Here is a 70,264-nt window from a genome sequence, read left to right as displayed (position 1 = left end):
AAAATGCCTTGTTGGTAGGTCAAATGAGAATAGGTAGACTGGGTTAAGGTGATAGAAAAACAACTGCAACATTACAGCTAAGCTATGTAGGCTATAATTCATGACACTGAACTGTGCTGAACAGTAAAACCCTTTGGGTCCCAATTCTGTCAATCAACAACATGAATATAACTCTGCAGTTCATATAGATTAACAAATACTTTTCAATATTAGATTTTTAAAAATGGCGGTTCTCAGTTTGAATTGCAGCAATTTAGATGATAGGGTCAGAATTTGGTTTTGCCTTGTGTTAATAGTGCAGTGGTGTTGAATACATTTTCTTGAGGTACTTTGGGCCTCTTAGTGCCAGAGTATTGCTTCTGATGTCAAATACGTTCTTATCACATGTGTACCCAGTTGCACGTGGATTACTTCCAACAAGAAAAGGCACCATGTCACAAATTAATCATCTTTATCTGGTTTGTTTTACATGGCAATGTGTTGTATGTACTCCAACAGCCTCTACAGTTATTAGACTTCACTTCAGTAGGGCACCTTTTGGATATGATGAAAAGAGATTTTTTTTATTATTGATGTGCAGTCAACAGATCAGCTTCAATAATAAGCTGGTATTAAGTTTTCATGGGTCAAACTTCGAAGGAGTGTCTTCGTTACCTAAATAAATCTATGGCATAAAGAAAAGAAGACATACCGTATCTTACCGACTATAAAGCGCATATAAGCGGCTTTTTTTCCCCTCAAAATGTGCGGCGTGCCCTATATGTGTGGACTGTGGACGTTGTTGAGACCACCATGAGAACATTAAAGGGGGAAGTGTGGGTGTGGATTGTATGTTGTGCTTGGCTGCCATGCAAATGGACAGAAACTGCAGCCTAGGTAATTTTTAAGAGAAAGACTTTGCCTAAAGAGACTTTTCCAGCTGGAGTCGTTATTAAGGCAAATGAAAAGGGCTGGATGGATGAGGAGATGATGAAAGAATGGCTGAGGGAGGTGTATGTACAGAGACCAGGTGGTTTTTTTCCACGCATCACCATCACTGTTAATCTGTGACTCCATGCGTGCCCATCTCACAGCCGATATGAAAAACAAGGTGAAAGAAATGAACGCTGTGCTTGCTGTTATTCCGGGAGGTCTGACAAAGGAACTTCAACCGCTCGACATCGGTGTGAACCGGCCGTTCAAAGTAAGGCTGCGAGCGCCGTGGGAGCAATGGATGACCGACGGAGACCACAGTTTCACGAAAAGTGGAAGGCAGCCCCGGGCAAGTTATGTTCGAGCTTTCGCAAAAGCCGGCATCATTTCCGAGGAGCCGCCCGGCACGGAAAGTGACTCTGACAGCGAAGAAGGGGAAATTGGCATGTCTGATTTAGAGCAGCTGTTTAATTCAGAAACAGAGGATGATGACTTCGATGGGTTTGATTAATACTTTGTAATAAATACATGAAAAAAGCACAAACATACTCAGTTTTGCTCCCACTCTTTTAAATATGCAGTAGAGGTATTTAAAAACCCGCGCCATATAATCTGGTGCGCCTTATGTGTGTGTTAAATACAGTAATGGCACACATAACTGAGACTGCGCCTTCTAGTACGGTGCGCCTTATGGTTGTGAAAATACGGTAATAAAAGCAAAGGGGGTTCAAATCAGTGGTATTGATTTGTTTCTGAAAAAGTGGTCTTTGTGGAGTCCTTATTTAATTTGAAAGTTGATTTCCTGGTTTCAGTGTCCATCCAACGATTCAAGACCATTTTCATACCACTACAATGACCAATGTGACAGGTGTTGTTTATTTTCCCCAGGCCGTGTGATTTCAGTTATTAGAGCTGCAAAAACAGCCGGGGCATATGAAGACATTACCTAACCTTCACCAGCATACGATCTGAGACATTAGCTAACCGTTTACTTTGACAAGCTAAGGCAACCAACTCTGTGTGAGGAAGAAATAACACCTGTTTCGAAGTGAGTCAGCAAATAGAGAAAATTAACCGATATTTTGTGACCACAGGGGTGAAACTTTAATACAGGTTCCAATGTTAGATCATTTGGTTTCTCCATTAATCAAACTACTAATCAAACTGCTATCACTTTAAATGTCCTTTTTACTCGTATTTATGTATATTATTCCTTTACTTTCAGGGACGTCTGGCTCTTTCCTGGGAGTTGCAAAATGGACTGTTTGTTTTTCAAATTTTCATTCACAATCTTCACAATTATTGTCTTGGACTGCCATGCTACACCATAACACAATCCAGGATAGTGTTCAGGATATACTGTGCTTGAGGGTTCATGTTTAAGGAACATGGGGCTGAAGTAAATAGTATGAAACAATGCTTTATAAAAAAATAGTTATAGGCAAAGTTGGTGCCTGGAGCATCACGCTGACAGAGTACTTAAATGGGGGAGTGGTGGCCTAGTGGTTAGGGCATTGTACTTGCAATCCAGAGTTTCTGATATCAAGCCCCACTCCCACAGACTGCCACTCTGGATCCCTAAGCAAAGACCCTTAACCCCACACTGCTCCCCCAGCACCAAACAACAGCAGCCCACTGCTCCCCAAGGGGATGGTTAAATGCAGAGATTGAATTTCTTTGCTCTATACTTGTGACAGTGTAATGACAATAAAAGCTGGGAAAAAATTGCTTGTAAAAAAAAATCTCTACATTCCTACCAATATCTAATCACTCTTATAAAACCTAACACTTCGGCCAGCTGAAGGGTATATAAATCAGTTTAATCATATGCCTCTCATCCTGCTACCAACCACCCACAACTCTGCCCCTAACAGAGGGATCATGTTCCAAATGTCCAATTCCAAGTCAGCAACTCTTAAGTTAAAAGTTTTCTTGCTTATTTGTGGGAGAGATGTTTATTTGCAGTATTTCAAATTTTCTAATTACAGTGGAAGCTGGTGATTGGAGATGTTCTGTTTATGACCTACATTTGCTCTCTTGTTTAGTTCCTCAGCTCTTCCAAACAGCTTATTTGAATGTAACTGCTGAAGCTTTGTGGTCCTGGATGTCATCATTTCAATCTGGGAGTAAATCACTGGTAGTCTTTTTGTGAGTTGCTGGGTTTTCTCTCACTGCTAAGCATGCCATGTCTTATTAAAATATAGAATATTTGAGGATGAGTTTTGATGGTAAGAAACTATAGTAGAGTGACTTAAATGTCATTTAAACATTGCATTTAAAATGAGATTTAATTGGATAAAATTAAACGTTTTTGTCATTGCATATGACACAAGTACAAGGCAAAAAAATTCTGATTCCATCCTATTCAATCCACCTATAGAGGCTTATGCATTCATAAGATAATAATAATTTAACTTTATTGATCTCACATTGGAGAAATTTTTCCTTTGCATTTAACTCTTTTGGGGAGCAGTGGGCTAATATCGTGGGGCGCATGGGGAGCAGTTTAGGGTTAAGGGTGTTTCTCAGAGACCCAGAGGGGCAGTCTGTGTGAGTGGGGCTCTGTCACGTCTTGGTTGTGGTTTAGAGGACCCAAATGCAGCGGCAGGGAGGCAGATGTGAGTTCTTGTAGTTTTATTGAGAGGAAACAGTTTAACAAAGGCAGGAGTCCAAAATTCAACTTAATATTTAACACAAACCAGAACCATGGAGACATCAGGGGAAAATAATCACGAGGAGCCAGGTAGAGACGAGGAAGGAAGAAAGCAGCAACGACAGAACCAGCAACAACAAGGAACCAACAAGGAGTGACTGCAGAGGGAGAGTATATGTAGCTGACTGAGACAATGGCAGGGCTAACGAGCTGACAAGGAGCAGGTGTGAGGAGACAACGAGGGAGCCAAGGGGAAAGGAACACACACAAGAGGCCAACAGAGGAAACAACAGAAAACCTGAGACCTAACATAAATCTAGAAACTACAACAAAATAAGAATTAAACCAATAAAACTAGGAAACATGGAGCAAAGTAAAGCACAACATAACCAAAACCATGACAGGCACAGGACCTCAGCATTCCAAGCTCTATGCCCTAACCACTTGGGCGCCACTCCTTATATACACACATATATCGAGCTGAACATTAACTTATTTAAAATGTTGTTTACAGAACAACTATTACTTTAAAGTTTTAAGGAGTTTATCAGTTAAGCAATATTTTTATTCAGTTTTTGAACAGATGAGAAGTTGAAGACTCCTCTCAAGCCACATCTATCCAGGATACACAAGAAGATATGCTGGCGTGTAATCTGCGCAGCAAAGAGAAGGAAAAACCTCTTAAGATTGGGGGAATAAAGAATCCCTTCAAAAGCTAAGGGATAAAATATAAAAAATGTGTGAACCATGGTCTGTTTCTTTAAAAACCTGGCCCACCACATGATCGAGTCCAATGGATACTTATTCTGTAATCTAACCCTCAGAAGAATTCTCTTTCTGTTTTGCTCTCTGTGTTTAGATTAACTGAAATCCAGCTGCCCTGCATGGAAAGTGCTGCTTTCAGACATTTTGTGCTGCCCTTAGGTTCTTCCACCTCTTTGCTGTCTACTTTTTGTCCCTTAGGCTCTCTGTTCTTTCATTTCAAGGAAAGCTCAGGCTCGGACTCCGGAGTCGTTAAGCATATTAGAAAAATGGCTGGTCTTCTCGTTTTACATCAAAATAACTTTAGCTTCATACATAAGTTGCCCCATATGTATTTATATTGCTTTAATAAATATTTACAGACACCCATATGTTAACTGTTAACTAACTGAGGTCAGTGTCATAAATCTCCCAGTTATCCTTAGCTCGACAGAATTTTTATCTGTAAAAGGCCCATTAACATGAGTATAAGACTGCTACATAACATCAGCTGTTCTGGGAAGCATATGTTATGTATTTTGTATTAATCATAATTGAATGTAAAAGTTCCCAAACTGTTCTGAGTATACAGAAAGCCTCTGTAATGGTCTATCATTACGTCAGAGCATGGTAGAAGCAGTGGTTCCTAATCCTTTATGTGTGGCCTGTGTGCACAATTGTGCATTTATCATCTAAGCCAGGGGTCTTCAAAGTTTTCTAGGCCAAGGACCCCCAAACTGATGGCAAGATGGAGCGGGGACCCCCTAATTATATATATTGCATGAAATTGTGTTATATCAAACTGATCCTATAGTCACTCTATTACAGGAGGAGTAATGTAACGAAAGCAATTTCTCCCTCGGATTATTAAAGTATTTCTCATTCAGATTCCTGGTTGATGGGACAGGTGTTGTGAATGAAACGGTGCCCAGCTTGAAAGAGCTCCTGTGTGTCGCTGAATGTGTGCACTGATGACTGAAAGACATCTTCTGCCTCCATTTATCTGTTTACTACAGTGTGTTGAATTCATGTTAATGTTTATTTAAAGACATTTTGATTAGTGGAAAAAAAATTTGAGGGGGGAATATAAAAAAGAAGTTTAATCAACCCAAACTTTCGTGACCCAGATGCAGTACCTCCGTGGACTCCCTGGGGGTCACAGACCACCTGTTTAAGATCTCCGATCTAAGGAATGTGATTTGACTAACCTGCTAACTCAATGCCAGGGCTGCAACCCCATCACACCCACAACAGGCTGGCAGGTTTCAAGGACATTCATTGCAAGGCTGTTGGTGATGCAGCCATTTCGTGCATCACCTCCAACCGCTGATAAGATCTATTGATTTCATTACAATATCTTACAAAAGTGACTATACTTCTTGCATTTTGTAAATATTATATTAACTCTTTTCATTGGTTAACACTGAAGATGACCCTTCAATGTAATCTAATCACTGTGCTGCTTGTAAAACATTGGACATCTTGTCCTGTCCTCCCAAAATAAAACAGACAAGGAGGTCTGCCATTATTGGCTGAACCTGTTTAGACATAATAAAAAACAATGCAAACATGTGAGGGTGTATTAACTTTTGTGAGATACTGAAAAAACGATTAACCCATTACCTGAATGAAATTTTTTTTATAATTTTTGGACTGAGCTTCTTAAACATAACGATCAGCATAAGTAGGCCCTGTGTTATAAATTAGTCCTAAAATGGAATAAAACATTTTCTGAATATATTTGTTTTTTGAAGAATACAATTCAAGTTGAAAGTGTATAGTTCTACAGCTTGAAAAAACCTTGGATTGTATTTAGCAATGGTTACGATACTCGATTTACTGCATGTTAAAAACAACTTCAGAGCTTCTCGCTCATAATGGTCTGCAAAAACAAATAAGTTTCCATGATAACACATGAGCCAAAATGGGATCCGTCTTTTTAAGGCTGAAACTAGCGATGGTCTCTTTTCTTATACATAACAGTCCAGACCACGAGTGTCCCCAGTGCTGCAGTCCCAGAGGTGATGCTGGAAGCTGATCCTGGTGAGGGATCTAGAACAGACAGGAACAGGCAGGATCCAGATCAGGCAGGAACAGAGACAGGTGGCAGGATCCAGACTTCCATGCATCCACAGGGTTCCAGGAGGGTTCAGAGTCTTACTGGGACCAGAAGCATGACCAGGTGGTCACGCACAGGTGCAGACAGGCAGGCACAGTGGAAGAGGGTAGCCGAGACAGGACGTAGGAACCGGAACTTGAAGCAGACTTTAAACTGGTCTCCACCCTGGAGCCAGGCTTACTTAGATAAAAACTGAACCTCCCCCCATAATGAGCCAAAAACCCAGGGGACTCCGCAGGGGAGGAACAGTGGACCATCAGGAGACGAGACAAACACTAAAACCCTCTTTCCACTGGCAGCTAGGATCCAGGACATGAACCAAATAAAAACTGAACAGAAAGACTGACAGAAAGACATGCAATGATCTGGCACTGAATGCTCAGGTTGAACTGAATATAAACCAGAGGAAACAGGTGAGAGGAATAAATTATAATTGAGGCTGGGAAGGAAGAGGGCAGGTGAGAGGAATTACTAATTAGTGGCAAACAGGCCAGGTCATGACATGCCCTATGGTAAAAAGCACTGACTAAAAAGGGCAAAATCTATAAGGCCTTTACCTTTTACCAAAAACAATACTATCCACAATTATCATAATTTAGCCACATTTGAAAAGTAATGTAAAACAGCACAATAGCCTAGCAAAGACAGACAGAGCACCATTGAAAGACAATGGCTCTAATGATCAGATACACTCTTTGATGGCATCAAAGTATCAGAAAGTCAGATGCCAATAGCTGCTTTAATGTAAAAGGCATCTCTAAATTTATATAATAATTCACTGACAGGAATAATTTTGGTGAAAAAGGAACAGTGCATGCATACATTATGAATAAATGTTGGAGATTGGAGTTATTTTAAGATAATAGAGTCTGGTTTGTCTGAAAGCTTTCTGTGGCAGATTAGATACCGAGTGCCCTCAACTATTAAACCCTTAATCTGAGAGTGTTATTATCTACTGCTCTGGGGTTTTTGGTTCTGTTTAGTTTTGACTTTGGGTTTTTAGTTAGGCTTGGATTTGTTATTCTTTTACGGTACAGAATTATTTCCTTTTTTTCTTACTTTTTAGTTTTACTATTCCTGTTTGGTGATTTTTTTTCTTCAGTTATCTCCAGTCCATTCCCCTATCCTCTTGTTTTCCCCTAGGTCATTCTTTATGTCATTGGTCTTATTTCCCTTTTGCTTCATTTGTTATTTCCTAGTTTTAGTTTAGCCCTGTTTACTCCTTGTTGCCCCTCTCCTTTCCCCTTAGCTGCTTCAGTCCACACCTGCTCCCCATTAGCTAATCACTCCATTCATTGATCTCTCCCATATATACTCCTGTGCAGTTCCTCAGTGCTCGATCCTTTTCACTCCTCATGTTTCTTTCTCCCTGGCGTCTCCTAGTTTTGTTTCCCTGTCTGTTATTTCTGGATTTGTGCTTCTGTTACCATCTACATCTAATTTAAATCTGCAAGAAATCCTCTCTGCCTCTTCATCTCTGCATTTGGGTAATCAACTAACATCCCACTAAATCTGACAGTAGTGAAATAAATACAAAAAATTAAAACACTGGTAGTATACTTCAGATTAAAATAACATACATGAACAGGTACTGCCCTCAAAAACACAAATGGCTGCCAGATGGAGCAGCAGGATCCCATACGCTGAAATAATGTGAAAGAACTTCACAGCAAAGCAGAAAGTGGTATGAGTGAGTTCCTCACCCCTCATAAGACTGCCACCTGTTCATAAACTTAAAAAAAAAACCCTCATCCATGTTATAGATGATGGAAAATATGTGTGATGAGCTGATCAGTCTGTTTTGATCTGGATGGAGTTCACAACAAAAAGCATTCTACATGGCAGAAGCTGTTTGTAGTAAATCTATGACTTTCCCTTATGTATACAGGTAAAAAGAAGTGTCTGTATAGATATGTTGTTTTATAACAGACCAGACATTTCTTGTGTTTTTTTATTTTGCTCAATACTCCAAAGTTCTACTTATATTCTGATGAATACAAAGTTTGTATTTCATTTTTAAATCAATGTTTTGGAGTTTGGAGGACACTTAATCTCGGGAAGGTGAGGCAGCATCTGAGGTATCAATAGAATCTGAACCGGGTTTAGACTGCTTTGATCCAGTTGAACTTTTAGAGTTAGCAAACCTACTGTCTTCACCTAAGCCTTCAAGTTTTATGTTGGATCCCTTTTCAAACAGGTTATTTAATGAAGTATTCCCTTTGATCTCCTCCACCATTTTAGATGGGATTAATCTATCCATGTTACAGGGATATGTACTAAAGGCTTTTAGGGTAGCTGTAATTAAACCTTTTCTTACAGTAACAAAACCGTCTCCTGACCCAGATGACTTGGTCAATTATAGACCTATATCCAATCTTCCTTTCTTATTTAAAATTCTGAAGAAAGTAATTGCTAAACAACTGTGTGACCACCTACACCATAGTGAACTTTTGAAAGAGCTTCAGTGGCCTCATATAATGGACTTGTGTGCTGTTTTTTTTTTTTTGAAGAGTCTCAGTTTTGTGAGTGGGGGCACTAGGGTAGAAAGGTTTGATTGAGACTGTGTATGTTTTTTTTTTTAATTTTTTTGTTCTCTGTTGTTTACTTGTCAGGTTTTGGTCTGAACTGCTCGCTCTCCCAAGAACATCTCATGTCTCCGCTAAGTGTGGAGCCCATTCCCCCTGTCCTGCCACCCTGGCCCGCCGGTGCATTGGTGGTGCTCTGTGTTTGGGGGTGGATGCCCAGGTGGGTACTGGTATATTGGACTTGCATCCAGGAAGCTTTCTCAATTCAAATGTTTGAATTGAGAAAGCTTCCTTGAGGGGAAGCGAAACGTCTTCAAATCTTGGAAACCAAGTCCAGTGGATTGTTTTTTCAAACATTTAAGGTATTACTATGGTAATAATTTCAAAAATCCAGTGCAAATATTTTACTGTACAATTTTTCTTTTTTATTTGTATACTTATCTTTTTTACAACAGATTGATCATTTCTGAATAAAACAGAGTCATCGAACTAAAATCATAGAAATTAATATATGTATCTGAAGCCTGACATTACTCTTTAAAAGGTTTTTATTGATGTTACATATATTCAAATTTTGCCAATACATCTGATTTTTCTTTTTCTTCATCTGTGAACTATAATAATGAAAATGACCAAGAATTTTCTGGAGTGAGCGACATAATATGGAGAAGTAGCACAATATTCATTTTTTGAGACGTACCTTTAAACACACTGGTGTCCAAGGGCGTAGGAATATGTTTACAATTGGGGGGGACACATGTCGGAAATCTGAGATTCGTAAATATTCAACAGAAACATGTCTTAAGTACGCTACTTTAAAAAAAGGCTATTTAATCTTTTACTTTATTCCTTTATAAATGTGTCTTGCAAAAATAATGCATTTAAAATTTACATAATGCATTTGTTCATAAGATGTGAGCATATCACCAAACAAAATGACTGGAGTCTTTTATTAAGCAAAGGGAGATGTCTTTCAAGGGCTTCAGCCCTTGGCATATTTAGTGTCCGCATACGCACTAGAAAATCAAATATTTCAGTTGGATTAAAAACAATTCAGTAGGCCACAGAAGTGCAAAGTTTGATATGTTTTATTTTGTCAAACTTGCAATAATGGTCAAAAATGAATTTATATAGATTGACTGACAGAGGGAGCTGACAGTGTGTTGAAGAATTATGGACAGGGCGCTTTGAAGCATCTGGTTCAAAAACGCATTCTAAATCTTTGGTAGAAATCCATCTATCCTTCCATTTTCTGTACACCCTGTCCCTTAGTGGGGTCAGGAGGTGCTGGTGCGCCAGTCTGTCCCGACCTTTGGTAGAAATGGCGTATTTAATTCCAATTTGCAGTACAGAACAGAGAAAACTACAGAGTTGTCAATGTTGTGTTAATCTGTTTATAGTCTAAAAAGAGGAGCCAGCACTTTATTTGAGGAAATAAAGGTGCAGAAGTTAATTAGTTGGTTAATTAGTGGTTGTGCAGCAGTTCGCTGCTAAGAATTAAAATTAATTCTCCCTGTGGTTTTAACTAACGATCAGGAGTGCGGCAGGTATAACATCTGTCCATTTCGGCGAATCAAAACCACACAAAAAATAAAAAATCCCAGACCGGGCTAATTTCAACACAAGTTGTGTAAGGTGACTGTTACTCACACTGACGTTTCTCTTTTTTAAAAATCTGAGTAAGTCCTACTGCTGTTTAAGCCTTTTAGTTGGTGGTGGCATTGTACTGAAATGAGATATATAAAAAAAATAACATTTTGGCTAGCGTGAAAAAACATCTAGAGAAAGTTAGCAGTTAAATATTGGATGAGTGATCAGCCCAAGACTACGGAAGAGGATTAGGGCCACTGAAAAAAGTTAAGTGATTTTTAAATTTTATTTCAGTTTAATACAGGAAAAAAGTCAGAATTCTGACTTTTTTCTCAGAATTCTGACTTTTTTTCACAGAATTCTGACTTTAATCTCATAATTCTGACTTCTTTCTCAGAATTCTGACTTTAATCTCAGAATTTTGGATCTTAATGTAGATGGGCACCATGAAGGTAGAGATGTGGAGCATTCAGCTTCACTGACAAAGATGTGAGTTGTTTGAGATGGCCAGTGACATATTGGTGAAAAATTACAGAATTAGGCAACTTTTGATGTGCCCGAGGGGTCCCCCTTATAAATGGAGCAGCAGAAGGTCATTAAAACAAGAGAGCTAGTCTCTAAAACAGACATGGCTATGGTTTGATGCTAACATGTTTGTTTTTAAACATACTTTTGTTATATTACATTTGTGTTGTGTTTTCCAAATAGTGTAGAAAATGAATGGTGGGTTTATAATGTTTACCTTTTATGAGCAGGACAGGAAGCAGATAAGTGTAGCATTACCTCCAACTAGTTAAACTCATAATTATGAAGTTATTCAACAAATTCCTCAAGTAAAAAAGTGCAACTTTTATTTTTTATTTATTTATTTTTTACCAGATTTGTTGATTAATTTCAAAATTATGTATTCCTTCCAAATTTCCAAATCTGAAGAATTTTTTAAACCAATATCTACATTATTTAACATTTAGTTTGTTTTAGCAGTACTTCCTGTTATATTTCTTTATACGTATATTTTACATTTTCTTGCACAGCAAGCTCAGCAGATTTGAAATTGTGTGCTTGTGTACAAGTAGTAAATCTTTACTCTAAACATATATTCTGGTTATTTTTTTAGTTAGACCTTCTTGTTTTTATATATCTGTATAGTACACCCCCCCCCCCCCCCCCAAAAAAAAAAAAAAACACTGTAAATTGATTAGAAATATTAATCATCTGCCAGATTTCTGAGAAAAAAGTCAGAATTCTGAGATTAAAGTCAGAATTTTGAGGAAAAAAGTCAGAATTCTGAGATTAAAGTCAGAATTCTGAGATTAAAGTCAGAATTCTGAGAAAAAAGTCAGAAGAAAAAAGTCAGAATTCTGAGATTAAAGTCAGAATTCTGAGAAAAGTCAGAATTCTTACTTTTTTCCCCATGTTAAACTAAAAAAAAATTTAAAAATCAGTTAACTTTTTTTTTTCCAGTGGCCCTAATCCTCTTTCGTACAAGACTAAGATGACTAAACCAAAAAGATTCAGTTTCTATATATGAAAGTGAACTGACAACAAAGACGTTTTAAATAGGCAGCATCCCGACAGACCATTTTACCTCTTTCACAAGTTTCTGACTTCTGTATCGCTGTTTCCCTCCCTTCACTCTCACTCAGCAGTTCAGAGAGGGGAGGGGGAGTACAGTGACGTAACGCTATGCTGCGCCTTCAAAATAAAAGCACGCTAGTAAAAAAAATGTCAAAATCTAATATTTTGCGGTACAATTTTTTGGGGGGGACATATCCACCTGGCTTTTATATTGGGGGGGACATGTCCCCCCCGTCCCCCCCGCTTCCTACGCCGCTGCTGGTGTCGACAAAGATTCAAGCCTGAAAACTAAAATTCTCTTCACATCTCACTGAGGGGAAATGACTGAAAACACTTCCATCCCCTGACACCACAGAGAATATGCTGGTTGAAACACATGAGGTTTGACCTTTTGCGGCCACTTATGGCTGAATGCTTTGCATGCACGGCAAAGCATGTCAGTGTTCAGATGCTCACACCAACATAAGCCAGTCTGCCATCTCACTTCCATTCTCCAACACAAACATAAAGTTAAAAATCCAGGTTTTTTAAACATTTATCTTAACGACGCATCTATTGACTTGCATAACGATGTCTCAGTGAGTAAGTCCTTTATTCCTAAATGTGTGAAGACAAGATAAGCAGGATAACATGGGTTTCCTGCAACAGAAAATACTGAGAGGGTTCACTGCTCTCCTCAGTCCAATTAAAGCCATTATATGTCAGTGGGTGTGTATGTGCGTGTGTGTGTGTGTGTGGTCCTCCTCCCAACATTCAGCCAACAGCATATGTTTGGGAGACCACCACAGGGGCATTGCAGGCAATTTCTAACATTTGGGTGAGTGTTTTTGTGACCACCACTGTGGTGGTAGACGCTGTTGTGACTGGAACCTTAACAGATAAAACAACATGGTCAAGACCACCACAGTCCTCTCCCGACTCTTTCAGAGGGAAACACACACATCACGTCTGTACCACATCCCAGGTTAACCTTTTATCTTGATTCTTGGCCATTATGCAATAAATAGAATGAAAACTGGAATATAAAATTAAATAACAGAAACAACTTTTGCACAGTTTATGTCAACTAAATATGGGTAATTCTTCTTCACATTTATGGCATGATTACAGACTGCTGGGCACCGTTGGTCATTTTACCAGCTCACAGGAGTAAATAGAGCTTTTCATCTACAAAAAGGCTTCTCTGTTTTTATTTCAACAGATGCATGATGCATTACAAATTATTTCCTACCAAGACACATTCAAACACACACACATGGCAAGTCTAGACTTTTTTCTCTTCCTATTTGCAGTCATGCTAAGGAAGGACACACCAGTAACACTTCAGTTATTGTTTTCTATTTTCATAGTACTAACTACCTCGTTATGTTTAAAAGGATATCTACCCAAACACAAATGATTTTGAATAGATTTATACAAAAAGGGAATTCATCTGTTAGTTTGCATCTTTTTTAGCTTTAGATCACTGAAATGAGCTTGTAAGGAGAGAGAGATTTATTTTATGCACCAAACATACAGGTAGCATTTCATTTTAATCACAATTCTTTACCCAGAATAATCGGTTGTTCACTAAATAAAAGCTCTTAGAGGCTGAATTGATTGTGAATTGTTGAAGACAAGATTCATAATTCACACTGAAGCTCTTTTTTTCCCCTTGGTCCAGTTTGCTGCTTGTTATTTCTTTAGCAATATACTTTAAACAAATAATAGTTCCCAGTTAGTTTTGTTTCTCCTGTCCTTGGGTGATTAGACTATCTCTGATAAAACAAGCTACACAGATCAAATTTTTTATAGTTTTTTATCTTGAAATCGATAAAATAATAACATATTCATGCCAGACCAGTTTTACTATTTACAGAATGATGAAAACGATTACTGTGATTCACTTTTCATATAGTAGTGTGACTAGAAATAAAGCAAGTATAACCCAAAAAGCATATAAGGTATATTTCTAATTGTATACCCAGTGTTTTGCATGTCAAGGCAGTTGTTTCTATACCATTCTTTTTTTTTCATACAGTCTCCTTTCTATCAGTTACTAAGCACTGTAACTATATTGCGGTTTTCTTCCCCATTTGTTATTTATGGTTTCACTGGGACAACTTTATAAGCAACTGTTTAACATTTAAACCATCATAACGTACCAAATGCAAACAGAACAAATTAGCTCCATCTGGTGGGTATTCGGATTTAGTTTTAAAATTATGAAATGAAGCACCATCATCTGAGGAGATCAGATACTTCAGGTACATTTTTCTCAAGGTTTTTTTTTACATATATTTAAATCTAAGAGAATTAGGTGCAGAACTCAACATGGCAGCAGGACATTTATGTTAAAATCCTGTAAGAACTCTGTGAATATTTGACAAATTGGTGGAAAAGATGAGGATAGAGCATCTCCCTTCTGGATTTGATTTATTTACTTTGGTAAATTTACAATACTGCTAAAAGAAAGGATAAAAAGATGAAAAACGATTCAATAAACAAGTCATTTATAAAAAAGAGAAATAGGCTAAAGCCTTATATTTGCATACCTTTTTTATTTTATCTTATAAGAGGAGGGAGATATGGATTGATTAAATCAATACACATAAGCATCTTATGCAATGACTTCATATTGTAATAGAGAATATTATATAAACAGGCCTCTCAGTATGTTATAGACTACAAATTACAATATGCATAATGTAATGGTCTGGTGATTTATTTGGTAAGATTAGAAACACAATAATAGCTTTTATCTCCCTTGAAAAGAAACAGTTAGCAAAAAAATGTCCAGCTCTTTTTCTGTCTGCTAACAAACTACAAAGCAATCACAGAATATCCTCTGAAATTACATATTTTAGAACAAAGCAATAGCCATCCTGCAGCCCCCTTGATAAGTAAAAAACAGCAAGTGCGGAAAGTGCTATTCTTGACTTTGTGTAGAGTTAAAAACATCTACCAAAAAAAAAAAAACCTTCAGCGCCCCTAGTGATAAAAAGGAAGGTTTGACTTTGGCTTTTCTGAAATGTATCCGTTTTTTTTTTTAAGGATTTTTAGGATAGGCAGATGTTACTTTTATTAATCTTATTCCATCACAGAAAACAAACGAAGCATTACCGTTATACTCATTGTAATAACATCTAGAGACTATAGTACTGAGCTGCCCTTTTCAGTTTTTGTGCGTTTGAGAACTTTACACACGATTACATCTTTACTGGAAACATTTAGGGTATAATCCTTCTTCCAGTAAGCGTTGGCTCTGCAGCAGAGCCAGGGCTGAGTCACTCACCATCTGCATGCACAAAGAGACCAGAGCTGGGATGAGTGCAAACCTGCATACAGTTAGTATGTTTGCTGGAAATTTGGTCCTTCTGTGTTATGCATTGTGCAGTTTTAAGATGACTTAGTTGAGTAATTTAGTCATTAGGAAAACTTGAAATCTTTTTTTTTTTTCCTACCGAGAAGACTGGAAGGCGTTTAATTTTCTTAAAATAGTAGCATAAACATAAATTATTGCTCTGAGTGACGATATTGGCAGATTTAGGAGAGCAGCTGTGCTAAAAAAGTGCTAAAAAAGATCAACAACTACTTGAATGGTATGTTCCTCTGTCTTTTCCAATTTGAAGAATGGCTAAGAGACTTTGAGTGAAATATCTGGACGCTCTGATTAACAATAAAAGCATAAATTAAACACTCCATTGGCTACTTTTATACTATTGGTATGTTACTTGTGATGAGTGCAGCATTGGTAAAATTGTTATTCCTACACAATGAATATTTTTCTTCATGTTAACACTAAAATTAAAGGTTAGATTTTTCTTCAGAGTGAAAATATACAACAAAAAAACATGATGTTAATAAAACTGGTACGTTCAGCATAGTTGGTGATGTTTTCTTTTTTTTTTTTTATTAGATCGATTGGAGTGTTATTTTTGGAGTGTTGTTTTTTCTTTCGGTTCCTTCTCTGAAAATCTTCCCATTTCTTGGACATTGCTGTTCCATTTGGTAATTAGGCTGTTTTGATTCACTCAGTTGCACTGACTTTTAAATACAAATGTCTTAAACTACTTGTTTTTTTTAAACTCAAGACATCTGAGTTGCAGACGATAGCCACTGCTGCAGAATGCACGTCTTATAAAAGAGATGCTGGAAAGCTGTGCTTTGATCTGATGAATAATCAATGTTAATGCTGGTTAATTTTGCTCGATTTTTGTGCAAATAAATTATGCTTTACTTAACTTTCAAAGATTGTATCACACTGACAACACCACACCAAAACACTGCAAAATTTCAAGATATATATTTAACGATCTGAACTTCCATATCAACATGTTTTTTTCAGATTATGATTTTTTTTTTCACTCTCTGTTTAGATTTAAATACTGCTGCACTTCAAGAAATGGAAAATTCATGAAAGCTGTACAAATGAAATTTTGCTTTAAATATGCTTTGTGTGTACAAAATGACAATAAAGTTTGTCTAAGTCTTCATACCAAGCCAAACATACACTATATTGCCAAAAGTATTTGCTCACCCATCCAAATTATTGGAATCAGGTGTTCCAATCACTTCCATGGCCACAGGTGTATAAATTCAAGCACCTAGGCATGCAGACTGTTTTTACAAACATTTGTGAAAGAATGGGTCGCTCTCAGGAGCTCAGTGAATTCCAGCGTGGAACTGTGATAGGATGCCACCTGTGCAACAAATCCAGTCGTGAAATTTCCTCGCTCCTAAATATTCCACAGTCAACTGTCAGCTGTATTATAAGAAAATGGAAGTGTTTGGGAACGACAGCAACTCAGCCACGAAGTGGTAGGCCACGTAAACTGACGGAGCGGGGTCAGCGGATGCTGACGCGCATAGTGCGAAGAGGTCGCCAACTTTCTGCAGAGTCAATCACTACAGACCTCCAAACTTCATGTAGCTCAAGAACAGTGCGCAGAGAGCTTCATGGAATGGGTTTCCATGGGCGAGCAGCTGCATCCAAGCCATACATCACCAAGTGCAATGCAAAGCGTCGGATGCGGTGGTGTAAAGCACGCCGCCACTGGACTCTAGAGCAGTGGAGACGCGTTCTCTGGAGTGACGAATCGCGCTTCTCCATCTGGCAATCTGATGGACGGGTCTGGGTTTGGCGGTTGCCAGGAGAACGGTACTTGTCTGACTGCATTGTGCCAAGTGTAAAGTTTGGTGGAGGGGGGATTATGGTGTGGGGTTGTTTTTCAGGAGCTGGGCTTGGCCCCTTAGTTCCAGTGAAAGGAACTCTGAATGCTTCAGCATACCAAGACATTTTGGACAATTCCATGCTCCCAACTTTGTGGGAACAGTTTGGAGCTGGCCCCTTCCTCTTCCAACATGACTGTGCACCAGTGCACAAAGCAAGGTCCATAAAGACATGGATGACAGAGTCTGGTGTGGATGAACTTGACTGGCCTGCACAGAGTCCTGACCTCAACCCGATAGAACACCTTTGGGATGAATTAGAGCGGAGACTGAGAGCCAGGCCTTCTCGTCCAACATCAGTGTGCGACCTCACAAATGCGCTTCTGGAAGAATGGTCAAAAATTCCCATAAACACACTCCTAAACCTTGTGGACAGCCTTCCCAGAAGAGTTGAAGCTGTTCTAGCTGCAAAGGGTGGACCGACGTCATATTGAACCCTATGGATTAGGAACGGGATGTCACTTAAGCTCATATGTGAGTCAAGGCAGGTGAGCAAATACTTTTGGCAATATAGTGTACCTGTGATGGCCAAATCCATGGCCACACTCTGAAGTTGACAAAAGATGGGGGGCCAGGGCTCAGCAAATTTGGATGCTGATTGGACTGCACCACTGGTCCTTGTTGGCGGGGGAATGTGTAGTTTCTTTCTTTAGATGAGTTTTGCATTTAGGTGAATATTGGTATTTGGACTTTAATGGTTTTGATTTTCATTTTGTGAGTCTTTAGTTTAGTCAAACTTAGCTGTACTGTTATTTGTTTTGTTTGTAATTGTATTCTGTTTAGTTATAGTTGTAGTTGTGTCTAAATTGGTCTGATCAGCCAGTATATATACCCCTGTCTGTCATTTCTTTGTAGGTCAGTTATGTTTGTTTGTACAGCCAGTTTGTTTACATTTTTGCCTGAGTTCAGTTTTGTTTTTTTGACCTCTTTTATGAGCTCAGTTTATCTTTTGTCATGTATTTTTGGGTTAAAATAAAAAAAAAAACTATTTTTCTAATAAATATCAAGTGACTCCTCCTGTTTTTTTTAACTCGGTCCATCACAATACCCTAGTTGGGCTTATAATATATACCTATATACATACTGTATATATACTATGAATCCCAAATGGGCTTTATATTTAAAGATCCAAAGAGTCTGAGATGGATCCATCACAAATAGGTCATAGCAAACTGTTCAAAATAAGTTTATAAAAGAGATCATGGTTTGTATAATCTTATTCAGTCGTCTTGGTTGTTCTGTAAAAGATGTTCAGCCTGCAGAAGACAAACAAAACCTTATTAATGGCACATGCTTGTGAATTCACTGATCACTGGTTTTCTGTTTGGTTAATGTTTTCATACCAGAAAGTCGACCGGATCTTCCGGTTTAATTTTGGAGCACTCTAGCATGGCTGCGCTTAGTGAAGGCATGACATACTTCATCAAGTAGTTTCTGAGTGGAAGAGCTTTAGCCTCCAGTAGCTCAGACTCCTCCTGCTCCACAACCGACAGGTTCTTCTTCTAATAGATGCATTTACACAAGAGATTAAATTTTCACTCTAGAATGTTTAACACTTTTCTTTTTTTTATCAGTTAATCTGCTCTTTCAAAGCCTTCAATTTCTGGACTTACCCACTCGTCATAATGTTTTGTCATCTCAGCTAGTGCAGCTGTCTTCCTGATTTTCTTCTCTTCAGTCTCAGGAACCAGTTTCTGCTTTATCTCTTCTTCCTTCCTTCTGTTCTCGTCCTTCTGCTCCTCTGGATTTGGACTGTAGTTCCTGGGAACCCGCACATCCTCTGTTATCTTCTTCATAACACCGGCGTATTCCAAATCCTCTGAGTTGATCTCTGGAGAATAAGACATCAGACTTACAGTAATACAGTGAAACATAGCAACTAAAACAATGCAATTTTCCTTTATCCGGATATGGTTTGAATTTGATCTTTTCAGCAAGAGCAAGATGTCTTTCATTGTAGTACTGACAGATCCCAAAAAATTTAATTTGTAGTGCTGTGTTGACTCATTGTGGCCTTATTACATATAGTTCTGCAGACAGTATTGTACCTATATATTGTGGGTGAATTTCCCGGTAATCGAAAAAATCTAACAAGGTTTCCTGCGTGCAAAAAAGTTGCCGGTATCGAGCCAGACGAGGCACAAATTCCTCCTGTGTGTAGCTCATTTTTTCAGCTGTGCTCTGTGGGAGTCCTTGTACTCGTCTCATCAGAAAATCATCTGATGCTTCAAGGACAAAAACATGCTCTGTAATGCAAATATAAGAAAAAAACAAACACATAATCCCTTGTAGGTCAATGTATATGTCAATGCATTTATTTAAGGTCAATGTATTTATTTGACAATGAATTGATGTCATGAGTTTAACCTGGGGTGATGATTTTGTTGTATCGTGGGATTTTGGAGATTAATTCTGAATCCTGGCTCACTGGTTCCTCGTCTGACCAGCAAAAAATAAAATCACCCTTTCACAAGTAACACTTTTAACTTTTATATTAATTGACAAAAACTATACTGTACTTACCAGAGAAAATCACCTTTGCTTGCTCAAATGTCTCAGGAAAGCCATCAAGAACAAACCCTTGGTTCCTACAAGGCTTAGAGTACAGCTTTTCTCGTAAAATATCAAAAATCAGAGACTCATCCAGCTGACCTGCAAAAACAACAAGAAAAAAATTCAAAACCAATATAAATTAAGCTTTACTTAAAATTTCACTATAGGAAGTTTACCTACATTCTACAAGTTGCACACTTTTTCCCTGAGTTTGTCCATAAATATTGAAAAATAATTATCTTATATTTCATAAATAAGGATGTGAGCCCAAATTAAACAAATTTAAAGAACAAACCTTAATAATCAGCCTTAACTGGTAGAAACCTTTCTTTGAAACTGTGTTCTCTATTTTTGACCAACCTTGATTCTTCTCCATGCTCTGGTTAATAATTTCCAGTTGTTGCTGTGCAGCAGCTGCAGCCTCTTCATGAACGTCATCAAGCTCGGCTTCATTTATCAAATCCCTCTGCAAAACATAGATATAAACATGACGAGCACTAAAACATTTGTTTATGCATGTCGTATAAGGATATCTAGCGGCAACCGCTGTAATCAACCTTGCAAAAGTACTCTTCTCACTTTTACTTTTTGTCGCAACTCCAAATATCAATGTACTTAGAATCTATGGTTATAGACAAATACAAAGCACATCATAAATGTGATTGTGAAGTAAAGAAAAAGTTAAAATCAACTAATCTTATCCAAATATTTTTAATGTAGGTTGAAATTGCGTGATTGTAAAACCTAACCTATCTGTGAAGTTATCTAATGTGCTCCTTGGTTTTCATGCCAATGTTTCTTTTTTTCCCAGCAATGTTCTTCAGAACATTTTTGAGGATTTCACAAAACAACAGAGTTTATATTAAGAATAAATCTGGGCATTAAGCATTTAAAGGCAAATGTGTACACTGAAATTTATTTTGCGGTCTCATTGGCATAAAGGGAGCTAGACAGAAATTCAGGCCACACTTTTCAATTTTGCATTTGTAAAGCTGTTTGAAAACCATGTAACGTTTCTCACCATGTGCTAATTTCTATTTGTCTTTTCCATAAAACCGTATAATGTCTTCAAATGTTTCCACTAACCAGCTTTGTAGTTTTCTCCTCAATCATCCTGCTGATGTTGATGTGGTTTAATTTGTAGAGCTGGCAGAGCTTCTCTGCAACAGTTGTCTTCCCTGCAGCCGGAGGTCCAACCAGGAAGATTTTGATTGGCTACAGAACAAATGAGGCAGAAGGAGTGTAACTTGCTGTTGTCATACTGTATATGAAAGAAACCTAAAATTAGAAGAAATAAAAACTTATATTTGAATAACAAAAAGGGATTTTAACTTAATGAATCAAATCTTTGGATACAAACTGTGTTGACACAAATAAGGCAATTGTTGTTTGCAACTATACAGTGAAACATAGAAACTAAAACAATGTAATTTTCCTTAATCCTGATATGGATTTGAAGGATGAAATACTCACAAGAAGCTGCCTTGCACGTTTGTACTCATCTGCAATGTTCTCCATGTTTTCCACCATCCCATCTCTGCAAATCCAGTTAAAACTAAATGTGTCACTGTCAAGAGCAGCATCCATACGTAGGTTGATGCTCAGGCAATCAAGTTCCTCTGGCTGGAATGAGGCACAAACTAATCAGATCCGGGTTTATCTGAGCTATTGCCTCAATGTTTTTATTAGATAACATTAAAACTCAAGTTTTGAGGTTTGAAGATAATATTTGAAAAAAAAAGAAGAAGGAAAAAAAAGAAATTGGCCCTGATGTACCTTAAAAGCTTTCATGGTGATGGCATCCTCCACGGGGACCTTGCAGACTTTTTCTGGCCCAAGCACATTACTTATGGCCTAAAGAGTAAAAGCAAGAGACTTAACCAACATTTTAACATTCTTTAATCAGCGTGCATCTCAGTTTAAAATTAAAGACTAACAAAAAAATGAGATTTAAATTTTTAATAATTCTGACACTACCTTTACGACATCCTCTAAAGTGTTATGGGATTCATCAACGGCAAGGATGTACTTTAACTTTGGCTTCAGCTTAATGATATTTTGGATCACACTGAAACAAGAGAAAGTCATGTTAGCTTAAATGCAATTATTTTTCCCAAAAAGATAAAAATAATCCATAGATTTACCTTCCAAGGTCCCCAACATGAATCATTGGGATGTAATTTGTGCCATTTCCAAATATGGGGACCTTTGGATCCTGCATCAACCATGAAACCTAAAAAGCACAAATTTAATTCAATTCAGTTTATTTGTATAGTGCCAGTTCACAAAACATGTCATCTCAAGGCATTTTACAAAAATCATTCTGTCAGATTGCAAGACATGCTCCCCCTGTGTCTCTTCAGCAATCTCTCACACGGAGCATGCATGTAGCGACAGTGGAGAGGTAAACTCCCTTTTAACAAGAAGAAAATCTTTAAGCAGAACCAGGCTCAGTGGGAGCGGCCAACTGCAGAAGCCAACTGGTATTCAAGGAGACAGAAGCAGACATACAGAAAGAAGCAGAGATACAAAAGGTAACTGTTAACTAGCTCCACAGGTGTCCCATCCAAGAAAGACACAGCAAGGCAGAAAACTTCAAAGTCAATTATTATTTTTGCGCCAGTCACATTATAAGAAACAGAAATAAACTGGGGAAAAAAAATCTATGAACAGAGATGTTGATGCCAGCACCACAGCTGACATTTCTCTCCAGAATGGAGTTACAGCTGAGGAGGAACAGACCAGATGAAGCTACTATGATGAGATAAGAGCAGATAGAACATAGTTATGAGTGGAACATGACAAATACTGCACAGTGGGAGAATATAGATAGAATGAAGCATAGTAAGGAAAGGTGGTTCCTATGTGATCCAGCAGCCCAAAGCTATAGCAGCAAAAAATACAGAAAATAGCTTAGGATAACCTAGCTATTTTTGGATGAGGGTTAAGAAACATGGAGCCACAATGGGGCCGAGGTAGAGCCAAATGAAAACGACAGCAGAAAAAAAACCAAGCATGCGTGTAGAAATAACTTATTATGATGATATATATATATATACCTTAAAAAAGTAGTGAAAGATATCCTCTCCCATTCCATACTGAAGTCCAGCTCCTACTACATAACCTTTTAATTTAGAGGTTTTCTGTAAAAGGGATAATTGATTACAGGAATTAATTGTGTTCTTTTAAAACTTCTATAACTTTTGATATTATTCACTTTGGGGTAGAATGAAATAAACATCATGGCATTAAAGTTACGTACACCTCGGGGCAATTTGAGAACAAGTTTCTCCAGATTATTGTGTTTCCTGAAACTAGGATAAGGCCTTCTTCGGATAAACTCCTCCTCTGAGAGATAGTCCTCTGCTTCATCCTGAAATTAAAATATATAATAAAAAACAGATTTAGGTAATAGAATTTCTTATTGTTTTTTTTTAAATATATATTATATACTTATGTATATTATATTATTTTATATATATTTTGGATTATTTTATTTTTTACTGCCTCTTTTGGCTTGGTCATCGCCCAAGTCATCACTGAAGAGACGAGGATGAAATATTTCCGGGATTTGAAGTTTTCCATTTCATTGAGCAGGGCTGTTTATAAAGACACAAACAAAAAGTAAACATTCAGTACTTGATTGTTGCTGTTTTTGTCTCCGCTTTTTGCAATTTTTGTAATTTTCCACCCGTACCTGTCACTGCCCATGTTGCTTCTTCAACCTGCTGTTGTGTTGAGCTTTCTGTGACGTTGTAGACGACCACATCACACTCCAGCAGCAGCTGCAAAAGCTCATCTCTGAATGGAGACTGATATATATATATATACATATATATATATATATATATATATATATATATATATATATATATATATATATATATATATATATATATATATATATATATATATATATATATATATATATATATATATATAACTAATTGGTGGGTTCTTGAGACAAACACTGCTTTAAAGCTCAGACTTTGTTGCTTAGGGAGGGACATTTCAATACCAATCTTGTTATCCATTCTACAAATTTCTAAACCCAGATGTTATAATGTTTTTAGGAATCACGGTCCTGTTGGAAGGTCTGATTAGGATGCAATCTTTTTTCATCAAACATTTTGTGATTAGCTTCAGATTTCAGTCTGTTAAAGTGGGTGAACAATTCTGTGGCTGGTTCTTCTGAGTGATGGCATAATACTTGATTCTTTGTGGATAATTATGGTAATCTAAGGGTAATCATAATGCTGCATAAATTGAAATAAATGTGCCTCCAAAGCACCAAAACATTGCCCAATGCACAATTACAGTAAAATGAACTGTGATTCTGTTTCTTTTTAACCCAAAAATGAAACTAATCACTTTACATATCCTTTTCAATGGTATTTACTAAATAATTAACCTGCGGACTCACCACATATTTTTGGTGAAGGAAAGGTAGTTTCTCCCCTTTGGTGGAGGACACAGTTCCAATGATCTGAAAAGCAGGTTCATCCCAGGGAGACGGTGACTCGTCATCTTCTGACTCCTCTTCAGCTCCAGGTTTAACTAAAACCTTACCAGGTAAGGTAAGAGAAAACACAGTAGTTAGTCGGTTTTAAATGCGACCGGAATTGCGATCTTTCTCCCGTTACCTCGGCAATGTGTCGTGAAGAATATGCGTCGACGTCGTTTACAAAAACCCGTTTAACGTGAGACTTTTGCTTCATGCTATCCATCACAAAAAATATAAAAGGTCAACCTAGAAAACCGCTGAGAACTGTTCCGTCCTACTTGTCTTTCAGGTTGCTATGGACTCATAAGCGGTTGCTATCCGTCAGATACGCTGAATACGCAAGGTACGTACAAAACAGTCGACCAAAGCCCTCTGACTACGCTGAATGCGTAAGGACCTAAATTAAGTCCCGTGATGGACATATTACATATTAGGGCCTTGAACCAAGTGGGCTTTTTTAATTTACAATGTCTGTGGTAGTTTTCTTTAATTACTAGCCTTTTAATCTAAAATCTCTTCCTATACAATAATTCCATAGATAAAAAACAGCAGGGGCGGAGCTAGATGGGGGGCCAGGGGTGGCCACGGCCACCCTTAGCCAATCATTGGTCACCCCTACCATTTTTTTCCTCTCTAATACAGATGGTGGCAGCAGTAATACTCTCAAGTGTAATATTCAAAACATTTTTATTTTTTCGTGGTTAATTATACACATCAATATACACTATATTGCCAAAAGTATTTGCTCACCCATCCAAATTATTGGAATCAGGTGTTCCAATCACTTCCATGGCCACAGGTGTATAAATTCAAGCACCTAGGCATGCAGACTGTTTTTACAAACATTTGTGAAAGAATGGGTCGCTCTCAGGAGCTCAGTGAATTCCAGCGTGGAACTGTGATAGGATGCCACCTGTGCAACAAATCCAGTCGTGAAATTTCCTCGCTCCTAAATATTCCACAGTCAACTGTCAGCTGTATTATAAGAAAATGGAAGTGTTTGGGAACGACAGCAACTCAGCCACGAAGTGGTAGGCCACGTAAACTGACGGAGCGGGGTCAGCGGATGCTGACGCGCATAGTGCGAAGAGGTCGCCAACTTTCTGCAGAGTCAATCACTACAGACCTCCAAACTTCATGTGGCCTTCAGATTAGCTCAAGAACAGTGCGCAGAGAGCTTCATGGAATGGGTTTCCATGGTCGAGCAGCTGCATCCAAGCCATACATCACCAAGTGCAATGCAAAGCGTCGGATGCGGTGGTGTAAAGCACGCCGCCACTGGACTCTAGAGCAGTGGAGACGCGTTCTCTGGAGTGACGAATCGCGCTTCTCCATCTGGCAATCTGATGGACGGGTCTGGGTTTGGCGGTTGCCAGGAGAACGGTACTTGTCTGACTGCATTGTGCCAAGTGTAAAGTTTGGTGGAGGGGGGATTATGGTGTGAGGTTGTTTTTCAGGAGCTGGGCTTGGCCCCTTAGTTCCAGTGAAAGGAACTCTGAATGCTTCAGCATACCAAGACATTTTGGACAATTCCATGCTCCCAACTTTGTGGGAACAGTTTGGAGCTGGCCCCTTCCTCTTCCAACATGACTGTGCACCAGTGCACAAAGCAAGGTCCATAAAGACATGGATGACAGAGTCTGGTGTGGATGAACTTGACTGGCCTGCACAGAGTCCTGACCTCAACCCGATAGAACACCTTTGGGATGAATTAGAGCGGAGACTGAGAGCCAGGCCTTCTCGTCCAACATCAGTGTGCGACCTCACAAATGCGCTTCTGGAAGAATGGTCAAAAATTCCCATAAACACACTCCTAAACCTTGTGGACAGCCTTCCCAGAAGAGTTGAAGCTGTTCTAGCTGCAAAGGGTGGACCGACGTCATATTGAACCCTATGGATTAGGAACGGGATGTCACTTAAGCTCATATGTGAGTCAAGGCAGGTGAGCAAATACTTTTGGCAATATAGTGTACTAACATCAAAGATGATAAATACAGAAGTCATGCTCTTTTCAGAACTAGATTTAGTCTTATATGGGGTAAAGAGAAAATTATGTCTCTGCAAGTCATCTAGGAGTCTTCAGTAAAATCAAAGATAAATAAAAATTTTATCAAAAACTTGGCAAATAATCAATTTATGCAGATATTAGTACTTGTAAATATCCAGTTTATGCAAAATGTTTATTTCTACAAGTAGGTAAGTAATGACAGTGATGATTGATTTACGCTCCAGGACTCAAAACTCAGTTTTATTCACTATACCTATTATCTAGAAATTACGGATGTTTAAATATATGCGTCTATTTGTTAGCAAAGGCTGTAGGAAAGTATAGTTAGTCTTTATTTAGAAAATATGGATATTTTGCTAGTTAATTTTCCTGTTGGAACAGTTTAGACTGACCCTGAGTTTCTGGTGCCGATCCGCTTTCAGGCACCCCTCAGTGTACATTGGTTATTGCCTGGCCACCCTTATAAAAAATTTCTGGCTACACCTCTGAAAAACAGATGCCACTTAGTGTATGAGGTCTTTCCTTCTCATTTAAACTTTTTTATTTTTAGTAAAGATAATACAGTGTTAGACGCAAATATTTTGGTTCATATACCATAACATCATGAGGTTTCTTGACATTTGGCAACTGCATATCCATTTTGTGAATTATCTGTATCTCTACTTTTAAGGTATTCTCTTTTGATTGAGATTAGGTTACTGTAGACGCCACTGGGACCAGTTTGAGAAGATTTTTTTCCATAGGTGCAGGGTAATATTGTATGTCACAAAGATGGTTAAAATGTGAGTGCAAAGACATTTATGTTTTCTATAAAAGTAATCAGGTAGACTGTGGAATTTATTTAATGCTCATTGGAAACCAACAGACTACTACCAACATCTGATTGTTGAAATCAAGACTTGCTTTACTAGGACTTGCTTTCCATTCCAGTTGAGTAGGTGCATCCTGTGTGGGCGATGGTTCTGTGAGAAGACTAGTGGATCACCTGTCGGTGTTTGCATGTTTTAGTTTGGCTGGGTGAATGTAGCTCTAGTCTAAAGAACTTTGATTTGTCAAAATGACTTGAATGGGGCCCTTTAAATTCTGTCATGATCTGGCCTGTTTGCTCTTACTTAATTAGTTATTCCTTTCACCTGTCGTTTTCCCTCCCTGTCTCAATTTTAATTGATTCCTATCACCTTCCTCTTGGTTATATTCAGTTCAGCCTGAGCATTCAGTGCTTTTTTTTTTGTTACCCTGTCTGTTCAGTTTATTTCCTGGTTCATGTCCTGGATCCTGGCGGCCAGAGGAAAGAGGGTTTTTGTGTTTTTCTCGTTTCCTAATCGTCTACTGTTCCTTCCCTGCTGAGTCCTCTGGGTTTTTGGCTCTATATGCGGGGAGGTTCAGTTTTTATCCAAGTAAGCCTGGCTCCAAGGTGGAGACCAGTTTAAAGGTCCTGCATCAAGTTCTGGTTCCACGTCCTGTCTCGGCTACCCTCTTCCACTGAGCCTGCTCATCTGCACCTTATCCTGTCTGCTCCTGTGCGTGATCACCTGATCATGCTTTCGGACCCTGTAAGACTCCGAACCCTCCTGGGAGCCTGTGGATGCCTGGAAGTCTGGACCCTGCCACCTGTTCTGTTCCTGCCTGATCTGGATCCTGTTCCTGTCTGTTCCTGTCTGTTCTGGATCCCTGACCAGGATCAGCTTCCAGCATGTCCTCTGGAACTGCAGCACTTGGGGACATTCTAGGACTGGACTGTTAAACCAGGTAAGTGGCCAACTCAGATAATCATCCTTTGTCAGATGATCGTGGTCACTTACCTGTGTTTCTCCTACAGAGTGTCGGTGCCCCGCTCCCCATCCTGCAGTGTCCGCAAGCCACAGCTCCGCTTTTGTTTGGTTTGTTTATCTAATAAACGTTTTGAACTTTCCTACTGACTGTCTCTCCTTGAATACTGGGTCCCTCTGTCCGCGTTTCATGACAAGTTCAGTCCATTTAACCATCTCTGGCTGCTATAGTCCAGCTACTTAATATGTTGTGCATTCAGAGATTGTTTTCTACTAACTTGGTGGGAACAAGTAATTCTCCTGCTGCCTTTCTATAGTATGGATCCATTATGTAGACTCTCTTTCACAAATATAGTTTAATTCATACTCTTTAAAAGCAGATAAATAGTTGTTGGTTAAAATCAAAACAAAATGACCACCCTGTCAGGTCCTTCTGACCATGCCACATTAAAATAAATTAAACCACCCTTTCTTTTCCATTCTGATTTTCTGTTTAAATTTCAGAAAAATATATTTATCACGATTTATCCTGATAAATTGCAATGCCCAATTGCACAGAGTTGTTGCAATATTGGCTGTCTAATAAAAAGTTACTGAGTTCAACTGGTCTACAACAACTTCTAAACATGTAAAAACATGTACTCTGAAGATGTTGCACTTTGACTTCTTTTCCTCTTATGTTTTTGGAGGAATGATGTCACAAAACTATTTTAGAAATGGGACAGTCTTGCTCCTGTAGGGAAATTTCACATTAACACCCTCCGGAGCAACATTCGTCTCTTGGGTCCTTATTAGTTCAGTCAAGCCCCACCTGTGGTCCAGTCCAGATCCCCTTGTTTTGCAGGACAATGAAGTGCTGACATGGAAACTTTCAGAGCACTCCGTTTATTTATAGAGCTGACTTTATCAGCACAACTGCTGGTGGCTCTAAGCAGTGTCTGCTTTGCACAGATCTGGATACTCACTGAAACATGCCAGTCATCTACTCAGAGCATATAAATGAGGACCTAGTTGATTGGTTGTTTTTTCTACCCATCAAGAGTAATAAGCTTTTAATAAAGCAGTGGAGTGGAGTGATCAGTTATCACACAGCACAAAGGTATTTTGTTTGAATTCAGTCTCCCCCCCCCCCCCCCCACACACACACACACACACACACACACACACCCGTTTTGGATTCATCCATAACACCCCTAACATAATCCAAAATGTCGACCAGAAATCTGAATGTTTTTCCCATTTCTATCCAGGTACTCCAGGTTCCTTTGATGGTTCAGAAACATGACTGTTAGGTTGACTGGTGACTCTAAATTTCCCTTAGGTTAAAGTGTGTGTGTGTGTGTGTGTGTGTGTGTGTGTGTATGGATTGACTGCCGACCTGTCACCGCTGTACAGGTAAATTCCTAGTTATATTTAAGCCCTGTTGTATTCCCTAGTTGCTGGGGCTGCTCAGTGCTGCCTTGCAGCAAGAACATTCCGGATTCGATTCCCAGCCCAGGGTCTTTCTGCATGGAGTTTGCATGTTCTCCCTGAGCATGCGTGGGTTCTCTCTGGGTACTGCGGCTTCGGCTAATCCCTTTGTCCAAAACCATGACTCTTAGGTTAATTGGCTTCTATATTCTGTGTGTGAATGATTGTTTGTCCTTTTTGTCTCTGTGTTCCCTGTGATGGATTGGTGAGCTGTCCAGGTTGTACCCCGCCTCTTGCCCGTAGACAGCTGGAGATATGCACCAGCACCTCTCTCGACCCTACTTGGGATAAGCGTGTCAGAAAATGGATGGATGACTGGTTAGTCTCTTTTTCCCCAGTGCTTCTCTTCTTTCACCCTAGCTCCCTTCTAGCTACTTCTGCCCACACCTGCTCCCAGTTAGTTGATTACTCCATTCAATGTTCTGTTTGGAATATATACTCCTCTGCAGTTACTCATTGCTGGATTCTCTTCATTCCCTTCTGAATCCCTGTTTTCCAGTTCCTGTGATCCCTGGTTAATTGTGTCTGGATTTCTGCTTCTGTTGCCACCACTCAAATGACTAAATCTGCAAGAAATCACCTTAGCCTCCGTCTCTGCATTTGTGTCCTCTACAAACCTCTAATTGTCACTAATAAATATATTGCAGACCAAAAGGCTGGGTTAGGTTTTTATAGTAGTCATGTTCATGTATTTGGGGTGGCCTTCAAGAGGAGCAGAGAAACAGGCCTGTCTCTCTGTTTAAAGAAAAACAAACAAACACAAACATATACTGGTTTAACTTATTAGTTTAAGAATACATTTGTTAATTTAAACAACCTCACCCAGTCTTTCCTCTTCACAAATAGATTAAATTCAATTAATCTTTATCTCAATAAAAAATGTCCCCTCAACGCACTTTACAAAATCAATTCCATAGCATCATACAGATTGATTGATTGAAAATCTAAGGAAACCTAACAAATGTGTTGCTTCTTTTACTTGCAGTATCCATTTCAAATAAGAGCATCTAACAACAGTCAGCGGTTGCTTACAGTCTGTTTTTTACTTTGCAGGAATTCCTCATATTAAGCATCCATACCAACAGTAGAGAAACCAAGCTACACCATCCATCCATCCATCCATCCATCCATCCATCCATCCATCCATCCATCCATCCATCCATCTTCCTCCGCTTATCCGGGGTCGGGTCGCGGGGGCAGCAGCTTAAGAAGGGAGGCCGAGACTTCCCTCTCCCCAGCCACTTCTTCCAGCTCTTCAGGAGGAACCCCAAGGCGTTCCCAGGCCAGCCGAGAAACATAGTCTCTCCAGCGTGTCCTGGGTCTTCCCCAGGGCCTCCCCCCGGTGGGACGTGCCCGGAACACCTCACCAGGGAGGCGTCCAGGAGGCATCCTAAACAGATGCCCTAGCCACCTCAACTGGCTCCTCTCGACGTGGAGGAGCAGCGGCTCTACTCCGAGTCCCTCCTGGATGACCAAGCTACACATTTTTTTTAAATGATATGAGTAACAGGTTTATATTGCTTTGAGTGAACAGATACATCACAGATAAGAACTTAAAAAAAATGAAAAACCGAAGAGAGTAGCGAACTAAGATTGAAGTTCTACAGAGCAATTAGTTTAATGATGTCTTGCTAGATGACTTAGAAGGTTTGATATTTTTGTGATTAAGAGACACAGCATTAGAGCATAATTAGTAAAGTTAAAAAAATATATCTTCTTATAATTGTACGATATGTTATCAAAATTATACCAAAAAATTCAGATGTAAAATATATTTTATACTATATGTCAGTTTGTAGAAAAGGAAGGAGAAGAAATAAAATCTATAGATGATGCTCAAGAGCAGTAGGTTTTTTTAATATATTTAGAAATAACTCTTACTACAGCTTTAGTTCAATTTTGTCTGGGAACAGCTTTAAATTACAAGAGTTGTCTTTTTCCAAATAGAAAATTATGATAATTGAAATGATGTGTTCTGGGGGAGTGGGGTAGGGTTAATGTTCAGAGGTATGAATAGTCATCCAAGACATTGAACATCTCATTTAGCTCACAATTTGTTGAACACTGTCAGCTCTTTGCAACAGACAGGTCCAAGTTGAAAAAAATCACCTCATATAATCAGAATCGCAACAATGAACAATTTTGCCATATTTCAAATATGATCCGGGGGATATTACGTGCTGAAAAATCAGATTAAACCCATTTTAATTCAAATCCACAATTCAAACTTATATGCTGTGACTTAACTTGCCAGACAAACATTACTACTGCTTCAGGTCAAACAGTGAACATACTCCTGTCTCTCTTAGACAGATTGTTACACAGCAGTTGATGCTAACAGCTGCCTAAGTGTGTTTATGTGTAGGAGGTTTGAAACGCAGAGAAGGCAGCTGTCAACATGGAGGGACTTCCTGCTTTACCTTATAAGGACGAATATCCCTCGAAACCATGACCCGTTTTAGGAGCAATCAGTTTCATCCTGATATAGACTAGTGGTAAAGCAGAGATTCTGCCAGAAAGTGCTTCTTTGAGATGAACAGACCAGTTGACAAAACACAGCTCTGGTTTCATCCAAGGCTAATGTGACATGGCACTTTCTGTTCTGTTCTAAATATTTAAAGCTCTACATTGATTTTACAAGTTAGAATTTAAATTTAAACCCTTAAATAAACAGTAACTGCTGCTTAGAACTTATGGGAGTGATGGTTCACACACAGTCTCTGATGCCACTGCTGTAAAATCTAAATATAGAAGCTTCGCCGTAGCCCTGAGAACAATGACTGATTATAGGTATGACTGCATACAAACTGTGTGGAACATCCAGCATCAATAGAAGTTTATCTTGCCTGCTTTGCTTGGACAAATGCAGGGCGCCATCCTCAGTTATTGGGACCCCCTGGTAACCATATGTAAGGATGTTTTATAGCAGCATAAACTGACTTTAAACTAACCCTGCTGTTCTCGCTTTTATCTTCCTCTCTGCATGTGATGGCGAGACAGACACGGGTACTTAACAGGTCCCATTTGACCTGGTTTTATGTGTTTCTCATGTTCTTAATTCTTTATTTAACTAAATATAGTTGGGTTTTGTCAGGTAGGTATTTTCAGGCAACAATATCCAAATTCGCAAAGATCAACAAGCGTCTGTTTTTACCTCAATAGCATGACGTGATTCTCACAAAGAGTAGCCAATTAATATTCCACCAGTGATCTTTTTTGTGTTTATTTTCATATTTAAAGCAGGTTTTTGAATTGTCCTGACGGTATCTATGTGCAAGCACTTGCAAGTTTTTGTTACCATTTCAAGATTTACCAATAAAACAAACACATAATGTTCTTTTCTCTTTTTAGTTTTGAGGGGGTCAAAAAAATCAATTACTAAGCTGCGTCGTGGTTTTACTTAGAGTAAATAGCAAATCAGAGATAACTGATATAAACTTTATTGACAATTTGATAAAAAAGGAAAACAAACATTTAAATGGGCTTTGGTTCCTTAATTTATGTGAAATTTTAACAAAGCATAGCTTTTGTGTTTTGGCTAAAACCAATATTTCCTTTGTTTTTGTTTTTTTGCCAGAGGTTATGCTAAGGTAATTCATTATTATTTAGATTTTTAAACCTTTGTTTTGAAGATTCTACAGAATGATTTGATATAATAAGACACCTATCTGTGTTTCATGTATGAGTATATTTTTAATATTTAAAGATACCGTGATGTCAATCATGCTTGGCATAGTTTCAGTCTAGTAGGTTAGTGTTCGTGCACAGATTGCCGTGCATGTCTACAAATGGAATACTTTCAGGACACTGGTAGATTAAGGGGGAGACAGGGGGTGTTTACATTCCTGCTGCCCTCAACTTGGCCTGATAGGGATTTTGTAAGGGGGCATGGGCACTATGCAGGCGCTACAAGGTGACGAATAAGGATCCTGAGCTGTCATCTTTCTACCTTCAATGCGGGGTGACGTGCAGCCACTGGCACCGTCCACACTCCATTTCCCTAAAAGGAGACGCTGGAGCCAATGAGAGCTGAGCATCATCAGCCGTCGCTCCCCACACATGTCATCCCGGCTCTCTGGAGGTCTAGAGTCCCCCTCCCCGTCTTAGAATGCTGCGTTTCAGCTGTCAGGCTGTAACCCCCCCCTCCCGCCACTGCCTCTCACTCAACACACACATACCATGACATGACACAAGCAGACTGTCTCTTGCAGGTCCCCTTGGAATGCTCCTTAACTTTAATACTCTAAAATGTCTTATATTACAACCAGTCCCTGCAAACATCCACACCTTTAATTAAAGGTATTAATATGACTTCATTGATAAGGATCTGATCTGCAGCTCAACAAAAGTAAAAGTTTTATTATTAAGGAATGTAAAGCTGCATTCAAATATGCTAATCCTAAATCACAGGGAAGCATAGACTCATAGCTCATCAAATTTGTGTTTTAATAGTCACTCTTAACAATAAGAGTCCCATATGCTGCTGTTTATATCTCTGTAAGGACTCTAAAACTGCCAAAGAAATATCCCACCAATCTGGTGGCATCCCTGACACAGGATTCACGTTACTCTGCCGTTTTGCTGAGCAACACTTAATTTGGACTTGCATGAAATCCTGAGCCCACCCACTAGCCCCCAGCCTCAGCATGCTGAATCATATTTAAGGAGCCCCTCACACCCTTCCCACTGTATCCCAGAGGAAACTCCTGTCTTGTGGTTACAGCTTGGTGAGTGCCAATGCACACTTACTTGTTTTTGTTTTTGAGAAGATATTGAATTTATTGCTGTAAAAAGGATACGGTATATTTTTAAAAATCTAATTGTTGGGTTTGTTTATTTATGATATATAGTGGATGTTAGAAATATGATGCTGTTAAGATGTAGAAAGTAAGGACAATTTGGACACAATTATTAGTCAAACATCATAAAACTGACTAAAAGGCAAAGATAATCTTTGTACATTAATATATTTATGCATTTAGACAGAAATCCTGACACTCATTCATTTAAATCCATCTGACTGCTCTATAATATCATCAGGAGTTTGTAGTTTTGAAAGGAAATAAACTTATTATGTTTTAGAATAGGTGTATTTTAACCCCAGAATTACTGTGCTTTCTTACTTATTTAACAATAATTTAAACTATTTAAGGCTTATCATGTCAATATACACAGTAGTTTTATCCAACCTTAATGTCAATAAGATTAAACTGTACTCTTAAAAAAAGCATGATTTTGCAGACTGAACAGGCTGAACAAAGACATTCTTCACAAATAACGTTAGAGTGGTTATAGACACGTATGATATCTTAATTTTACATTTTAAAGTAACGTTAAGTCTCAGTTGCTCTGAATAAGTACTGATTAAGTGAAACATTATTGAGCATCCAGAATCAGTGAGTCATCTGCAGCATAGGATGTTTTGTGTCTTGGGAAAGTCTTAAATAAGTGCTGATGCTGGTACTTGGGATGCATCCCAGAAAGATCTGAGCACATGGTTTGGATCCAAACAGTAGTTTACTATGCAGCAACAGCTGAGAGGAGACCCAGGCCTCCTGCAACACTTGTTAAAAGACACACTGCATCAGCTGTTAACTGCTTCTGACTTAACAAGGAAATACTGAGCAGGGGTGGAGGGGGTGGGAGGACGGTTGGTCCAGAGGCTTAAAATAGATATGAGTTTGTTTGAGGGGATTGGGGCAGCATCCAGTTCAGGCTTTTCAGACAGCTGAAAGACTTTAAGAGGAGATTAAGGCACTCAAGTGTGTCTGCATATCAAAAATAGTGTCACATTGTTTAAAAAAAAATCAATGTACTATGCTTCCTGACAAAACAGGAACATCTATTTGAACATTTTATACTAATACATAGAATTTCTTCCTAAATATTTTGTTTTATAGGAGACCAAGAAAAAAGAGCAAACATGTGTGACGATGACGAGACCACCGCATTGGTGTGCGACAACGGCTCTGGCTTGGTCAAGGCGGGGTTTGCTGGGGATGACGCCCCCCGTGCTGTCTTTCCATCCATTGTTGGACGTCCCCGTCACCAGGTAAGCAAAACACCTTCTCAAGGTAGTGATTTTCTATCAGAGTACTTATCTTAAGCAACTAATATTAATTTCTGTCCCTCACAGGGTGTGATGGTGGGTATGGGTCAGAAGGACAGCTACGTAGGAGATGAGGCACAAAGCAAGAGGGGTATCTTGACTCTGAAGTACCCTATTGAGCATGGCATTATTACCAACTGGGATGACATGGAGAAGGTGGGAAATGAAAATACAAACAAATCCACAGTGAATGTGAGGTTAAAACATTAAGACAAATAATGATGTTTAATGTTTTCTAGATTTGGCATCACACCTTCTACAATGAGCTCCGTGTGGCCCCAGAGGAGCATCCCACTTTGCTTACTGAAGCCCCGCTCAACCCCAAAGCTAACAGAGAGAAGATGACGCAGATCATGTTTGAGACCTTCAACGTCCCCGCCATGTATGTGGCCATCCAGGCGGTCCTGTCTCTGTACGCCTCGGGACGTACCACCGGTGAGTCCCTTTCTACAGGAACTCTGCAACATTGCAATAAAAGTAGACCTCCCATTTCAGATGAATGACAAAAAGCTGTTTTTAACAGGTATTGTACTGGATTCTGGTGATGGTGTGACTCACAACGTACCAATCTATGAGGGCTATGCTCTGCCTCACGCCATCATGCGTCTGGATCTGGCTGGTCGGGACCTCACAGACTATCTGATGAAAATCCTGACTGAGCGTGGCTACTCATTTGTGACAACAGGTAAGATGAAAGTACCAACTTTAACCGTAAAATGAAATTGTGATGAATCAACTATGGATAGTTAACATTAAAAAAATTATTTTAAAAGTAAAAGAAACTTACTTCAAAGTTGTATTTTCTACAAAATTCACAACTATATACTGCTAAAAGAGATTTATGTAGCGTAGCCTAAACTTTTAGACAAAAACATATTACATTTTAGATTTTGGGGAACCCCCTTTTTCTGGCTAGTTTAAAAGATTTTCCAAACATGGACAGATTACTACAAGAAAAACAAGTTTTAACTGAAAAGCTAATGATTGCACCTAAAGTTAGCTTCTATAATAAGTACTTAAGCTTTGCATATTTGGTTATATTTTGTTTAATTTAGTTTTCAACTCAAATTAGGAGGATAAAAATTGTTGGGTGATTAAATAATCTTACAACTGAATTAAACCAATTGGGATCATTTAGTTTATCAGAATTTAAAATGATCAAGGTTTTATGATGCTTTTTGACTGAATAGAGATATGTCTATCTGTGTAGCTGAGCGTGAGATTGTTCGAGACATCAAGGAGAAGCTGTGCTACGTAGCACTGGACTTTGAGAATGAAATGGCCACGGCTGCCTCCTCCTCCTCCCTGGAAAAGAGCTACGAGCTTCCGGATGGGCAGGTCATCACCATCGGCAACGAGCGTTTCCGCTGCCCAGAGACCCTTTTCCAGCCTTCCTTCATCGGTAAGCCATGACCCACCGTGAAAACAAAGAAACAAGCTGAAATTTGAGCCCCTCTTTATACACAGCACACTGGAAAAATTAAGCTACCATGCTCAATTGTTAAAAAAGGGTCATTATAGAAAGAATATCTACAGTTTGTTATAATTAAGATGTATTTTAGTTTTATTTTGTTTATTATTTATGGAGATGCATTTGCTGTAAACTATTTAAAAGTTTTTATTTAATTAACCACACAAGCTAAACCCCTTTCTTTCTCTACATTTTTTCAGGTATGGAGTCAGCAGGCATCCATGAGACAGCATACAACAGCATCATGAAGTGTGACATTGATATTCGAAAGGACCTTTATGCCAACAACGTGTTGTCTGGTGGTACCACAATGTACCCTGGTATAGCTGACCGTATGCAGAAAGAGATCACCGCTCTGGCCCCAAGCACCATGAAGATTAAGGTCAGCATGATTTTTCTTTTTTTTTTGTGTGTGCATTTATCATCTGTTCTGATATACCTCTATGGTCACTCACTTTTTTTTATTTCATCCTCACTCCTTGCAGATCATTGCTCCTCCTGAGAGGAAATATTCCGTTTGGATCGGTGGCTCCATCCTGGCCTCTCTGTCCACCTTCCAGCAGATGTGGATCAGTAAGCAGGAGTACGATGAGGCCGGCCCCTCCATCGTCCACAGGAAGTGCTTCTAAACCGCCAAACCAAAAACAAACCATCAACCAAACTAGTTTACTTTCCATATTGTTATTTCTACTGTTTTGTGATGTATATACATGAACTGTTGTCATAATAAATAGTTTTTTAAATGCAATACAGAGACGGGAAGTTTTTGTCTTTGTAGAATTATTTTTTGGTCGCCTTTATTGTTTCATACAAGTGCAAGGCAAGACAAGGCAAGGCAAATTTATTTGAATAGCACAATTCAGTACAAAGACAATGCAAAGTGCTTTACATGATTAAAATATAGGGAAATAAAATAAAATCAAAGCAAGTAGGAAAAAAAATAAAATAGAAAATGCAGAAACAAAAAGAGAATATTAAAAACAGTTTGACTAAAGAAAATAAAAAAGTCGGACTAATGATGTTTCAGTTGAACTGTTCTTGATTTAAAAAATTGGTGCCTGATAGAATTAAAATGCTTAAAAACATTTTTGCAATAATAGTGACCACTCCACCAACTTGTTTGCTTTTAAAGAAAGGTATTTCAGCCACCAGCTCATTTCTTAAGCTAATGCTGACAAGATGTTCTTAGTAGTTATTTGATTTTAAAAGATTTTAAAAAGCAGCATTTTAAAATATATTCCATATTCAGATGTTTAAACATCAGTGATTGGATAAAAAAAAAAATCATTATTTTATATGCAAAACAATGCAAAAACACAAAAAGGTACCACAGTAAATAAACCGATTGAAAAGTCAGAAACATCTTTGTCCATTCATAGGTTCCAAACAAAGCATTTCATACCCTTTTAGTAACTATTATCAGTTTTAAATCAGTTTTGTTTTAGTTACGTAGTCTGATAAATGACAAAAAATTTTAACTATCAATAGTTTTACAATATTTCATATTTATCTGATGGTAATTTTTGCCTCCATCCCACTTGGAGCCAGAAGAATACAATGAAACCTGATCCTGATGATAGAAAATAAGTGAGTGACCAGTTAATGATACATCTGTTGGAAGCTACATGACTAAATCTCCCTACGATAAACTATTATTGTATTAAAATATTTTATTATTCTGTTGCTGAGAGAGGTACTAATTAAACTTCCAAAGTTATCAAGCATTTCCTTATTGAAACTGAAATGGTTTTCTACAAAATTACCAAAATTTAAATATTATAAAAATGAGCAAACTTTTCACGTGGCAGGAGATGGTCGTTTGGCCCTGTTCATCATTACAATTCATTTTAATTCCATCTTTAATGTCCCTCTGTGGTATAGCTGGAGGTGGTCAGCAGCACAAAGTTCCTGGGGGTGCACATCACGGACAACCTCACCTGGACTGTAAACACTTCATCTCTAGTGAAGAGGGCACAGAAGCGCTTGTACTTTCTGCGGAGGATGAGGAGAGCCCGCCTGCCCCCGCCCATCCTCACAACCTTCTACAGAAGCACCATAGAGAGCGTTCTGACCAGCTGTCTCTCTCTGTGGTGTGGAGGCTGCAGAGCTTCTGACTGGAAGAATGTGAGGAGGGTGGTGAGGACAGCGGAAGGAATCATTGGGGCTCCTCTTCCCTCCATTAAGGACATTTCATCACAGCGCTGTGTGTCCCGAGCCCGTAATATCATCAAAGACCCCTCACACCCCCACCATGGACTGTTCTCCCTGCTGCCCTCTGGAAAGAGGTTCCGCAGCATCCGCTGCAGATCCACCAGGTTGTGCAACAGCTTCTTCCCCACTGCCATCAGACTGTTGAACCTTTGATCCACAATCCGAACTCTGCACCTATTGCACATTATCGGGCATCAAATGCTGCTGAACTTTTAACTTTTAGCCCTTTAAATTGTTCATCTCATTGTATTTTTCAATAACGCATTTTTTGCACAAATGCCATTTTGCACTGAACCACTGCAACTTGCACACTGTCTCTTATCCTCTGCACTGTTCACACTTTGACCACTGCTGCACTTTTTGTATTTTTCTATAACTCGTGCCATTGTGAAATATCAATGCAACGTTCATAAGCTGTATGTAACGCAATTTCGTTCTGTATGCACCCTGTGCATACAAAATGACAAATAAAGAAGTCTAAGTCTAGCTGTATGAAAAGTCTATATTTTTTACACAGGGTATCCATAGTAAGATCATAGGAAGTATGTTTTGATCTGTTGTGACTTCACCCTGAAGGGAACAGCTGAACAGACTCACACCTAGTTCCTGCTTTGATAACTGAGTATTTAAAGTAGTTGATAGGAAATGTTCAAATACTAGAATACATTATGCCTACCAGTTAGTGGCAATGCATAGATAGTTGGGTTAGGGCTCAAAATATATTAATTCTTATAACAGCTGGCTGGCTAAAACAGTAAAGGCAGTAGGTTAAAGAAAGTAGAAAAAGCAGGGATATAATTACTGTAAAAGAACTGTTGACCAATCAAGACTTTAGAAAATCCCATTAAAAAGTTTTTTAAATTAAATTTAGCATTCTACATTTTTGTGTATATTTAATATTTTCCACTGGGTGTGCTTAGTTTAATTGTTTTACACATAAGTCCCTCAAAGTTATGAATCATGTCTTTCTAATCACTGAATGTGAGTTATAGAAATAAATGACACAGTTTCACTCATTTTATTTGACAGCATTTTTTTTCATTGGACTGTAAAACTTTTAAAAGGTAAGATAAAGATTTATCTCCAGTTTAAGATGATAACTTATTTGAACAATTTTTTCCTTGTCACCTGAATACAGCAATCCTCTTCTTCTCCAGGTGATACTGACGAGCATTCTTAAGCGTCCTCATCTGAATTGTCTCAGCTGCTTCTACTTGACAAACTAGAAATTGCTTGTTTTATATCAGTTTTCTTGTGAAATGAAGATTTCAGAAAGTAATGTGATTCGATTTCATCTTCAAGTTCTTTATGGGATTTCTGTAAAGAAGTTTAAGAGAAATAAAGGGAGATGGATAAACAGTGGAGCAAAGGTGTTCGGGGTTCCTTTGGATAATTTGGCCAGACGATACATTCCAGAATATGGACTCGTACCTTGGTAAGAGGATGCAGACGGTACTGTAAAGCTGGGTTAAATGGTTCAACCTGTCTGACTCCAAATTGTATGTCTTAGTTTCTTAGTGGATGCTTGCTCTCTTTTGTTGGACCGCATTGGCACTGTGGGCCTGTTCAGAAAACCAGGCTCTCTTACTCGCATCAAGGTCCTTAGAGTAAGATGTATCCTCTATTCCTATCATATATGGTTGAAGGAGAAAACCAGGAACTATTGTACCTATTTACTATCTTGTACAGCAAAAATGCACAAAAGAATATTCTTTTTTTTTTTGCCTGGTTTAGGCTAAGCTGAATCGTGGGGAGGAGTCTCTGTCCACGGCTCTCCCCTATGATGTCGCCACCCTTGTGAAACAGTTTTGCAGGGAGCTTCCTGAGCCACTGTTTCCCCTTGAGCTGCATGATGCCCTGCTGAACGCCCAGACACTGCCTGACCCAAAGGAAAGGATGGCAGCACTCCAGCTACTCTCCTGTCTGCTTCCAGCCAGAAACTTCTCCTGTCTGCTCTATCTGTTCGACTTCCTTCATAAAGTTGCTCAGAGGTATGGAACAATACAAACGAGATGAAAAATTTGGATCTTAAAACAGATTAATTATTATTGTCATGTAATTCTTGTTATTCGTGCTTGGAAGTGAACTGAATGGGGAGGAAAACGTGAAACCTCACCACCATATATTGATTAAACTAGAAACGCACTCATTGGAATGGAAAACAAAAGGTCCTTCTGTTGGAATTGCTTTTAAGGCATTTGCAAACTTCTTGATAGGAAAAATGTCAACAGTTCATTCATGAGTTTCTAGGGCAAACTTATTGGTCCTCTTTCCACTTAGACCACATTTTCAGTCTTGGTTTATGAGGTCTTGTAAAACAATTCTGCATAAAGTAAAAAAAATCTAAGACAATAGGAAATTCTGTTTTGTCCTGTCTCCTTGTTCCCTTCTCAGATGCTCTGACAACTTGATGACCAGCTCTAATCTGGCCACAGTTTTCCTTCCCTGTCTCTTACCGCCTCCAAACAAGGTGGAAATGTCTGAAGGACGACTTGAACTTAGAGTTCTTGTCCTGCGTACTTTTGTGGAGCATCCTCATATATTTGGTAACAGAATAATTCACTTATGTAGGATTTCCTTAAGAGACGTCTCTCCTCACTTTGTTTTATACAAATTCCATTTAGGCGTGATTCCGAAACACGTTATAGATGGCATGGATTTTTTAATGAATATCCATCCTCTAAAGGATGCGTTCAAGAAGAAGGGAAATGGAAAGAGACACAGCTTAAAAGGTAAAATACTAGCAGTTATTGCTTGGACATTTACATGTTACACAACTTAATTTAAATTTGCTTTTAATTTCTTATTATAAGCACCCATGAAGACTTCTTCCTGGAGTCAGAGTAAACCAAAGGTAAGGCCTGCAGCCTCTCTTCAGACTCAAAGCTCCACATCAGGTGATGGACCCAAGCTTAGAAGAAGCCTTGGCCTGATGTCCTTCCCCAATATTCAGCCGTTTAGGATTTGCATGCCTATTGCAGGTAAACATGGTTTTAGAGTTTTAATTTTGTTTTGCATATAAAGTATTGATCCGCAAGTGTTTTTAGATCCAGGTTTCAGACCTGCAGCTGCACTGGCAGGTTCCAAAAATGCGCACAAGATTTCTGTGCTCAGTGCCATGGATAGACTTCAATTCACAAACTGGAGGAGGCGTTCTTTACCATGATCTTTGAAATGTTACTGTATGTTCCATGTCAATTTCTGAATACTGTTTTTATCTGAATATCTGTCGAGGTTTTTTATTTAAATAAATGTTATAATGTATCACTGTTGTTTTCCTATTCTTGACTTGGTCAACAGGGCTTGCATTCTTTCAAATCTAGTATTTTGCAAATATGAATTCTCTTTATATCCACATTTTATCATGGTACATCTGGTATGGTTTTTAAAGTTTAGGAAACCTAAATCACAACTCTTTTACTGCAGTCTTAAACTAATTATTAATCAGTTAAAAAAAGTCAAAGGCAGTTTTTTTACTTTAACAAACTCAGGCTTTTAGCACTTTTAGACTTCTGGGAGTTTGTTGCAGATAAGTGGAGCAAAAGGAACTTAAAGGGGAACGCTGTCTTTTTTTACATTGGGCCCTTGATTTTACGTTATTACATCATGTTCTACTCACCCATATGAGTTTTGTGTCATTTGGAGCTTTTCTGAAGATATTCGGTTAGGTTATATCCAAGTAACTTCTTCCTATGGGCAATGACTTGAAGGCACAAACTAAACTGTTCATAATTTATTCTTTATGGTACGCCAGCAAAAAAACGGTGTTCCCCTTAAATCAAGTAGTCTGGGCTGCTGTGCTGCATCCAGACAGTGGCTCTGTTCGAAAACCTAGGACGTGTCCTCCAAGGACTGGATCCTTCGAAATCCTTGAAAATAAGGAGACCGGAAGAGTTTAGGCTGTGAATTCGACCAGGTCTACCCTTCGGCGGGTTTTACCGCCGTATGCTCTGTTGCTTAGCAACCGTAAACGTTGACACACAAAGCAGGAAAAGAATGAATACAGAAGTTTTCAAAACTGTTTATTTCTTTTTTATTGTGAAGTAAACAGAGACTACACTCACAAGAATCCAGAGTGGAATAAATGTTCCAACAGCCGGGAGCAGGAACAAATCAAATCAAATGTAATGATAGAAACCTTAGTCAGTTAAATAACCTGCTGCTGTCATTTTGCACATCTCTGATGTTGCTGCTATTTTCGAATGTCCATTACTGTAAAAATGTCCATAGCTGCATATTGGTTATTTATTCCCCAGTTTTATATTGTTAAAACACTTTACAGTATTGTATTGTTTATATTTTAACTCTTCCCTATCATGTTATTCTTATACATTTTTCTAAGGTCCACTTTGTGTGACCATTTTCAATAATCTTTCTGCTGCTGTAAATCTGCCCATCGTGGAACAATAAAGGGATTTTCTATTCTATAAAAGGGCTAGAAAGATATAAGTAAATCTAAACAATGTATTTATAAAAAATATATCTGCAAAATCTCTAATATTCAACAACAAAAAATACGTAGTTAAGCAAAAGATAAAAATCCTATCAGATTTATAGTCCCCACGCTGCAGATATATAATCTGTCCTTAAATTCCAGTCAAACCCATTTACACAGTAACAGATAAAACCTTTAGATAAATCAAACATTACCGCCACATATCTGACTCTATAACCATTAAAACAACTATTTTTCATTAATCTCAGACAGAACTATTAAATGACTTGTATTATATTAAACTGAACTTCCAATTTTCACCACTGTTCGGCGCCAAGTAACCTTTACTCTGATCACAGCTTGCTTGGTCTCGCAATGAATCCTGGGATATCCAAGAATACCGAGGATACATCAGACCCGTCCTTCAAATCGGGCAAAAAGGAGGACGCATTTTAAGGCCGCATAACGAGGACTCTTGGAATCCGACCAGACCTCGGCGCCGCGCTATGACGTAATCGGCCTTCGAATCCGGTCTTCTAAGGATGCGTCCTAGGTTTTCGAACAGAGCCAGTGTTTCCTGCTAGATGTCACTACTTGACAGAAATGGGTGATGCTGGTCAAGTTGGAACCTTAAAAAAATAAAAAAATAAAAAAATTTCAAATAAAGCAAAGCATTTAATTATAAAAACCAAAACCCCTGGTGTGTATTTTTGCACTTCTCACAAACTGTAGGTAGGAACCCCTGTTTAATCATCTTCTCTGGATAGTAGAACTCATTGTAATTATAGCCTACCATGACAAAATTTGAAAGGTTAAAATATATCTTTGACAGGTGCTGTGGGCCTATATAAATGAGATTAAAGAAAAGGCTAATATAATTTAGTCAAATCTGTTGCTCTTATTTTGTTAATGTTGACACTAACAACTTTTCGATCTGAGAAGTCAGCTAATTTCTGTAGGTGGTCAAAACTGCACAGCCAATGGGGGGAAAAGGAAGTCTGGTTTCTTAGCAACTGCATCTGATCGGTAAAGCGTTTCTACACGTTGCATACTATCGGAAATGAGACCTGTTCTTTCAAAATAAAGCACAATTTTGTACGTAGCTAAACTTTAAAGGCTCAAAAGCAACGCATAAATATATTCTTTTTTTTTGTGATTCACCTTTTTTTTACGTTTTTGCAAAGTCGGACAAATGTTAGGCTACAGCGCACCTTTTTTCTTTTTTTAAATCTAAAACAGGATCGTCTCTTATCATAATTGATACTGGTATTGATTAAACATCGGTGTTCAGGCCTTGATGCATATGTCACCGCATACAAATGCTTTCTTGTTTTAAAGCTGTGATATTTTCTTTACATGATCTGAAATTTAAGATGACGCGGCATATACAATTTTACTTTGAAAGAAAAACGGAGAACCCTCTTTTTATGATGACTTGCTTGATGGAATAACCATTTCCCTCCATCTACGCATCCAAGGTAAGAAAAACAGACATTTAAGTTGTTCAACTTATTGCTGTTTTTAGTGCTTTCGTTTGTTTTATAAACTAAAACATATTAAAACCCTTTGACTGGATTATTTAATGTTGTTTTTTTCGGGGTTATACCTGCTGTTCATAGAATGGCGCATCACGTTGGTCCATTTTAAAAACAAATAACCAACCCCATGCTGCTATATGGGAGGCTTGCTGTGGATCATCTCATTGATGTGATGAGGAAACAATCTGTTTGCTCCTGATTATGCGTCATCTGTCCAAAGATGTTAATGTAGCACTTCTCCCCCCAACAGATGGCAGAAATTGGATCCGCGGTGCGGCTCTTCTTGCTCGGACTGCACCTGTTCCTGCAGCTCGGAGGAGCCGCAGCCCGCAGTCCGCGGACGGCGGTGAACCAGGTGTCAGAGGCTGAGATCCAGCGGCTGCTGCACGGCGTCATGGAGCAGCTGGGCATCGCTCGGCCCCGGGTGGAGTACCCCGCACATCAGGCCACAAACATCGTCGGGCCTCAGAGCATTCAGGGTAATCATTGACTGATTTGATTTTTTTAAAGCCTATATTTTCATTTGGAACAAATAAACAATTATATATATATATATATATATATATATATATATATATATATATATATATATATATATATATATATATATATATATATATATATATATATATAATTATTTGTTTATTAGCCAACAGGCTCTCCACACGAAAAAAAAAAAATCAGCAGACACATTATTTATATGACAGGACATTCTTTATTACAAATGTATCTGTGCTTTACCTGACAGTTTTGATTAGTCTGTCATATTTATGTTGTCTTTTGACCCAGAAGTAGCATCATCACACTCAGATTGATTCCCAGTGTTTGGTAAATAAGCCTCAAGTTTGTGTAAAAAAATAAAATAAAAAATAAAGCTCATGGGTGTAATACCAACTGTTTCCACTAGGTGGTGCTCATGAAGGCCTGCAGCACCTGGGTCCTTATGGCAACATCCCCAATATTGTGGCAGAGCTGACAGGCGACAATGTTCCCAAAGACTTTAGTGACGACCACAGCTACCCGGATCCTCCAAACCCCTGTCCACTGGGAAAAACAGGTAGAAGCCCCATTTAATCTTCCTGCCCCGATGGCTCTTGAACCAGCAGAGGAAACATTTGCAAAGACAACAACATTTAAAATTGATCTAGAAACATAAAAGGGATTATATTACATTGCAAAGAAAGTATTTCTTTCTATACTTTTATGGATACCTAAGACCCTGTTCCCAGCATTATCAACTTTAACTATGCTTTAAACATTTACCACATGATTTATTTGTGTTTTAAACATTTAAATAGAATAGAAAATCCATTTAATTTCCCACAATGGGGAAATTGTGGTGTTTAAAACAGCAAAGGTTATACTAGAGGTGGCCACACAATGTGTACCTTAGAAAAGTGTATAAAAATAACACGTAAGAAAACAGCATATTGTACTTTACAGTGTTTTACAATACAATAATCTGTATCTCGATAATAAAAAGTAACAACAGCTGTGGACATTTTTGCTTTAATGGATATGTGAAAAATAGCAACACCCCAGAGATGTGCAAAAAAAAAAAAAATGAAATTACAGCAGCAAGTTATTTAACTGATTTATACTCAGAAACCAGGTTGTCTGCATGTGTGTTGGAATTAATGCAGATACCCCCTGCTCAGACACTCTGGTGCACCTCTCCAAAATTGTAGGTTATTGCAGTCAGAGCTGCAGACAGGAGGTCTCTGATTGGTCAAATCTACATCCGCTCTACACTATGCATATTTCCTGTTTGGTACCTTACCGGCTTGTTTTCTTATGACCGCCATTGTGAAAAATGACTCGTTTAGATGGACCAGCTAGAAGAGCAATGTGTGAGAGAACGCACCCTTTTTCAGCGTTGATCCCAGCTCTTTTTCGCCCTCATGTCCCTTCATTGTCGAACAAACTTGCCCCCACTTCTTCACTGCCTCCGGTGTATCTAGATACACAGCTAGTTCGTGATTGTCCCTCTTGCGTATTGGCGTGGAATAATATAGCCTACACCACGCTTCAATTTTGGGCATAAATGTAAAATATCTGCAACAAGCTCACTGGGACACACCGCTGCGGGAGGATAACCAGCCCTTAAGACAAAGACTGTGCAAAACTCAGCATCAATACAACAACTTATTAAGGTTGTTGGGAACAGTGGTGGTTATAGAGTCTTACAGCTGCTGGGAGGAAGGATCTGCGATAACGCTCGCAGGTGCCTCTAGGGTACAGCAGTCTGTCACTGAAGGAGCTCTCCAGTTCAGCAACAGATGTTAATTTTTTTTGGATCCATCTGTTTCCCACCTCTTGCACTGAGCTGCTCCATAAAAGATGGCTGATGCCACAACAGAGTCATAGACGGTCTTAAGGAGCGCACCCTGCACTCCAAAAGACCTCAGTCTCCTCAGCAGGAAGGGTCTGCTCTGACTCTTCTTGTAAAAAGCCTCAGTATCGTGAGTCCAGTCCAGTTTGTTATTCAGGTGAAGACCAAGGTTATAAGAGTCCACTATCTCAGTAAGTAAACCTGAGATGCAGTTTCCACTCTTATTCCTCCAAACGTTCTTCTAGAAGTTTCAGGCCAGGACTCTTTGCATGCCAGTAAAATTTCTTCACACCAAACTTTTTACACATGCAGCCATGGAAGTGATCAGGCCATCCAAACTTATTCATTTGATGTCACCCAATACTGTTTGTATAGTGTAACTTTTTTAGCACTACTTTCTTAACGCAACTAAATTATAGTAAGATTACTGGACCGTTAAACAATTTATAAAAGCCCAATAAAGATATTTATCTATTTGATAAATCATAACATTTCAATTATTTGTTTTGATTAATTAATTCCAGACAGGCTAAAATTTGATACATGCCTCAAACACACTGCCTTTAATGTAAAACCATGGAAAAATTCAATTAAATCTGTAGCTTTATTATTAATGAGGGAATTGGGAAGTTTCAAAAGTCAGTTTTATCCTTTGGGAAGATTTCCAGATGCCTGAAGTTGAAAACATTAATCTGACCAATAATTCTTCCATTCAGACCGGAAGAAGCTTTAAATCGAAGGTCTGGATATCTGGAGATATGTCCTTTTGTCTCGTGGAGAAAAAAAAAAAAAGGTTTTGCTTTAATAACCACTGCAACATTGTCGGGAAAATGAAAGAAGAACCTTAAATACTTAAGAAAAACCATGGTCGCAACACTAGGTTATAAGGGTGATTTGCCAGAGAGAATGGAGCAGTTCTAAAATAGATGGCATCAAGAAAAACATCTGAGGATACTGTATGGAAAAAAATATCTTAAGATCTAAGTTAGGAATTTTACAGGTAAAATCAAATGGCTCTTCTAAACAGAAAATGACCCAAAGCATATATCTAAGTTTATTACAAATGGCTTAAGGAAATAACTCCAAATCTGATTTGTTAAAGCGTTTTTTTTGTAGGGATAAAATAAGAACAATTAATAATTTCTAGAATCTCTCTAGTGTTACCTGTTGTCCATCTGTTGTTCTCATTATTCAGTTAGCAGAACACTATTTCTGTCTTTCTGTGCTCACAGCAGCAGACGGATGCTTGGAAAATGCTCCAGACACAGCTGAGTTCAGCAGGGAGTTCCAGAAACACCAGCATCTGTTTGACCCTGAGCATGACTATTCAGCTCGGGGGAAGTGGGTGAGTACAAATGTAGCAAATACTATAAGCTTCCAAAACACACAAGATTATGTATTTTCTGATCAGAAGTTGATTGGTTTTTATCAGATCAGATTTTTTTTCTTTATTTCTTTTATATTTTTTTTTTCCTATTAACTTAAACTGGACAAAAAACAGGAAATGTGCTCTAGATTGAGATGTTAATTGTACAACATGATGGTTTCTGTTTATTCTGCAAAGTAGAACTAGACACAGAACAATGCTTTTGCACAGTAAGCAGACTATTTTATTTTTACATTTCGATTTCTGTTTTTAGTTTGATACCTTTAGTTTAGAACTTTTATGACCTGTTAAAAGTATTTTTACCTTGTTTTATTTTAGTTGGGAGCATGTGGCCATACTATTATCCAAAAATATGCAACTTTATTTTTTTTGTTATAAATAATTATTTTGTCTTCTCACAGAACAAAGAGCTTCTATACCAGAAGCTGAAGGGAGGACCAAAGAGAAGAAAAAGGGTAAAATATTTCTAACACTTTTTAAATTAAACACTTTTTCACTTTTAGGGAAATTTGTCTGAGGAAGGACACTAAAGTGCTTTTCATTTATTTTCTCTAAGCACCAAATCACTTCTACACTCACCGGCCACTTTATTAGGTACACATGTCCAACTGCTCGTTAACACTTAATTTCTAAGCAGCCAATCACATGGCGGCAACTCAGTGCATTTAGGCATGTAGACATGGTCAAGACAATTTCCTGCAGTTCAAACCGAGCATCAGTATGGGGAAGAAAGGTGATTTGAGTGACTTTGAACGTGGCATGATTGTTGGTGCCAGAAGGGCTGGTCTGAGTATTTCAGAAACTGCTGATCTACTGGGATTTTCACGCACAACCATCTCTAGGGTTTACAGAGAATGGTCCGAAAAAGAAAAAACATCCAGTGAGCGGCAGTTCTGTGGGCGGAAATGCCTTGTTGATGTCAGAGGAGAATGGCCAGACTGGTTCGAGCTGATAGAAGGGCAACAGTGACTCAAATAACCACCCGTTACAACCAAGGTGGGAAGAAGAGCATCTCTGAACGCACAGTAAGTCGAACTTTGAGGCAGATGGGCTACAGCAGCAGAAGACCACACCGGGTGCCACTCCTTTCAGCTAAGAACAGGAAACTGAGGCTACAGTTTGCACAAGCTCATCGAAATTGGACAATAGAAGATTGGAAAAATGTTGCCTGGTCTGATGAGTCTCGATTTCTGCTGCGACATTCGGGTCAGAATTTGGCGTCTACAACATGAAAGCATGGATCCATCCTGCCTTGTATCAACGGTTCAGGCTGGTGGTGGTGGTGTCATGGTGGGGGGAATATTTTCTTGGCACTCTTTGGGCCCCTTGGTACCAATTGAGCATCGTTGCAACGCCACAGCCTACCTGAGTATTGTTGCTGACCATGTCCGTCCCTTTATGACCACAATGTACCCAACTTCTGATGGCTACTTTCAGCAGGATAATGCGCCATGTCATAAAGCTGGAATCATCTCAGACTGGTTTCTTGAACATGACAATGAGTTCACTGTACTCAAATGGCCTCCACAGTCACCAGATCTCAATCCAATAGAGCATCTTTGGGATGTGGTGGAACGGGAGATTCGCATCATGGATGTGCAGCCGACAAATCTGCGGCAACTGTGTGATGCCATCATGTCAATATGGACCAAACTCCCTGAGGAATGCTTCCAGCACCTTGATGAATCTATGCCACCAAGAATTGAGGCAGTTCTGAAGGCAAAAGGGGGTCCAACCTGTTACTAGCATGGGGTACCTAATAAAGTGGCTGGTGAGTGTAGATTACTACCTAATTAAAACAATTTTAAAGTCAGAAGGTTACACTCAGCACTGCAATGAGGTTGTACATGAACTTCTCTTTTTCCAGGGTAAAATGATTTAAGATGTGCATAGCTCTGTACAAATATATGGTGCAAAAGCTGTAAGCACAGTCCTTGCTTTTAAAGATGTTTAAGCTTAGGCTCAAAACATAAGCTTAATGGTATCCTGCTGTTTCTATTCAAATTCCAGTTAAGTTTGGAGACATCGCTCTGTTTACAAATCTCTCTGGGTCCAGGTTTTCACTTTTTTCACCAAATCATTTAATTCTTACATGAAAGGAAGATTGTTTGAATGTTTAATTGCAGACCAAAAACAAAAAAATAACTCCCTCCTGTTTGACACTGGAAGATGATGCATTAACAGTATCAACTCCATAATCTAGCTGCATCGAAACCAGGAAACCAAATGTCTCCTGGAGGAAAGTTAAAGGTTCTGACTAAACGACAGTGAGCTACTAATCGTTTAGCTACCGGACCACGATAATAAGGAGAATGTTTGTTTGCAAAATCAGTTTAGGGCTTTCAAACATGGGGAAACATTGTCAAACGTGGTGGTGGCATCATACCGTGGGTCTCTTGGAACCGCCTGTGGTACTGATGCATTTCACAAAGTAGATCAAATATTAAGACAAAGATTACCCCCGAATTCTTAAAATTCACACCCAAAATAACAGCTACAGTAGGTGGTTAAAACTTTGCTTCTTTGTGTTACTATGGGAGAGTGATGCATCACAACTGATTCAACATATTCTCATTATGAGTGCGTATGAAATCGTACAAAAAGTTATGCACACTATTTCGTACGTTCGTACGACACACTGGTGGAAAATGACGGAATTAGGCAACTTTTTACGTGCCCAAAGGGTCCCCTAATTAATGGAGGAGCAGAGGGTCATTAAGACAAGAGAGCTGGTCTCTAAAACAGACATGGCTTGATGCTAACATGTTTATCTGTCACAATTTTGAGAAAAAAGTCAGAATTCTGAGAAAAAAGTCAGAATTCTGAGAAAAAAGTCAGAATTCTGACTTTTTTCCCCATGTTAAAATGAAATAAAATTTTAAAATCAGTTAACTTTTTTTTTTTTTTTTAGTGGCCCTAATCCTCTTCCGTAGGAAACAAAGTTTCGTCAACCAGTTTATGAAGATGAGAATTATTTCAGAGGTGCTGATGCTAACAGAAAGGTTGTGAAAGAAAAGTCCCAAAAGACAAATATCTAATTATTACTTTGACTGTATAAATGTGGGTCTAGATACATAATAGATTATGTTGAATTAGAGACACAGATCTTTTCTTTTCAATATAATTTTGCTGTTTTATAAACCAGTATGTTTGCCTCCACAGAGCGTCAACCCCTATTTACTGGGTCAGAGGCTGGACAATGTGGTCGCCAAGAAATCTGTTCCCAATTTCTCAGAGGAAGAAGAGAACCAAGCATCAACCACCACAGCTCCCAGTACACCCAAAATCTGATATATAGGAGTTCGAACTCAGAAAATATAAATATATATCTCTAATAAATGTTTAGACTTACTATCACTAGTTATTGGGATTTTGTGTTTGGTACAAATGCTGGAGGTGTTGATGTTGTATTTCATATACTTCAAAAATATAACCTTGCCATAATTTTTTATGCATTTAATTGGTCTTATATTCATACAAAAGAATTATTAAAAGATGTCTTGTTGAACATTTGTACTTATTTGGCAAATGCTTTGATAGAAATACTGTGAAGAAAATATGTTTCACCATAAACAAGACATTGAGTTGTTTTGGAGTTTTAAACAGAATTCTAAAAATAAAACGAGACTAAAACATCCAGATAACAGATAAATTATGATAAATGCCATCTGAAGTGGGTAGAGTCTAAAAACTGGTATTCTAATATCCTATAATTACAGATATGACCCCCAAAGTGGAGAATAAAATAAATTTTTTCTTCTTTTTTTCACAGATGTATAAAGATTTGATATATTTGGGGGTTAATTCATTCCATCTTTGTTATATTTGGACAGAGATCAGTTTAAATGCATTTAATGTTTGTTTGTTTTTTTTGTCCCAACCTGAGTCACATGTTCTTCAAATGTAAAGTTATATTCTTAAGTCTGGCTTTGTTTTATTGAAATATGCTTATGAACATCTTCACCATGGCAACTACTTGCAGAATATTCTGCAGCTTGAGTCTCTTCAGGTTGCAGTGACTTATCTTGTTCATTGCATCTTGTCAAAATGTTTGTGTTCCGTTTTTGTTCTGTAAAGTCAAATAAACGACTTATCTGCATTGACAAAGTCTGGAAACGTTTGTTGTTTTTTTCTTTTTCTTCTACCTTCCCGTTTCCATACAGATAAAGTGAGGTTTGCGGTTGGGAGGGGCGGAGGGGTTCTTTCTAAAGCCACATCAGAGGCTCTTATGGGAGCACATCTTGCTGACTGTTTGACAGGACAAAGTTTTCTTTGGGGATTGAACACACAGCAGGTAAATGGAGTTACACTGACAGAATATTTCCTGGATTTTGGAATAACACTTTTAATTTGATGTACGGTACGTGCGTAAAAGTTGTGCGTAAAATGCTCTCCATCGGAGCCTGATTGTTGTTTCCTTTTCAGCTGCAATGATGCGTTCTTATTCATGGCTGATCTTCAAAGCAGTCCTGGCTCTGCTATTATCACCTCCGAGCAGTGCAGACACCGATACATTCCAAGGAGCCTTCCCGTATCCGAACAAATACGCACCAAATAAATCAGAGGGGTGTCTACAGTCACCCATCGGGGCGCTTTTCTCCCGCGGCGCCGCTTCCATAGCCTCAACGGATGAGATCCTGGAGTCCAGCCAGGAGGCGCTACACGTGACAGAGCGCAGATATCTGCGGCTGGACTGGTGCAAGACTCAGCCGCTGAAGCAGACAATCCAGGAGGAAGGTTGCCTGAGCCGCAGCATTATCAACCGCTTTTGTTATGGACAGTGCAACTCTTTCTACATCCCTCGGAATTCCCAGCATGATGGGATCAGCATCTTTCAGTCCTGCTCCGCTTGCAAACCAAAAACATTCAGCACCGTTACATACACCCTCTTCTGCCCGGGACAGACGCCCAGTACGCGAAAGAAGCGGATCCAACGCGTAAAGCAGTGTCGCTGCGTTAATATTAAAACTGATTGAACCCCCGCTGGATTACACTTTGATTCAAGGAGAGAAAAAGGAAATGTTAGAGTTGGGGCAACAGAGAAAGGAACTTTAATGAACATTTTATATTGGACTCCTTAAAATAGGACTAAGTAAATGTTTTCTTTGGTCATCTGCGGGGGAAAAAATGCACCACATTGACCAAGATCTTGCTAATGGCTCCAAAGAATCAGTTGAGCACTTTAGAGAACTGTGTAACAGATGGTCACGTTTAGATGGTAAAGACTTTTCCCATCTACTCAACTTTTCATCAATACATTTGGATGCAGCAGACTGATAGCCCAGATTATTTAAAGGCCTTTTATGTCTTTATTGTTGATGATCTGAGTGGTTTTCAGCTTGACAATTAAGCAGTAATTCCCTTATGTAGAATATAACTTTAAATTTATGCAGAAAAAAAATCCTGTTTGTATTGCCTGGTGTATTTTTGTTTTTGTTTGCAAACACATTTAATTTGTGGATTGCATAAATTCTGCAATGATCACCCCCAACTAAACACATAACATAAATGCATCACATCATCTTCTGTGTATAAGGAAGAAATATATAACCTGTACATTGAAACATTACTAAAATAACACAGTGCAGCAGTGGGTAACAAAGTTGCCTTGCAGCAACAAGGTTCTGGGTGTGATTTTTGGATGGACAGATAAATGAATTAATTTTAGTTATTAAAATGAATTTTAGTTATTCATTTATCAATCCATGAATATTTCTTTAAATAATCTAATTTATTGGGTTATTTTTATTTCTATTATTTTATCCCCACACCTGATGCTACCCAATGTGACGGCCATCAATGATTTGTCTTTGTTTCTTAAAGCCACTTGTAAATAAAAAAAATCATTAAAGACACTTTCTCATAATTATTGTCCAATGTTGGTTTTTATTTGTAATAAAAAAAAATCCATGCAATGAGTATTTTAGTTCATAAAACGTCTTTAACAGTAACAAATTAACCAACTGCATTTTTTTTTTATAGTGAACTTCCAGTTAAAGTTGTGGTGTTGTGGTGACATGAAAGAACAAATATAACAATTTCTGGTCCACCAAGAAAATGTACATTTTTCATCCTGGTCAACAACTGTATTAGTCAGCTCCAGTTTTATGAGGATATCTAAATATTTTAAGTCAGGATTGTTTTAAGTTGAAGTCACTTGAGCTTCTTTCTGACGCAGTCGCTCCTTCTGTTGGAAGAAATTTATGAAATTAGCAGTGAAAACAAGAGCAGTAGCCTAAACATACCTTTTAGATCAGATTAATTGTCTTGATTTGCATGTTACTAAGAGATGCATTTTTAAATGTCTGAATTTTACTTCAGTTTTACCAGACTGTTGGGGTTGATCTTTCTTGTCTCCACCTTTTTCTCTCCAGTGAGCCTCTTCACTAACATCTGAGCTTCTTTTAACCTGTTTAAATGGATTTAAATAGTTTATGGATTGGTTAAACTGGAGACTTTGTTGCAGAAACAAGCTGTTAGTTTGAGGCATCAGAAGTCTGTTTTAGAGGACTTGTGGACACGTAGAAGACATTAGAAGGAATGGTTTGGAAAAAGGATTGGATTATGACCAAGGACAGTGTCCTCAGGACATCCAATCCTTTTTGTACCATTCTGCAAGACATTTATCAGGACACTGTCCTGATAAATGTCTTGCAGAATGGTACAATGAAAACCTCACAATGTCACATACTAGTTTAGCGGATGACCAAAATAATAAATTAAAATGGAGCTGAAAGAAAGTGAACTGAAAATATAACATCTATACAAACCTCTGTTTTGAGATGCTTTTGTTCTCCCGCTTCCATCTGGCCTTGAAGTCAGCACAGAATTCAAACCAGAGCATGAAGAGGTGACCTGTTGTCACCTCCGTCTCTCCAGGTTTGGGTTTGAGGCCGAAGTATAAGGCAACGTCCTGAAAACTGATCACAGTGAAAAATGAGTACAGAATGGTTTTATTATTCACTCTAAACACTTATTGTTAAGCCTGATGAAGATGCCTTAAAAACTTTCAAGTAAATCAATGTTTTACTTGAAAGAAGCGTACATAAATATGATAAATATATTTCATTAATATTTGGAAGAAAATCTATATTAAGTTCTTTTTTTCACAAAATTCTACAAGAATTCTTTCAAATCACTAAAGATAATAAACACTGAGCCAAAGCACCTTTAATATCCATCACTGCTTCACTAATGCTGTTATCATGGTGTAACCAGCATAACTGTTGTGAACAAAAAGAGTCTAATAAACTTTAGTTTAAATAACTTTCCTTAAAAATTTACATTTTTTTTCCTCTTCTTTCCCCTTGGCCCTAAATATACAGTAATATGGCACACAATATTTTAGTCCCTCTTTTAAATGGGAGGACAAGAGGACACTTCCCATGGAACCACAAAACAAGAAAATAAAGATATTGAGTGTCAGATCACTACAGTAAAACTATGTTTTCACCCAGAATGATGTTGGTAATTTATAGTTAACTAGATTTTACTGACTGACATGTAATTTGATGCTTTACTTCAGAGGTCTGACTTATACGAACATAATCTTAACAAAAAGTTACAAACTGAGAAAAAAGAAGGCGATAAGCAGATATTAGATAAAAAAATTAATAAATCAAGAAAACTTGAATAGTCCAAACAAAATTTAAATTGCCACAACATAAAATAAAAAATAGGATCTGCCAGTGGATACGAATACCAAATAAGTATAGAAGATTAGATGGAAGTCTAAAAACAAAAAACTGAACAAATAAATACAAACAACCAACAAAAAAGCAACATCTGTACAGTAAGTGGTGAAAGGAAATTAAAAGAAAGGCAAGAGGAGTTTTGAAATCACTAAAAATAATAAACACTGAGTCAAAGAACCTCAAATATCCATCCCTGTTTTACTGATGCTAAGTTATAATGGTGTGACCTTTATCACTGCTGTATAAAAAAGATTTAAAAAAAGAGTCTAAGCAAGAACTGCTTTGGCTTTTGTCTTTAAATAGGTTTTTAGACATTTTCTTTTATTTCTAAACAGCAGCTGCAGACCAAGCTTGTTATTTACTAGAGAAATAGTGATTTTTTTCCCCTATATGCTATGATGAATATGTTAGGAGGGGTGGATTTTCTGATAAAGTTTATATTATAAATTTTTGGGGGGCATATAATAAAACAAATATGGCAGAAATCAGGGTGCTATTTCCTTTATCAGTGTACAAGAAACTACTGCTTTTTTAAATTACTGCTTTAATAGACTGTGTTGAAATGAAAAAAGCTGCTGTATGTAAGAGTTAAATTAGCACACCTTTTTTGCACAGTCATCAGCTGATAGGAAGTTTCTGCATGCTCCTTTCGAGCTGCAAAGAAAAAACAGAAACATTTAGTTTAATCCTCCTCTGGAGACATTTTACTACCTCTTCAAGTTTTTTTCTTAGGAGCTCTTGTATGATGATAACACAGTCTAATGGAGCCAGACCATTCAATCTGTTAAAAACTTTAATTACACAGTGACTCTTTCGACAGTGGGGCCATTGTTCCGAATGCAATGCCATTTTTAGAAAATAAGTCCTTCTACTTATTATCTGTGCCTGTCTCTCACTAAATATTTTAGGAGTCTGTCCCAGACCTCAGAAGAATTTCTAATGCAGCAAACTCAGATCATGTCATGGTCAACATATTCTAATGTGACATGTAAAAGGAACCACCTTTCATCCAGCTATGGCACCGAAATAAATCCTTATAATTCAAGCAGCACTGTAGATAAAATATTTTGGCTGTAAAATAGGACCTGAAAAAGCTTGGTGGTAAAAAAAAGAGGTTAAATAAAAGTTATCCGGTCATTGACGGATCTTCCTGATCCCTATATGGATGTCTAGTCTTTACTCAAAGTCCATCCTATCTCCCTCACACACAGATGGCTTCTTAGTTTTAGGACGTTAGTGATGACAGCAGCATTTATCTGATAAGTATAGTCTAGAAAGATTATTTAGGCAGCCTACCGATTACAGTAATTCTGTTAGAAGAATTTTGAAATAAATAATCAGAAACTGTTTTTCCATAGATGAAGATATCATAGCAATCAAGATAATGTTGAAGAAACTAGACAAAGACTGTCTGTTAAAAATAAAATGCTGTCTCAAAATTAGCTGAACTAACCGGACCATGTATAAGTAATCAACCAGTCCCCTGGTAAAATCACTAATAAGTTCAGTGTCACTAGAAACTCCTGCAAGTTCAAGACATCGCTTTAACAGAACCGTCCGACAAGAGAAATTATATTCCGACATTGATCAATCTGGAGATATTATCCACCAGTTGAGAAAACGTGCAACATTAGTGATCAAGTCCCAAGTGTAGCTGGTCTACCAAAATGACTCCTCAGGTGCATCAGACAGTGACTCTTTCAGAAATTAAGATAGATAACCCAGAGTGACATCAGTGGCATCAGTAACAGCCATCCAGCCTCTACTGCGTTGATTTCAGGGTTTCAGGGTGCCGGTCTCCAGCAGTCTTTGCATAAAACATAGGTAAACCCTCGTCAGGTATTACACTACAGAAAGACCCTAGGCCAGGGAATGGAACATAGGTAGGCAGCAGGAGAGCAATCAAAAGCAAATCTGAAGCTCTACCTGTGAATAAGTCACATAAAAAAATGGAGCACTTGTTAAAGTCTTACTGTAGATATGATTGAGATGCTTTGATATGTCCTGAAACAGTCATGGTTCACAAACCCTCAATTGTGGCAGATTTAGAACAGGGTTATAGTTGTGTGATACAAGAAAATTATTCACCAATTTTAAACATAGAAGTGACAAAAAAGGTTTGTACTCTACAAGAGTAGATTCATGATACCAAAATCTGCAAAAACAGAACTGAAAAGAAGAAATTAAAAAGTATAAAAAAAGAAAGTTGGTGCCCTAAAAAATTAAAGAAAGCACAAAATGAACATCTTTGATATAAATAACGGCAGATTATCTTCCGTAAAATTAAACAGTGTATTGTGGACGAGGGCTACCCTATTCTTAAAACAACTTACTCTTTAACTGAAATACTTTCTCCCTCCATTCATGAAAAATTTTTCACACTTTTAGGATTTTTTTTTTTACATATTCTCACCTGTAAGAACAAAGGCCTCCATCTTGTCCTTAAATGGCTGCAGGTGTTCTTCAGGAGACTCTGAACAGACTTTTTGTACATTTTTCTCACATCCTAAAATAAAAAACAAAAACAGGCATATCCTTAACATACCAGGATAAATAAATAATGATAGAAAAAGGAGACTATAAGGCAGAGAACGCTGATATTAACAGTAGAAAATGACTTCATCCTAGAATACCTCAGCAATTGATGACTACACCACATACAATATGGTGCAAAAGGATACTAATAATGTGAATCCAAATGGAACATCTTTGAAGCTTGTTCTGATTACAGATGGCATGGTTGTTTAAAAACATTTGAACATAGTAGTAGGGGCCAGAGTGAAGATTTGTTTGGTCTATTTGTTATGGTTGGACAGGTGTTCAGATTTTTTTGCACCTCAGGTGATTGCTTGGTTTGGTCTCAGGTGAGGTGAAGTTTGGTCTTCCATTATTTACTTGATGCGGGTGTATCTCACTGTTGGTAGCTGGAGAAGTTCCACCTTTCTCCAGGAGAGTCCGCCGTGGATCCTCTGAGGGAGCCTCCTGCACAGCTGCAGCTCGTCTAGATCATCAGAGGATCCACTACTTAAGCTGTCTTCAGACCTTGCCTCAACGCCGCAGTGTTGTTCCAGTTGGAAACCTGTGCCTCCTCTGTGAAAGCTCTGAAAGAGCTAACCTGCCGAGCCGACCCTCTGAGCCAAACCTGAAGATTCACAGAGAACCTCCAAGCAGCTCTGGACTAGAGCTGGGATTCCCAAAGGCAAGGTCTGTTCAAATTAGACGTGAGACGCTGAAGCAGCTAACGGACTCTGCTGATGAACTCTTCTCCAGAACCAACAGTGACTCTCCAAAAGCAAACCTCAAGAACCCTCAAGACTCCAGTGAACCTGAACCCAGGCCCCGAACCAGAACCCGTACATTCAGTGTGCTTGTGCATCAATAAAACTGTTAAACTTTTATCCTTGTGTCCGTCAGTGGTGTTCTGCATTCTTGGGTCGCTTCCAGTGAACCCATCATGACAGAACACTGCGGCAAAACTCAAGGCCCAACAGATCACTTCACCCGTCGACTGGAGGAGCAGGATGCCCAGATTCAGGGACAAACTCAAACGCTCCGTGAGTTATACCGTCTAGTTGACTCTCATAACCAAATGCTACAGAGCTGTGCTAATTATCTGAACAGCGCTAATGCTGTACCACAACCATTTCCGGGTCCAGTTCCTCCTCCGAGGTCACCAGCAGTGACGTCATCAGAGTTCCGTCCTAGTCTCCCTGAAAAATTTTCTGGCAACATGAAAGATTGCAAGGGATTTTTATTTCAATGTCGGTTAATTTTTCAGAACTCCCCTGGCTGTTTTTCCACGGATCTCAAGAAGATATCTTTCATTCTCTCTCAGTTAACAGGAAGAGCCTTGGAATGGGCTCAGGCAAGATTTGCTGCTGACGACAGTCTAAACTGCTACTACTCTGACTTCATTTCAGAATTTACCCAGGTTTTCAACCAAGAAACTGACCAAACAATTGATTCGAGAGCTCTTTTCTCTCTTAAACAGGGAAACTCTTCAGTGGCAGAATTCTCGATTATCTTCCGGGTTAAAGCGGCAGCTTCCGGATGGAACCAAAGTGCCTTGAAAGGAGCCTTTTTTATGGCATTAAACGAGCACATTAAAGATGAACTCGCAACCCTTGACGAACCTGCTACCCTCGAAGATTTAATTCACCTCTCCATCAGATTAGATAATAGAATTCGAGCCAGAAACAGTTCAAAGAAGCAGGGTACACTTTATTCTGCCCCACATAACGTGACTGGTTGTTCTCCCTCTACAGAGCAGCTGCCCGTACAGAGGCCTAAGCCCCAGTCTCTACCGTTGCCCGTTCAAGCCTCTCATTCGGGCGAAAGAGATTTTGAACCCATGCAGGTGGGACACACCAGGCTCACTCCAGAGGAGAGACAAAGGCGTTTGTTAAGCAAGCTATGTATCTACTGTGGTGAGAGTGGTCACTTCATTGCTGCCTGCCCGGCTAAATCAAAAGCCAGGGCTCGCCAGAGGATCTGAGGAGTCTGGCGGGCCAAATAAACTCTAAGAAATCTCCTCGACTGTTGCTGCCTGCCACACTTTTCTGTGCTAACCAGAGTCTTTCCTTCTCTGCATTCATCGACTCAGGCTGTGAATGTAACCTAATCGATTCTAACCTCGTCCAGCAACTCCAGATTGAAACTATTCCTCTGACTCAGCCTCTCAGAGTTTCCGCTATTGACGGAAGAAGACTCCATCAAGTTACCCATCAGACTCAGCCCCTCACTGCATGAAAAGTGGGATTTTCGTCAATATACGGCACTGTAGATTGTCGTGGAACTTCAGGTTAGCGGCAGTTTACGGCAATTTGCAGGCCTTGCCGTAAACTCCCGTAAATTGTCAGAAATTGACGTGGCAGTGTTCCCCCCATGCCTCCCCCCCATGGAATTCTAGGGGAGGCTTTAACATGTAAATGAACATGCTGTGAGCTATACAAATGCAAACCAGGGTTTTACCCCCCCTGCAACCCTGGGTAAGAAAATCTCTGATACAAAGAGATCAGGTATAGCCTCTTACATTTTAGCTTGAATTGATTTATTTAATTAAAGTATAGAGACCAAAACAGATCTTTAGCTGACAGAGCAATACATTTAGAGCAGTAATTTTTTTTTTTTTAATTTGCATTTAAGATAAAAAATAAAATGTTGTCTGTCAATATGCTCAATTCACAATTACTTAAGTGGAAAAGTTTCAAGAAATGATTCTGAGATGATTCACTTTATAACATGGCGCATTATCCTGTTGGAAGTAGCCATCAGAAGATTGGTACACTGTGGTCATAAGGTCATAGGTCAGCATGCTAAATTGGTTTTAAGTGGCCCAAAGTGTGGCAATAAATATCCTCCAAATAGATGGTAGAAATAGATCAGGCCCAGTATAGCCTAATTATAGACTTACATTTTAGCTTGAATTGATTTATTTAATTAAAGTACGCTAGATTACTGTGTATGCAAATGTTATGTAAAAGAAAATACACAAAATAATTTACTTCAAAAATTAGTTTTAATCAGAATCAGTTGGCTGTAATGGTTAATTTTTTTTTTTAGATTTCCACTTTTTTTTTTTTTTTGTTATTGAATATATAAGAAAACAATAACAATCTCAAACAACAAGTCAATAACAAATATTTCAATACAAGAAGAAATATCACAACTCCTGCTTTTGAAAAATAAAATTAAATGCACAGGCTGGAACAAAGTATAAAATAAAATAAATAAAAATAAATAAAATAATAATAGGGTTTAAAGTAAATTAATCAGTGGGGACTACCAACTGAAATTCTTCAATTAACTCAAACAATTTAATTGCATTTAAATTCTGCATCTTTCTCAGACATCTTTTGAAAAGGGAAAGTTCATTTTTGAGAGCAGAGATTGAGAGGGAGCATTTTGCATAGCGACATTTATGGATATAATACTTTGTTACAATTATTAGAATATTGATTAAAAATTCCAAATTTTTTTTCTTTAATGGATAAACCGAATTGAATGTTTTGCCAGGAAATAAAATCTAAATTTATTGTTTTAGAAGACAGAAAGGTTCGAAGTTGATCCCATAAGTTTAATACTTCTTTACATTCATAAAAAAGATGTTTAGTTGTTTCCAATTGAGTTGTACAAAAGCCACAATTCTCAACATTAAACTTAAATCTCTCTCTTAAAAACTCATTTGAAGGATATATGTTATTTATTATTTTAAATTGTAATTCTTTATACAGGTGCTGGTCATAAAATTAGAATATCATGAAAAAGTAGATTGATTTCAGTAATTCCATTTAAAAAGTGAAACTTGTATATTATATTCATACATTACATACAAACTCATATATTTCAGATGTTTATTTTGTTTAATTTTGATGATTACAAATGACAACAAATGAAAATCTCAAATTCATCATATCAGAAAATTAGAATATTACTGAAGACCAATAAAAACAAAGGATTTATAGAAATGTTGGCCAACTGAAAAGTATGAACATGAAAAGTATGAGCATGTACAGCACTCAGTATTTAGTTGGGCCTCCTTTGGCCTGTATTACTGCAGCAATGCGGCGTGGCATGGAGTCGATCAGTCTGTGGCACTGCTCAGGTGTTATGATAGCCCAGGTTGCTCTAATAGTGGCTTTTAGCTCTTCTGAATTGTTGGGTCTGGTGTATTGCATCTTCTTCTTCACAATACCCCATAGATTTTCTATGGGGTTAAGGTCAGGAGAGTTTGCTGGCCAATTAAGAACAGGGATACCATGGTCCTTCAACCAGGTACTGGTAGCTTTGGCACTGTGTGCAGGTGCAAAGTCCTGTTGGAAAATGAAATCTGCATCTCCAAAAAGTTGGTCAGCTGCAGGAAGCATGAAGTGCTCTAAAACTTCCTGGTATGTGGCTGCGTTGACCCTGGACCTCAGAAAACACAATGGACCAACACCAGCAGATGACATGGCACCCCAAACCATCACTGACTGTGGAAACTTTACACTGGACTTCAAGCAACGTGGATGAAGTGCCTCTCTTCTTTTCCTCCAGACTCTGGGACCTTGATTTCCAAAGGAAATGCAAAATTTACTTTCATCAGAGAACATGACTTTGGACCACTCACCAGCAGTCCAGTCCTGTTTCTCTTTAGCCCAGGCAAGACGCTTCTGACGCTGTCTGTGGTTCAAGAGTGGCTTGACACAAGGAATGCGACAGCAGAAACCCATGTCTTTCATACGTCTGTGTGTGGTGGTTCTTGAAGCACTCACTCCAGCTGCAGTCCACTCTTTGTGAATCTCCCCCACATTTTTGAATGGGTTTTGTTTCACAATCCTCTCCAGGGTGCGGTTATCTCTCTTGCTTGTACACTTTTTTCGACCACATCTTTTCCTTCCCTTCGCCTCTCTATTAATGTGCTTGGACACTGAGCTCTGTGAACAGCCAGCCTCTTTAGCGATGACCTTTTGTGTCTTGCCCTCCTTGTGCAAGGTGTCGATGGTCGTCTTTTGGACAACTGTCAAGTCAGCAGTCTTCCCCATGATTGTGTAGCCTATAGAACTAGACTGAAAGACCATTTAAAGGCTTTTGCAGGTGGTTTGAGTTAATTAGCTGATTAGAGTGTGGCACCAGGGGCCATCAATTTTGAACCTTTTCACAATATTCTAATTTTCTGATATGATGAATTTGAGATTTTCATTTGTTGTCATTTGTAATCATCAAAATTAAACAAAATAAACATCTGAAATATATGAGTTTGTATGTAATGTATGAATATAATATACAAGTTTCACTTTTTAAATGGAATTACTGAAATCAATCTACTTTTTCATGATATTCTAATTTTATGACCAGCACCTGTATTTAGGAGGAATTGGGAATTTCAAATAATTTGTCCTAATTTTGACTATCATAGATTTCTTAAAATTTTGTTAGAGAGCTGTGCTTTTTGTTCTTCCTGGGTACATATTATTTATAGAATATTGATTCAAAAACTTGTTGTTGCATTTATTATCTCTAATGTCCACCTGCTCAAATTCAATCTTATGGAGACAAACAATTGCAATTGCAAACAATTTATAGGTGCATTACCGCCACCTTCCAGAATGGAGCGACGCGAGCTCTTCTCGCGAGTCCTTCCGTATAACAATGACGTCGTATGTGATTGGAGGAGCCTGATGAGCCTTCGGCCCCATCGTCCAATCACGTGTGAGCTTTTGTACACTACGACTTCTCGCGAGACCAGCATATTAGCAGACATGTTTGTGTTACTACACTTAGAAGAACTTCATCTCCATTTACCGTGTTTGTATTTTGTTGTTACGTGAACAATGGCTGCACGACGTCTCGCGTTCAACTCGCCTCCAACTGCTCTTAGTCCACAACTTTCGGCCAGCCCGCAGACTGACGAGAAGAAACTGCTGATTGCTATCAGCGGACTGTCTCGTCAGCTTGCCCAACATACTGCCGACATGAATGAACGCCTCACTCAGCTGGAGAATTCGATGCGCTCCAGGTTGTAGTCCATAGAGGACAAGATGGCGGCTCTGCAGTCGAGCAACTTTGCAGGATATACGAACTCGAGGAAGAGAAGACGGGTGAACAACGCCACGCTAGCGGTAAATATATGTTCGATTACTGGTAGCTATGCTAAAAGCAGCCTAGCTTAGCTAGGCAAGCTAAAGACAACCTAGCCTAGCTAGGTAAGCTAAAAGCAGCCTAGCCTAAAGCTTTATTAAAGTGTATTTTTTGTGATTCACAGGAAGCAATATGCCGTCTTAACAACTCGGAAACTAATTGTAGGCGCTATGAACCGGAGCAGGGGTAAGGTTTAAAGAATATGCGGTAAAAGGACATGGATACGGATGGATACCGACCATAGCTGTACTTTTTTTTTTTTTTCACAGACTACAGTCGCCTCACAATGAGGCGGTGACCTCCTATTTGCTCGGATTTGCACGATGTTGATAAAGACGACATTGTGTGTAAGTGACTTGTTTTAATGTTTTCTCCTTCCTTGTTACTGTGACTTGCGTTTGATTTTTTTTTTTATTCATACCACTCTCATTTAATTGTTTTCCAGCTGCCTGTAAGACGTATTATGAGACGGTACGCAGGAGCTTCAGATACACGCTGCTAGCCAGCACGCTGCGTGCGGAGGCCGCCAGGCTATCTGCTCGGAGTCGGGCCAGAAGAAAGAGAGTAAGACTTTATTTGGTGACTATTTTTCAGGTGCATTGATAGATGTGTTGTGTCCATATGCAGTGCGCTGATTCATTGTTTTTTTTTCAGCTGCTGAAGGCGAGGCAGAGTGTGCTATCAGATGAGGAAGTGGAACTCTGTAAGTCCGCCACCGTCGACCTCATGTCCGACGAAGAAGATGGCGTCGTCGGCGGTGTCTCTGGATGGATTGTACGGTCGCCGCCATTTCGTAGGCCGGATCTCACTGAACTCTGTGTTAAGCTGCAGTCCCGGTTAGAAGCGATGCCGAAGTACAGGGCCACGCACAGTAGGCGTCTGCACATCGGACCTGCCTCGGAGGGAATGCTGCCTGTTACCTCCAACCCCGAGGAAGCAAACGGACCGTTCACGGAGTTGTAATTTTTAGATACGCATGTGTTTGGATACGCGTTGTATATAGTTGGGTGTGTTTTAATAAAGCTCTTTCTTTGCATAAACAGCTTCCTGGCAAATCTTCATTTCCTGTATAAATTCATTCATGTCCTTGATGGTAGCATAATAATTGTGTAGTAGTGTAGGATAACATAAATACACAGCATATGAATGAATAAATATATGAATGAATAAATATATGAATATATATATATATATATATATATATGAATGAATAAATATATATATGAATAAATATATATGTAAATATATATATATATGCCAACCAATCACGAGCGACTTTACTTGTTTAAAAGGAAGCGGTTCCGTCCAATACTCAGTAAGAAAATTAAAGCCTGGCGTGGCCACGTGTGGTTTTGCTGCCAATCACGAGCGATTTCACTTGTTTGAGAATAGTGGTTTCAGCCAATACTGAGAAGGTTATTCAAGCCAGACCTGGCCAGCCGCGCGGGTTTGCTGCATTCATATGCTAATTAGGGCCATTAGTACAGCTGATCGCTCTCCACATACGTCAGAGTCCGTTTCCGACAATTTGTGGCACGACAAACGCGGACAAGCACGGGTTGCAAATTGTCGGAAACTGACGAAAATCAGGCAGATCTGCGGGAGTTTACGGGGGTTTACGGGGACGAAAATCTCACTTTTCTTGCAGTGCCTCGAGCTACTTCTGTCAGGTAACCACCGAGAAACTATCTCATTTTTTGTTTTTCCTTCTGCATGTTCCCCGCTGGTGCTCGGCTTTCAATGGTTGGAGAAGCATAATCCGCACATAAACTGGGCCAAACGTCACCTGGAATCATGGTCCATCTCATGCCACGAAACATGCCTGCGTTCAGCTGCTCCCTTGGTGGGCTCTCCTAGAGGTGTGGGGGAGATGGACTCTCCTGACCTTTCTTCAGTTCCTCCTGAGTACCATGATCTCGCCCCTGTCTTCAGTAAGGTCAGTGCGACGTCCCTACCTCCACATAGACCATACGATTGCGCCATTGAACTGTTACCTGGTGCTCCCTTACCTAGCAGTAGACTGTATAACATCTCCAAGCCCGAACGGGAAACTATGGAGAAGTACATCAACGAATCATTAGCAGCTGGAATAATTCACCCTTCATCTTCTCCATTGGGCGTCGCGTTTTTCTTCGTAGGAAAGAAGGATGGTTCCCTGAGACCCTGTATTGACTATCGAGGTTTGAACCAGATCACTATTAAAAACAAATACCCACTGCCTCTTCTCGCCTCTGCTTTTGAGCCCGTACAGGGTGCTACTGTTTTTTCTAAACTGGATTTAAGAAACGCCTATCATCTCCTTAGGATTCGTGAAGGCGACGAGTGGAAAACTGCCTTCAAGACACCCTTGGGCCAATTCGAATACCTGGTTATGCCTTTTGGACTAACCAACGCTCCAGCCTGCTTCCAGGCCCTTGTTAACGATGTTCTCAGAGACTTTCTCAACGTTTTTGTTTTTGTGTACATTGATGACATTCTCATTTACTCCAAGGACCTCGACGAACATAAAAGACATGTCCGTCTTGTTTTACAGAGACTGCTGGAGAACAAGCTGTTCGTGAAAGCCGAGAAGTGCGAATTTCATCGACCTTCAGTCACCTTTTTGGGGTTTGTGCTCGAGGGCGGCCAGGTTAAACCATCTGAGGACAAGATCAAGGCAGTTTTAGACTGGCCTGTTCCTGAAAACCGCAAACAACTTCAGAGATTTTTGGGTTTCGCTAACTTCTATCGTCGGTTTATCAGAAACTACAGCCAGACCGCCCTTCCTTTAACTTCTTTGACATCTATCAAACGCAGCTTTCAGTGGACTCCCGAGGCTCAGGCAGCATTTGATAAATTAAAGTCATTGTTTTCCAGAGCTCCAGTCCTCATGCAACCTAATCCTTCCAAACAATTTATTCTAGAGGTGGATGCTTCGGATTCCGGTGTTGGAGCAGTCCTTTCCCAGAGACTAGACTCAGATCAGAAAATACACCCATGTGCTTTCTTCTCCCGTAGGCTTTCCAGCGCTGAGCAAAATTATGATGTAGGTGACCGAGAACTCATGGCCATTAAACTGGCACTGGAGGAGTGGAGGCATTGGCTGGAGGGAGCTGAGCACCCGGTTCTTGTATGGACAGACCACAAGAACCTGGCTTACATCCAGTCTACAAAGCAAGCTAACCCTCGTCAATCCAGGTGGTCAATCTTCTTTTTTCCGGTTTAACTTAATCATCTCCTACAGACCCGGATCCAAGAACGTGAAGCCCGATTCTCTCTCTCGTCTCTACTCCGTCGATCATCCCGAGACACCTGAACCAATCCTTCCGGCTTCATGTACAGTTGGAGTGGTCAACTGGGAGATAACTGACCTCATCAACTCAGCCCTGGCCACTGAACCCGATCCAGGTAACGGCCCGTCAAATCGATCTTATGTTCCATCTTCTGTCAGGTCCCGTCTTATCCAGTGGATGCATGCCGCCAAATTCTCCGCTCATCCTGGAGTCAGCCGAACAGTAGCCCTCATCTCCAGACGCTTCTGGTGGCCCACTCTCCACAAGGACGTGAGGGAGTATGTGTTGGCTTGCCCCACATGTGCCCGTAACAAAGCCTCACACCAACCTCCTTCTGGCCTGCTTCAACCACTTCCTGTTCCCTCGCGTCCCTGGTCCCATATCGCCATCGATTTCGTCACCGGCCTTCCTATCTCTCGAGGTATGTCCACCATATTCACCATTGTTGACCGCTTCTCGAAGTCCTGCCATCTTATTCCCCTCAGAAAACTTCCCACGGCCTTCCAGACTGCCCAGCTGCTCATTAAACATGTGTTTCGGTTACACGGCATTCCCCAAGAGATCCTCTCGGACAGAGGCCCGCAGTTCATCTCCCAGGTCTGGAAGGCATTCTGCTCCGCTCTCGGCTGCAAACCCTCTCTCACCTCTGGTTACCACCCCCAATCGAATGGTCAGACGGAACGCATGAATCAGCAATTGGAAACCACCCTTCGCTGCCTTACATCTAACAACCCCGTGGATTGGAGCCAATTTCTGCCATGGATCGAATACGCCCAGAACTCCCTCAAATCTGCATCCACTGGACAATCCCCATTTCAGGTCAGTCTCGGCTATCAACCACCTCTTTTTCCCGCAGACGAGAGAGAGATTTCGGTGCAGTCCGTCAACCACCACATCCGCCGTTGCCAAAGGATCTGGAGGGAAACCATTGCCACTCTCAACCAGTCATCGGAAGCAACCAAGCGCTTCGCCGACGCCCGGAGACGTCCCGCCCCCGAGTATGCCGTAGGTCAGGAGGTATGGCTGTCCACTCGAGACATCCCCCTCAAGGGGATGTCTCGAGTGGACTGCTCTCCCCCAGATTCATCGGTCCCTACAGGATCACTCGAGTCATCAACCCCTCAGCCGTCCGTCTCCAGTTACCTCAGTCCATCCGGATCCACCCCACCTTCCACGTGTCCCAGATCAAGCCTGTCTCCTCGAGCCCTCTGTGCCCTCCGTCCGACTCCCCACCACCCGCCCTGGAGGTCGATGGACATCCGGCCTTCACGGTTCGCCGCATTGTGGACTCCCGTCGACGAGGTCGCGGATGGCAGTACCTCGTCGACTGGGAGGGCTACGGACCGGAGGATCGCCAGTGGGTTCCGGGCTCGTACATCCTCGATCCAGCCCTTATCGAGGAGTACGAGCGCTCCTGCCCATCTACCTCTTCCGGACCGCCAAGGGGCGGTCGTTGAGGGGGGGGTATTGTTGGGAGCTGGAGAAGTTCCACCTTTCTCCAGCAGAGTCCGCCGTGGATCCTCTGAGGGAGCCTCCTGCACAGCTGCAGCTCGTCTAGATCAT

General features: G+C 39.2%; 6 protein-coding genes across 8 annotated transcripts; 4 read left to right on the top strand and 2 right to left on the bottom strand.

Annotated features, from left to right (window-relative positions):
* Positions 1 to 18,379: 18,379 nt before the first annotated feature.
* Positions 18,380 to 24,716, bottom strand: LOC119778373 (adenylate kinase 7-like). Its single transcript, XM_038277564.1, has 18 exons — positions 24,526 to 24,716; positions 24,306 to 24,446; positions 23,580 to 23,694; positions 23,387 to 23,481; positions 23,145 to 23,255; positions 22,942 to 23,025; positions 22,027 to 22,115; positions 21,860 to 21,950; positions 21,659 to 21,736; positions 21,356 to 21,505; positions 20,969 to 21,097; positions 20,243 to 20,348; positions 19,853 to 19,981; positions 19,697 to 19,768; positions 19,378 to 19,575; positions 18,943 to 19,160; positions 18,673 to 18,831; positions 18,380 to 18,585 (listed from the first exon to the last, which is right to left on the bottom strand). The coding sequence occupies exons 1-18, from the start codon at positions 24,607 to 24,609 to the stop codon at positions 18,550 to 18,552; spliced, it is 2,085 nt and encodes a 694-aa protein (XP_038133492.1). The 5' UTR covers positions 24,610 to 24,716; the 3' UTR covers positions 18,380 to 18,549.
* Positions 24,717 to 34,215: 9,499 nt separating this feature from the next.
* LOC119778341 (actin, alpha cardiac muscle) lies at positions 34,216 to 37,961 on the top strand. Its single transcript, XM_038277517.1, has 8 exons — positions 34,216 to 34,360; positions 35,534 to 35,685; positions 35,770 to 35,898; positions 35,982 to 36,177; positions 36,266 to 36,427; positions 36,953 to 37,144; positions 37,414 to 37,595; positions 37,699 to 37,961. The coding sequence occupies exons 2-8, from the start codon at positions 35,557 to 35,559 to the stop codon at positions 37,840 to 37,842; spliced, it is 1,134 nt and encodes a 377-aa protein (XP_038133445.1). The 5' UTR covers positions 34,216 to 34,360; positions 35,534 to 35,556; the 3' UTR covers positions 37,843 to 37,961.
* Positions 37,962 to 39,914: 1,953 nt separating this feature from the next.
* On the top strand, positions 39,915 to 42,637 carry LOC119778337 (rho GTPase-activating protein 11B-like). 2 transcript variants are annotated; one of them, XM_038277511.1, is made up of 7 exons: positions 39,915 to 40,859; positions 40,935 to 41,031; positions 41,159 to 41,415; positions 41,819 to 41,970; positions 42,049 to 42,156; positions 42,238 to 42,405; positions 42,472 to 42,637. In XM_038277511.1, exons 1-7 carry the CDS (start codon positions 40,684 to 40,686, stop codon positions 42,588 to 42,590), a joined length of 1,077 nt encoding a protein of 358 aa, XP_038133439.1. In that variant the 5' UTR covers positions 39,915 to 40,683; the 3' UTR covers positions 42,591 to 42,637. The 2 variants fall into 2 exon arrangements, with proteins under 2 accessions (XP_038133439.1, XP_038133438.1); XM_038277510.1 differs by having other exon boundaries at positions 41,819 to 42,156.
* A 2,559-nt stretch (positions 42,638 to 45,196) lies between these two features.
* Positions 45,197 to 53,219, top strand: LOC119778338 (neuroendocrine protein 7B2-like). Of its 2 annotated transcripts, none has more exons than XM_038277514.1 (6): positions 45,197 to 45,337; positions 45,648 to 45,876; positions 46,305 to 46,454; positions 48,965 to 49,074; positions 49,518 to 49,571; positions 52,279 to 53,219. In XM_038277514.1, exons 2-6 carry the CDS (start codon positions 45,648 to 45,650, stop codon positions 52,405 to 52,407), a joined length of 672 nt encoding a protein of 223 aa, XP_038133442.1. In that variant the 5' UTR covers positions 45,197 to 45,337; the 3' UTR covers positions 52,408 to 53,219. The 2 variants fall into 2 exon arrangements, with proteins under 2 accessions (XP_038133442.1, XP_038133441.1); XM_038277513.1 differs by having other exon boundaries at positions 48,962 to 49,074.
* Positions 53,220 to 53,284: 65 nt separating this feature from the next.
* On the top strand, positions 53,285 to 54,976 carry LOC119778339 (gremlin-1-like). Its single transcript, XM_038277515.1, has 2 exons — positions 53,285 to 53,410; positions 53,542 to 54,976. The coding sequence occupies exon 2, from the start codon at positions 53,547 to 53,549 to the stop codon at positions 54,090 to 54,092; it is 546 nt and encodes a 181-aa protein (XP_038133443.1). The 5' UTR covers positions 53,285 to 53,410; positions 53,542 to 53,546; the 3' UTR covers positions 54,093 to 54,976.
* Positions 54,977 to 55,128: 152 nt separating this feature from the next.
* On the bottom strand, positions 55,129 to 59,357 carry si:ch1073-209e23.1 (formin). The gene is made up of 5 exons (XM_038277516.1): positions 59,224 to 59,357; positions 57,413 to 57,464; positions 55,887 to 56,036; positions 55,444 to 55,525; positions 55,129 to 55,303 (listed from the first exon to the last, which is right to left on the bottom strand). The coding sequence occupies exons 1-5, from the start codon at positions 59,351 to 59,353 to the stop codon at positions 55,259 to 55,261; spliced, it is 459 nt and encodes a 152-aa protein (XP_038133444.1). The 5' UTR covers positions 59,354 to 59,357; the 3' UTR covers positions 55,129 to 55,258.
* Between the last annotated feature and the right edge of the window lie 10,907 nt (positions 59,358 to 70,264).

This window comes from Cyprinodon tularosa, unplaced genomic scaffold (assembly GCF_016077235.1).
Source record: "Cyprinodon tularosa strain WSP-4 unplaced genomic scaffold, ASM1607723v1 ctg132, whole genome shotgun sequence".
Classification (NCBI taxonomy): Eukaryota; Metazoa; Chordata; class Actinopteri; order Cyprinodontiformes; family Cyprinodontidae; genus Cyprinodon; species Cyprinodon tularosa.
Note: the sequence above shows the minus strand (reverse complement) of the source record. Positions and strands in the feature narration are given on the sequence as shown.

Bases quoted from the DNA above. Each gene is read 5' to 3' on its own strand.
- LOC119778373 (XM_038277564.1), bottom strand. From the start codon at position 24,609: ATGGATAGCATGAAGCAAAAGTCTCACGTTAAACGGGTTTTTGTAAAC. The intron at 21,951-22,026 runs GTAAATCTATGG...CTCTTGTTTCAG, and splicing joins CATGTTGGGGACCTTGGAAG to TGTGATCCAAAATATCATTA. The intron at 19,161-19,377 runs GTACAATACTGT...CTTATTCTCCAG, and splicing joins AATTCACCCACAATATATAG to AGATCAACTCAGAGGATTTG.
- LOC119778341 (XM_038277517.1), top strand. From the start codon at position 35,557: ATGTGTGACGATGACGAGACCACCGCATTGGTGTGCGACAACGGCTCT. The intron at 35,899-35,981 runs GTGGGAAATGAA...AATGTTTTCTAG, and splicing joins ACTGGGATGACATGGAGAAG to ATTTGGCATCACACCTTCTA. The intron at 36,178-36,265 runs GTGAGTCCCTTT...TGTTTTTAACAG, and splicing joins CGCCTCGGGACGTACCACCG to GTATTGTACTGGATTCTGGT.
- LOC119778337 (XM_038277510.1), top strand. From the start codon at position 40,684: ATGAAGATTTCAGAAAGTAATGTGATTCGATTTCATCTTCAAGTTCTT. The intron at 41,416-41,818 runs GTATGGAACAAT...TTCCCTTCTCAG, and splicing joins CTTCATAAAGTTGCTCAGAG to ATGCTCTGACAACTTGATGA. The intron at 42,157-42,237 runs GTAAAATACTAG...TCTTATTATAAG, and splicing joins AAAGAGACACAGCTTAAAAG to CACCCATGAAGACTTCTTCC.
- LOC119778338 (XM_038277513.1), top strand. From the start codon at position 45,648: ATGGCAGAAATTGGATCCGCGGTGCGGCTCTTCTTGCTCGGACTGCAC. The intron at 45,877-46,304 runs GTAATCATTGAC...TGTTTCCACTAG, and splicing joins CGGGCCTCAGAGCATTCAGG to GTGGTGCTCATGAAGGCCTG. The intron at 46,455-48,961 runs GTAGAAGCCCCA...CTGTGCTCACAG, and splicing joins CTGTCCACTGGGAAAAACAG to CAGCAGACGGATGCTTGGAA.
- LOC119778339 (XM_038277515.1), top strand. From the start codon at position 53,547: ATGATGCGTTCTTATTCATGGCTGATCTTCAAAGCAGTCCTGGCTCTG.
- si:ch1073-209e23.1 (XM_038277516.1), bottom strand. From the start codon at position 59,353: ATGTTAAGGATATGCCTGTTTTTGTTTTTTATTTTAGGATGTGAGAAA. The intron at 57,465-59,223 runs GTGAGAATATGT...TTTTCTTTGCAG, and splicing joins GGAGGCCTTTGTTCTTACAG to CTCGAAAGGAGCATGCAGAA. The intron at 55,304-55,443 runs GTAAAACTGAAG...TTCTTCCAACAG, and splicing joins AGATCAACCCCAACAGTCTG to AAGGAGCGACTGCGTCAGAA.